The following is a 72,089-nucleotide window of genomic DNA, read 5'->3' as shown; positions in this document are numbered from 1 at the left end:
TTGTTCACTTGTTGCTAGTTTCCCTGTTTTGGATAAGATATTCTCTGCCGTTGTTTGTGACTTGAATTTAATCTTAATTGGTCTGGTCTTGTCTGTGCTATACTTTCCGAGTCTAAATTTCTCTTCGATTTGTTTCATAATTTCTGGTTCATCTTCCTGAACTGATTCTAGTAATTGGCTTACTTTTTCATTTTCCTCTTTGATTCTTGTGGTTCTATCTGGGTTGTGTTTCTCTTCCATTCCTAATATAATTATACATTTCTTCTTGTCTGCTAAATCTCTTACTATATTCTCCTTTTGTCTCATCACTTTAATAACTGAGTCTTCAGTATGTTCTTTCAATTGCTGTTTGACTATGTCAGTGAATGAAATCTTATTTCCTTCTTGGGTTTTCTTCCAATTTTTACTTTCTTTAGCTATCGTTTCTCTGTTTTCTTTACTATTCTTCTTCAATTCCTCATTCTCCACCTTTACATCTCTTAACTGTCTTTTTAGGTCTTCTATTTCATCAGTTAAGTTTTTATTCGCCTTTTCTAGTTCTTCCAATCTTTCAACCCTTTGTAAAATGGTGTTCATATGACCTAACCTACTCTCCAAGTCCTCGATCACCTTATCAACCTTCTTCTCTAGTCTTGTCAGTCGGGGGGGGGGGGGGTTGTGTCCCCCCCACTCTCTTTAAATCCCTTGAAAATATTCTCATCACTTTCTACTGTATTGTTCCTATCTATACTTCTAATCTTTACATTCTTATTAGACATTCCGTCGTCCTCCAGCTCGTCTTGCGGTCGTTTGTTTACTTTTCGGCGGTCTGTTAGGACCAAGTCCTCTACTTCCTCATTACCTTCCATTTCCCCAGCAATCCCTCCCCTTCTCCTCTTTCCTTACTTTCCCACTACCCCACGAGCAATTTCCCCCCACCCTGTAAATACAAAAAGGCACTTCTCTTTGCGTTGGGATCCACAATCTGCGCTTTTCTTCAGAACGTTCTTCAAGCCGTCCGTTCGTTGAAAGTGTGTGTGTGTGTGTGTATTTACCTAGTTGTATTTACCTAGTTGTATTTTACGGGAAGGGGAGCTATGCTCGTGGGGTCCCGTCTTCATATCTCATTTTATCTAAACTATTTTTAAATTCATGTATTGTTTTTGCACACACCACTTTCTCATCTAACTTGTTCCAACTGTCTATTGCTCTGTGAGGAAAGCTGTTCTTTTTCAAATCTCTTCTATAGTTGTCTTTTTTTATTTTCTTTCCGTGTCCTCTTGTATTTCTGTCATCCCATTTTATCAGATTCTCTCTATCAGTAATTTCTATGCCTTTCATGATTCTGTAAATAGCTATCAAATCTCCTCTCTCTCTTCTTTGCTCTAGTGTCTGTAGTTTAAGTTTTTGTAGTCTCTCTTCATATGATAGTTTTGAGAGTGTTGGTGCCAGTTTTGTAATTGCTCTTTGTATTCTTTCAAGTTTTTTTATACATTTTTTTGTACTTGGTGACCATATCGTTGCTGCATATTCCAATCTTGGTCTTATCAGGGTGATTAGGATTTTCCTCACCATTTCTTCATCCAGGTATGTAAATGCCACTTTGATTGTTCTTATTAAATTATAAGTTTCTCCAAAAATCTTATTTATATGTTTCTCAGGTGACATATTATTCATAACAATGACTCCCAGGTCCTTCTCATTTTCTACTCTTTTTATTCCTTCTTCTCCCAAATTATATGATCCTGTTATTCTGTTTTTGCTTTTTCCAAATTCCATTATACTACACTTTTTTGTATTGAACTCCATCTCCCACTTCCTACTCCATTCCTGTACTTTATTTAGATCTCTCTGTAGTGATTCACAATCTTCTTCAGTTTTCACTCTTTTCAGTAATTTTGCATCATCTGCAAAGAAGCTCATATAGCTTTCAATTCCTTCATCCATATCATTAATATATATAGCAAACATTATTGGGGCCAGAACTGTTCCCTGCGGGACACCGCTTATTACTTCATTCCATTTTGAGTGCTGATCTCTTATCACTACTCTCATTTTTCTTTCTTGCAAAAAGTCTTCCATCCAATTTAGCAATTTACCTTGTATTCCTCCTTCATATTCTAATTTCTTAAGCAACTTCTTATGTGGTACTTTGTCAAAAGCTTTTTTTAGGTCTAGAAATGCACAATCAGCCCATCCATCTCTTTCTTGTATTATATCTATTAGCCTTGAATAGAAACATATTAAATTGGTGACGCATGATCGTCCTTGTCTGAATCCAAATTGCCTTGGATTTAGTACGTTGTTTTTTTCCAAGTATTTTACCCATCTACTTTTGATAATTCTTTCACATATTTTTGCTATTGTACTTGTTAGAGAGACTGGTCTATAGTTGGTAGGTTCTTCTTTATTTCCTCCTTTATATATAGGTACTATATTTGCTTTTTTCCAATCTTCTGGAACTTTTCCTTCTTTTAAGGAACTGCTTATTATGCTATGTATTTTGTCTGCCAGTTCATTCCTGCATTCTTTCAGAATCCAGTTTGCTATTTCATCTGGCCCATGCGATTTTCTGACATCAAAATTACCCAAGTGTGTCAATATTTCATTCTTTGTTACTTCTATTTCTTCCATAGGGGGGACTTTTTCCTTCCACTCAATCTCTTCAGGTTGTATATTTTCCCTTGTAAACACTGATTTAAAATGTTTGTTCATAATTTCTGCCATTTCCATTTCCTCAGTGTATTCAACTCCTCCTTGTCTTAATTTCTCCAAGTCTTGTTTGTTTTTCAGTTTATTGTTTACAAATCTGTAGAATAGTTTTGGTTGATCTTTACATTTTTCTATAACATCTTTTTCATATTTTCTTTTTTCCTCTCTGCACTTTTGTACATATTCATTTCTATAACCAGTATATATTTTCCATTTTTCAGGTCTTCTGTCTTTTTTCCATCTGGTCCAGGCTTTGTCTCTTTTGTCTTTTAACTCCCTACAACTTTTGTTGTACCAGCATTTTACATATTCTTTTTCTTGTTTTTGTCTTGGGACATACTTTTCCACTCCTTTTTTGTAAATTTTTGTCAAAATATTCCATTTCTCTTCCACTGATGTTTCTTCTTTGTATATTTCTTCCCAGTTTTCTTGTTGGAAGAATTCTCTTATTTTATCAAAGTTTGTTTTTTCATACATCATTCTTCCTTTTCTATATTGTTCATTTCTTTTGATATATTTTTCTTCATTAAGTTCCAGTTCAATCAATATGTGGTCACTTTTACCTATTGGTGTTTTATATTCAATCTTGTCCACTATTCTAGGTTCAGATGTAATTATTAAGTCTAGCCTCGATGGTTCTTCTTCATTTCTATACCTAGTGTTCTCTTGTATCCATTGTGTCATTGAATGGTCAGTAATCATCTCAAGTAGAGCATTTCCCCATGAGTCATCACCACTCTTTACTGTCATTTCTTCCCAGCAGATTTCTTTGCAATTAAAGTCGCCCATCATAACTATTCTTCCTCCGTCTTCCATTATTTTAGTTAATGCTATCTTTGTGTCCTCTAACATACTTTTATGTTCACTCTCCTCCCATGAGGCTGTTTTCGGAGGCACATAATTGATCACAAATTTTCTGCTCTTCTTATCTCGGTCTTCCACTTCTATCATAATCATCTCTACTGTATTCTTTCCATATATGACACCTTTCACGTTTATATCCTTCTTAGTCAGGAACATAACTCCACCCCCTTGTTTTTTCTCTCTGTTTCTAATCCAATAATTGTATGTATCATGTCCTACACTGTTGGGTGGTAGTGGGCCTTTTAATTTTGTTTCTACAATTCCCATTATGTCCGGTTCTTTTTCTTTCAAATAATCATTCAGTTCATTCAATCCTGTTATCAATCCATCTATATTTGTGTAAGACACTCTTAGTTTTCTGCCACTTCCATTGTGTTCTCTGTTTCCCTTATGTTTTTCTTTAGTATGTCGAACTGCTTTATTTTCATGTTCACTACTCTCCAATAGAATCTCTCTTTCTCTGACTCCGTTCTTTCCTCGTTTTTTGCCTTAGCTTCAATTCTTTTCTGCTTTTCTGCCTCTCTTTCTTCCTTATTCATTTCTCTTTTTATCCATACCTTTTTATATTGATCATTTGTTGCTAGTTTCCCTGTCTTGGATAGAATTTTCTCTGCCGTTGTTTGTGACCTGAATTTAATCTTAATTGGTCTGGTCTTATCTGTACTATATTTTCCGAGTCTGAATTTTTCCTCAATTTCCTTTATAATTTCTGGTTCATCTTCCTGGACTAATTTTAATAAACTGCTTACTCTTTCATTTTCCTCCTTGATTCTTGCGGTTCTATCTGGGTTATGTTTCTCTTCCATTCCTAATATAATTATACATTTCTTTTTGTCAGCTAATTCTCTTACTATATTCTCCTTCTGTCTCATCACTTTAATAACTGAGTCTTCATTATGTTCTTTCAATTGCTGTTTGACTATGTCAGTGAATGAAACCTTATTCCCTTCTTGAGTTATTCTCCAATTTTTAGCTTCTGTAGCTATTTTCTCTCTGTTTTCATTACTATTCTTCTTCAATTTCTCATTCTCCTCCTTTACATTTCCTAACTGTCTTTTTAGGTCCTCTACTTCTTCAGTTAAGTTTCTGTTAGCCTTCTCTAGTTGTTCCAACCTTTCAATTCTCTGGAAAATGGAGTCTACATTACCTAACTTACGTTCCAAGTCCTCGATCACCTTATCAACTCTCTCCTCTAGTCTTATCAGTCGGGGGGGGGGGTTGTGTCCCCCCCACCCTCTTTAAATCCCTGGAACATATTCTCGTCACTTTCTACTGTGTTGCTCCTCTCTATACTTCTAATCTTTACATTTTTATTTGCCATTTCGTCATCACTGAGCTGGTCCGGTGGTCGTTTCATGTTGACCTTACGCCCGTCTGCCTGGGCCAAGTCCTCCACATCCTCATTTCCTTCCATTTCCCCAGCAATCCCTCCCCTTCTCCTCTTTTCCTACTTACCTACTGCCCCACGAGCAATTTCCCCCCACCCTGCAAATACAAAAAGGTACTTCTCTTTGCGTTGGGATCCACAATCGGCACTTTTCTTCAGAACGTTCTTCAAGCCGTCCGTTCGTTGAAAGTGTGTGTGTGTGTGTTTGTGTTTATGTATACACACACACACAATATATATATATATATATATATATATATATATATATATATATATATATACACGAATATACTCATGTTATTACATAAATGAACTTTAAAACCAACAATCTTCAAAAGGCACATGAGTCACAGTTAATCAGACAAGGAATGAAGTGCGAGTGACGGATTTAATGTATAATGAGATTTGAATGTTTATCTCATAGTGGTAGAGAGCTGAAACTGCAGAATGCATAAAGTTATATATTTTCACAGTATATTTACATTAGTTAGAGGGCAGGATAGATAAGATGGGGAAGAGGGAGGGAGGGGGGATTTGGGGGTTTAGTGGAAATAAAGTTAGAAAGGGCGGGATAGATAAGATGGGGGAGAGGGGGGTTTTGGGGGATAATTGGAAGGAAAGAATGAAATGTGTGTGACATAATATTTGTAATATATATTTTTACTATAATTTACATATATATAATTATTTGAGCAAGATAAACAATTTTATTATATTACAAAGCTGTAAGCACTAAGGGGAAACTGCAGCAGTGGCGGCGTGTTGCCACAAATGAAATAGCAACTCATTTACAATGCGACACATTTAATGAAATAATGCTGGCGTGGTTAAGTTAGACACTAGTTAGCGACATCCCAGTGAGACCATGTGAGACATTTAATAACACTAAAATATACATTACACACAACGAAGGGTTACCGCCGACACTTAGTTACCATCACGTTGCGCGAGGGGAAAATATGATCAGAGGCGGGGAGGTACCAGGAAGTAGTCACTCCTCTCGTTTTTGTCTCGGCTTAGATACCCTGCCAAGTGGCGTAAGAGCAGAAGGGTTCATTGCCCGTGGGGGGAAATTACCATATGGTAGTCACTTACGGGGGTATTCTTAAAGAAAATATATTTTCTTATATAAATCTTACATAGATCCTTGGAAAGGAAGGATTAATATAAGGAAATATGTTTTTTTAAGAATACCACCGTAAGAATCTTACGTTGGTATTCTAAATATATTTCAATATATAAATCTTTACCCTTCCAAGGATTTATAGAAGATTTATATAAGGGAATATATATATATATATATATATATATATATATATATATATATATATATATATATATATATATATATATATATATATATATATATATTAAGAATCCAACCGTCAGATTCTTGACTTTTTGGCATAACATCCAACAACTGTGTAGGCCTAACTCATCCCATGTGGTAGGCCTTTCTGGTGTGGCACCAACATAGCTGTGTTGGCCTAATGTGGCCTACATATGGGACCACTATATGGTTAGTTTCCCGACAAAGCCATGGGGTTTTTCAACATGTATGAAAGTGGTAGTTGTCTACAAGTCTATCGAAATAGACACCATGTGAGGACGGAGCCTTATTAGCATGACGTTTTGCTTGGCACAGAGTTTTTCAAGTAATTAATTGTAATACACATGACTGAAAATAAAAGGAACGGAGGTAGGAAGGGAGGGAGGGAGAGAAAGTGAGGTAAGGAGGGGGAGGGGGGTCACTTAATACTAGGAAACGTTAAGGAGAAGGTGAACCAAATGTCTGGGAACAAGAAAGGAGATAAAATGGAACAATTGGCTGGGTGAAGGACATTAACTCACAATCGAGGAATAAAAGGAAAAAGAAAATAAGAAGGGTGAGCAGTTGTCTACTGCGGGTGGACAACGACCTTGAGAGGAACAAGGGAATTTTTTAGGGCAACTAAGGATTTTTTTTTTTTTTTTTTTGGGGGGGGGGGGGTGGCAATGAGTATCGAAGGAGTTAGGTGGGGTGAGACATTGAACATGCCCCAATTCTGCTCAATTGTATTGGTTTCTTGTATGATGGTTGTTTCCAAACATTTACTACGGATCTTGTAGAGCTCACGTACCAGAAGTTCTGAATTTTCCACTCCGTCAGATGTTTGCTCTGTTCCTGTGTGCAACACACGCGTTAGTGGTGATATAATGGCAGATATTGTATCGGTGTTCTCGTATCCGGGTTTTTAGATCGCGTGATGTTTCACATCCCGAGCATGGAATCCGGTGTTTATCGGATTCCGTGCTCGGGATGTGAAAAATCCTACATCGGAAGAGAGGTTGGAGGAAGTACATATATAAACCATACATATACCAGTGGCTTTTCCCTCCTTACATGGGAGGTAGCCAATAAACAAAGGCATAAAATCCACTTCCACCCATTCCATCCCCATATACTCCACTCCCATTCATCCCCCTCCCTCCCTCTTATCTTTGCTCCTCCTGAATGACGGGTCATCCTTCATCTCCCATTGCCTTGGGTCAGAAACAATGTAATAAGACAAAGTAAATTCGTTTTATTTAATCGGCGACCCCTCCCTCCTCTCATGCAGAAAAGGAGGCGTCAAAATATCATTCACACATACTCCCTTACCACCCACCCACTCCCTTCCATGGTCGCCATGAATGGTGCTGTGATACATGGGAGTGGGTGTGGGATGATGGGTTAGGGAGTATCAGTGAATATTTTGACACAGCCTGAAAGGATTTCTCCTCGTCTTCTTTTTTTCTGCTTGAGGGGACGGAGAGGGGGTGCATGGTCACCAGTTAAATGAAGTGGTCTTGCTACATTGTTAACCAAGGCAGAGGACAAGATGCCAGGAAAAGAAGGAGGGAGGGATTGTGAATGGGAGTGGAGTATGTAGGGATGAAATGGGCGAGAGTGGATTTATACCTTTTGACTCTGGCTACCTCTTGTAAGGGGGAAAAAGTCCTTGGTATATGTATGTACTGGTATGGTCTTGTTCTGGACATTGGTCTATATTTAAGTGCTATCTCTTTGTTACTTCCTTAATAAATTTATATCACATTTGCTGATTTTTAGTCCAATAGTATTGTACCTTTATTTAGTGAACTAGTTATCAATTTGTTCTCTGCTCACCAGTTATTTTCTGCATTTTCTTTTTTTTGCTGTCAGGTCCTTGATATATGAGCTCAATGTATGAAATGTTAGACCCAGAATTTTTGGGTTCCTTTCTACAGGAAAGGTTTGGCCATTTGATCTTACTTTTTTCATGGTTATCTGGAGTGATGTTACTGTTGACTTCTGAGGTGAGGTTTCTGTTCTGTTATTTCTGAGCCATTATTCCAGTTTGTCCAAGTTGGCTTGGGTGTTCTTCACTGCAATTTTGTATCTATTGTGCTGTATCATTATTGCTAAGTCATCTGTATATGAGAGAAGTTTGGTGTTTAGCTCCAATTCAGGAGTTGGTAGATCACTTATGAAGAGGTTGAACAGTAATGGTGAAAGCATTACACTGGAGGACTCCATTGTATAGTCTTTTTGTAGCCAAGATATTGTTTTGGGTTACTATGCATTGTCTTCCTGATATGAAATTCGTTAACCACTTCCTGTCATTGTTTTGGATAGCCATCTTAATGATCTTTTTGGATAGCACATGTCTGGGGACCTTGTATATCAATAGCAATCACAACTGTTCTTTCTAATGAGGCTTTTTATCTAATCCCTCCAGCATATGTTGTGTGATGTTTGTGTGCATTTTGCTGTAGAATGGCCCTCCTTGAAAATATGTTGATTGGAAGAGGTTGACATTTCTGTTTTGATTCTTGCTTCTACCAATTTTTCCATCAGCTTGGATATTGTAAACTGTAGTGGGATTGATAACCCAATGGACACTGTGTCAAACTCATGAGTAGATGACTGCGAGTTCAATTCCTGGGACCCACTACGGACTTCCCGCATTGATTCCCAACAGCCCTGGCTAGGCAATATCAGCCTATAAAAACAATTAGTTTGCCACAACTGACAGGGCTAACAGTACCTAGGATTTCTCACTTTCCACTACATGGGATTGGGATGGTGAGTTAGAGTGAGATTGGTCTGTATGATGTGGGATTTTCTGGTGGTTTACTTGGTTTCAAGATTGGTGTTATATGAGCTCTTTTCCTGTTAGGGATGTTACTGTTTAGCCACAGGTAGTTGGAAATATCAGTTAAGGCTCTTAAGGCTCTTTGACTAATGTGTTTGGGGTGGATGTTTGAGAATTTGTCTGGACCTTCAACTTCATTTTTTTTTTCTTTCTTTTTTTATTACTCCTGCTGTGTCTTTACTGTGGGAAGGGGGGTTAGTTTCATTGTCAGGCTTGATTTTAAGTATTTGATTACTTTCCTGTCACCCCATCTTGGGTATTGGCTGCATGTTATTGTGGGGTAAAAGCTGCTAAGTAGCATGCAGCTGATACCCCTATGGACCAGAGCCACACATCATTTTGTCTGTGACAGAGGAAATCTCTATTCATAGAGAAATGATACTTTATTATACTGTGACTGTCCCTCTGTTATGCTGTCCCCTCACTCTTGATACTGTCCTGTACCAATTCTCTGAATATTCATTTCCTTTTTTTGCCAAACCATGTGGTGGGGGAAAAGAATAATGTCACCATGTGTTCCCACTCAAGTTGTAAAAGGCAACAAAAACTGGTCAGGGAAAGGACTAGGCATCCTTCTCCTTGTAGCCCCAAAGGGGACATTCCTAAGATTAAAAGAAAAAGCATAAGAGGGTTTGGGTGGAGTTTTGCAACCAGAACCCTAAGGTTTGGGTCTTTTTATGTGCATGGATGTGGTATGGATGAGAGTAAATGGGAAGAGATAGGCAGTATGTGTGTGAGAAGAAAGATGGATGTGTTGGCATTGAGTGAAACTATGTTGAAAGGGAGGGGTGAGTTTGAGTTTGGGAGTGTAGTTGGGTGTCAGGAATGAAGAGAGGATGAGGGAGAGAAGGGGTGGCTATACTAGTAAGTGAAGAGATAGGTAAATGTGTGGTGGAGTGGAAGGTTTCTTCAAGGTTAATATGGATGAAGGTGAAAATGGGAAGGGAGATGTGGGTTTTTGTAAGTGCTTATGGGCCTGGTAGCGAGAAGAGTCTAGAGGAAAGGGAGGTTTTTTGGATAGATTTAAATGAATGCATAGAGGGTTTAGGGAGAAATGTTAATGTAGTGGTAATGGGAGATCTTAATGCTAGGGTAGGAAAGGAACCAATGGACGGAGTGGCTGGGATGTGTGGAGTTCCAGGAAAAAAATTGTATTGGGGAGTTGATGATGTGTCTAGAGAGTTGATGATAGGAAATAGTGTTTAGGAAGAAATTCAAGCATAAGTACACATGGGAGAGGGTAGTGGATGGATGGGTGGAAGATAGGGCATTAACGGACTACATAGTAGTAACCAGGAGAATAGCAAGAAGAGTTTTGAATGTACATGTTCCTAGGGGAGAGAGTGGGGGAATATCAGATCATTTATTGGTGGAAGGTAAGTTGAAATTGGAGGATAGACGGAGAAAGAGGAAAAGGACAGAAGATAAGGTGCTTAAGTAAACTGCTTAAATGAGAAAGAAAAGAAGGAATATAAGAAGCTGTGTGAGTAGTGAGAGGGAGTGAAGGATAGAGTAGAACTAGGAGTGGGGGAGGAATGAGGATGGCTCAAGGAGGGAGTCACAAGTTGTGCAAAGTTGGTGTGTGGAACAGGGAGGACAGGAGGAAATGTAGAAGAGAAGCAAGCATTCACAGATTGGTTATAAAATAGGACAAGAGAATCATATGAGAGGTACAAAGAAAAGTGAAGTAAAGTATTAGATAAAGGAGGCAAAGAGGAGAGCAGATGTGAAATGTGGGTAAGAGTATGACAGAAAATTTTGAAAGTAATAAAGAGATGTTTTGGAAAGAAATTAAGAGAAGAGGAGGTGAATCAAGTAGAGAAGAAAAGGTAAAAGGTGCAAATGGAGAGATGATAATGGATGAGACAGCAGAAAGAGGAAGACAGGCAGAGTATTTCAGGGAGTTGTTTCATGTGAAGGAAGATGGGGAGGGGAAAGGTAGTTGCAGTGGGAAGCACTGAGAAAATGACGATGATGATTGAGGAAAATGGTGGCAAAATAAGGAAAGATGAGGTGAAAACAGTTATCAAAATGATGAGAGCAGGTAAGGCACCTAGGTTGGATGAGTGTCATGCAGTGTCAAAAAAGGGAGGTACAGTAATGGTGGACTGGCTAGTGAGGTTGTATAATTCCACTTTACAAGGGTAAAGGGGACAAGTGTGAGTGTAGTAGTTTCAGCAGGATCAGTTGGTTGAGTGTAGTTGGGAAGGCTTATGGGGTTTTGATTGAGAAGATTAGAAGAGAAACAGAGGAATAATTGGTGAGTAGCAGTGTGGGTTTAGGACAGGCAGGAGTTGCGTGGATCAGATTTTTGTGGTAACACAAATGTGAGAAAGCTTTAGGAAATGGTAAGGATGTTTTTTTGGGGGGGCCTTTATGGATTTGGAAAAGGTTTATGACAGGGTAGACAGGAAGGTAATGTGGTAGGTATTGCAGACATATGAGATAGGAGGGAAGCAATTGAGAGCAGTCAAGATTTTTTATGAGAGTAGTAGAGCATGTGTTAGAATCAAGAAATGGAGAGAGCAAGTGTTTTGAGGTAATGGTGGGACTTCACCATGGATGTGTTATGTTACCTTGGCTGTTCATGAACACATGGATGGGATAGTGCAAGAGGTAAATGCAAGGGTTGGGCCAGGGATTGGAGATGGTTAAAGAAAATGGAGAAAAATAGGAGATATTTACCTAGTTGTAATATACGGGAGGGGAGCTATGCTCGTGGTGACCCGTCTTTGTATCTCTCCGCATCAAGTTTTATCTTAAAATCTTGTAGTGTTAGCACATACCGTTTTGTTGTCTAATTTGTTCCATTTATTTATCGCTCTGTGTGGGAAACTGTTCCTTTTCAGGTTTTTTCTATAACTATCCTTTTTCAATTTTTTTCCGTGTCCTCTTGTTTTACCGTTGTCCCACATTAATAGGTCGTTCCTGTCTAAAACTTCCATTCCTTTCATTATTCTGTAGATAGTTAGCAAATCTCCTCTTTCTCTTCTTTGTTCCAGAGTTGGTAGGTTCAATTTGGATAGTCTTTGCTCATATGTTAGTTCGGCGAGTGTCGGTGCTAGTTTTGTTGTCGCTCTTTGTAATCTTTCTAGTTTCTTAATATTCTTTTTGGTACTGGGTGTCCAAAGTGATGCTGCGTACTCGAGTTTTGGTCTTATTAGTGTAGTAAGTATTTTCCTTATCATTTCTTCGTCCATATAGGTAAATGCCACTTTGATTGCTCTCAATAAGTTGTAGGTTTCTCCGAACATCTTGTTTATATGCTTATCTGGTTTCATGTCCTTTCCAATCATCACTCCAAGATCTTTTTCATAGTTTGTTTTATTCATTTTTTCTTCCCCAATTCTGTAATCTTTTGATATTCTATTTTTACTCTTTCCAAATTCCATTATGCTGCATTTCTTAATATTGAATTTTACTTCCCACTTTTGAGTCCAATTCCATATTGTGTCCAGATCTTGTTGCAATGAGTCAATTGTTGTTTGCTGACAACACTGCGCTTGTGGTAGGATCAGAGGAGGTATTAAGGAAGTTAGCGACAGAGTTTGGGAAGGTGTGCAAAAGACGGAAGTTGTTGTTGTTGTCATTCCCTAGACTGTCTGTCTGAGCAGTCCCATCTCCCCAAGGAATGCCACAGCCGAAACTGGGTTTTCCCACAAATCCTTTATAGAGTGTATGTTGTGTTGTTTCCATGCATGATTGTGTATAATGCAGTCTTCCATTATGTGTTGTATGTTATGAGGTGAAGTGTTACACCCTGGGCAGCTGTTCACAATGCGGTCATTCAGCCTCTTCTGGTAGCTTAGAAGTGCTGGGTGGTGGCCGCACCGCAGTCTGGCCAGGTGGACTCTGTCCTTTCGTGGGAGAGAGGATTCAGAAGGGTGGATATCAGGGGGTCTGGCATGCAGCAGTGTGTTAATGGAGCGGTGAGTGATATGATTATGAATATGTTTCCGGAGGCTGGTATTTGGTGGTTGTGGAGGAAGAGAAGAGAGTATCTGTGTGTGATACAGGTCTTTGGGTGTTGTTTTAATGTTTCTTGGTGTGTGTGGGTGTTCTGCTATGTAGTGTAGCGGGTGTGATGTGTTTGTGGTGGCTGCGGCAAGTGTTTGTGTGCCTCTCATGTCGAGGTGGTCCTTGACTTTGAGGACTTTTGTTTCATGGTGTAAATGGTCTGTAGGTGTTGTATTTGTGCAGCCTGTAATTGTTTTTAGGGCTTAGAAGGAAGTTGAAGGTAAATGTGGGTAAAAGTAAGGTGATGAGATGTACAAGGGGAGAATGTGGCAGCAAACTGAGAGTGAGTATCAAAGGTGAGAGACTGGAGGAAGTGGACAGCTTTAGATACTTGGGTGTGAATGTGGTGGGAAAGGGAGGAGTGGTGGAATTTGATTGAGAGAAGCATGTAAATGACTTGGGGGATTAAAAAGTGTAATGAGAAATAGACATTAGGGAATGGATGCTAGTTCCAGGGATGTGAACTAGTATAATTCAAAGTTTTTCAAATTCATTCTCAATGTCTTCCAAGTGCTTTTGCCAGTTTGCTTTTTTGGCAATTCGTTAAAGTCCACTTGTTCAGGGTTTGTAATTTCTCTTCCAGTTCTATGGTGATCTTAATTGGGAGATGATCATATCATAGGTTTTTCATGATTCCTCATGTGGTTTCGATTTGTAGGCAGAATGAACATATTGTTATGTCAGGTGATGTTTGTTGATGGTGTTGAAGTGGTTGTTGTTGTTGTCGTTCCCTAGACTGTCTGTCTGAGCAGTCCCGTCTCCCCAAGGAATGCCACAGCCGAAACTGGGTTTTCCCACAAATCCTTTATAGAGTGTATGTTGTGTTGTTTGTGTGCATGATTGTGTATAATGCAGTCTTCCATTATATGTTGTATGGTATGGGGTGAAGTGTTACATCCTGGGCAGCTGTTCACAATGCGGTCATCCAGCCTCTTCTGGTAGCTGTTGAAGTGGTTCTCTGGTGAGGTTATTCCTGGACTTTATTATTCTTGGGTTGGGGGCAGTGGACAGGATGCAGGAATGACCCGTCATCCACGAGGTGCCAAGATAAGACGGATGGAAGAGGGTGGAGGGGAGTGGAATCTATAGGAAATGGAATGGGTGGGAGTGGTTTCTATGCCTTTTTCTTTTTGGCTACCCCCTGTGTATTGGGTGAAAAAGCCTTTGGTATATGTAAGTTGGGGGAAGTGTTTAAGAAATTAGTGTTCTCTTTGATCTGCTGTTTGTGTGACAAGCCAGATAGGATGGTGCACATTCAGATCATCTGCCAGGATGTGGTTTGTTACTGAGTCGAGATGCTGGAGCTGTGGGATGTAACCTCTAAGGGTGAATGTCATTAGAGCAGTGGTTCTTAACCTTTTCCAGTGTCCATACCCCTTGATATCTCAGAAAATTTCCTCGTACCCCCATCCAATACAAATACAATGCAAGCATAGGAAAAGGATGAGTGATACAAACCTTATTTGCTTTCTCATTGTAAATATACAGTACCATTGCCCTGGTTATCATGTCTCGTACCCCCAGGCTTAAGGTTTCATACCCCTTGAGGGCACAGGTACCCCAGATTAAGAACCACTGAGTTAGAGGATTATATAAGAGGGAAACAATGGGTGGTGGATGGGAGTGGAATGGTTGGGGGGGGGGGAGTAGGTGCAAAGAAAAACTCTGCTATATGTCCTATGGCCAATGCACATTAGACTTTATTTTCACATCTTCTTTAACAAAATTTTTATACTTTTTACAAAAGTCGTATTCATAAACTTTTTTCCATTAAAAAATACTCAAAGGAAATATACTCATAACTTATTAATGCATATTACAGACCTTTTACAAATAATCATAAAAGATCACAATGCATGAATTACAATAAGGCATCCAAAAATATTTACACAATTAGTCAAAGGCTAATTGGAATCCATAAACTGAATGTCGGAAAGAAGGAGTATTGTTTGAGGCAGCGGTTTTGGTTGCGGTGACAACACATTCATATATTTATTTTCTTCATCAACGTCCACACTGCAATGAGAAAAGAAGAAATTTAATAGCTATAGTATCAATACAAAGGTGTGTTTGTGTTGGGGGGGGGATAGAAATAGAACTAAGAATATATATGTACATAATATTTACTACCAAGGTCCCCCCATCTTCAAACAGTGTGACAAGAGACCATGGGACTGGGCAAATGAGATGGTAGGAATGGTTGAATGGGTTTTGTTTGTTTATGATGTGGATATGTGCTTTGACATGGCCACCCTCGTTTATATACAATTAAAACCCATTTAATTACCCCCTCCTATCTGAGCACCTAATGGATGAATGGTCATCCTTGACCTCTACCAAACTGCTCAGGTTCAAGGTACTGGTGGTTTTTGGGTAGGAAAGGCTGGATTGTATCAGAGGATGCCTCAGCATAGAGGTGAACTTAGTTCCAGATCTTGACATGAGAGGCACACAAACACTCGCAGCAGCCTCCATAAACACAGCCTACCCACTACACTATATGGCAGAACAGGTTCTGTGGATTGAACCTTTTAAGTTTGGGTGTGTGGCACTTAGTTATTATTAGATAAAAAAAAACAGAAAGGAATACTTACACACAAATAAATCCAGCAACATTACTTGTTAATACTTCTTCTGGGTCTGTTGTGAGACTAACAGCAAGTATGTGGTGTTTTATCTTGATGCCTGAAAAAACAAGACCACTTCAGAAATTAATCTAGTCTATGTGACAACACTCATAACAGTGGGTGATGTTTATACCTACTCAATGCTGTTGCCATTCTCCACCAAAATCACTCTGGATAGCTAATGATGGTTCATTATTTCTTCTATGGGTACTGTCTAATTCTAGAGCACTGGTATCATTTTCAATTTATGAGCTAAATAAAGGTATGCAGAAAGAAATATGTAACACAAACATCAACAGCTGATCAACACAAGTAAAAAAAATTTCATACATACATATACCAAAGGCTTTTTCCCCCTTATATGGGAGGTAGCCAAAAAACAAAGGCATAAAAACCACTCCCACCCATTCCATCCCTATCACACTCCACTCCCCTCCACCCTCTTCTCTCCCTCTTACCTTGGCACCTCCTGGATGATGGGTCATCCCTGCATCTTGTCTACTGCCCTGGGTCAGAAGCAGTGTCGCAAGACACAGCACATCCACAGCAAGGCTGCTTCATTAAATCAGCAAACCCCCCTCTCTGTCCCCTCATGTAGAAAAGGAGAAGACAGAGAGAAATCCCTTCGGGCTGTGTCAAATTTTTCTAACACATACTCCCTCATCCCCCACCCATTCCACCTCATGGATCACATCATCCATATACAACCATTCTCCATTCACCCCTGTCTTCTGTCCTCTCCTGTCTTTCCTCAATAGACATTCCCCTCTTTCCCAAAGCCCCCTTTACCCCATCCATCAATCTCATCCTAGGTAGCCCCCTCATGTTCACTCCTTCCCCACCTCTTTCACTAGTCTTTCTTCACTCATTCTTTCCATGTGTCCAAACCATCCCAATACTCTTTCATCCACCCTATCTCCCAATTCCCTTTCCACCCCCATTCTCCTCCTCACCTCCTCATTTCTCACACTATCTAGCCTAGTAACTCCTATCATACTTCGCAGGCACCTCATCTCAAACACATTCAAACTCCTTCTCTCTTCCTCTTATGTTCCATGTTTCTGCCCCATACAGTGCTGTCAGCAGAATCACTCCTTTATACAATCTCCTCTTAGCATCCATTCCCAAATGTCTATTTCTCATTACACTTTTTAATCCACCAAGGCATTTACTTGCTTCTGTCAATCTACATTCTACCTCCACCTCCACTCCTCCCTTTCCTGCCACATTCACATCCAACAGCTGGCTTACCTCCCACTTTTCTCCATTTTCTTTAACCATCTCCAACCCCTGACCCACCACCATTGCATTTACCTCTCACATCACCCCATCCATGTATAAATTGAACAGGCAGGGTGACATAACACATCCCTGATGAAGTCCCACCTTTACCTCAAACCACTCACTCTCTCCATTTCTAATTTTTCATACAGAAGGTAAAAATAAAATTCTCCAGGCACTCACACTAAGTTTTGTACTTCTGAGGTGTTGGGTGGTGGTATATTGTGCATGTATAGATTAAAGAGTATGGGGGACAGAACCAAGTCCTGTGGTACTCCATTCTTAAAGTTTCTCATGTGCTATGATTGGCCGTTGTATGACCCATAGGCATCTCTACCTGCCAGATAATTGACCAATACCAAAAGATAGCTGGCCAATTATCTGCCAGATAGAATTGTCTATGTGTTATATAATGGCCAATCATCATGTACCAGAAACTTTAACCCCTTCCATACGGTGCCGCATATGTAGGCGGCATGAGGAGCAAGTGGATACGCGAGGCTGCCATATCGGCGTCTTGATTATATTTATTGTAGTTGCCCCTGCGTAATGACATACTCTCTAAACTGCCTTTAATCACATTTTCTATGGTTATCAAAATTCACGGGTGAAAGAGAGAACGATCAATATAAGTGGTGACTATATTTTATGATGCGAGTATTATTACGACACGTCGTACGGCTGGCAGCGGATGCTGCCCGCGAGATTTAAGGCCCGTATTGAAGAGGTTAAGGACAGAGTACCACAAGGTTCTGGTCTATCACCCACACTCTTTAATCTATACATGTATGATATACCCACACCTGACACCTCTGAAATACAAATCTTCTTATGCAGACAACATAACAGTTACATGCACACACTGTAATGTAGACAAATCTGCAGAAATACTACAACCATATCTTTATCTTGATACACTCAACAACTGGTTCACTACAAACAGATTCAAAATACCCCCAACCAAATATACAGCCACATTTCTCACCAACTGGAGAGTGATACACAAATACATAACACACCTCTTTATTAACACAGCAGAAGTCAAGCATTCACAGTAGCAGAAAGTCAAGTAATTTGTTTATGGACTTCCAGTTACAGAAGTGAAATTTTGTTTGTGATGCCCACCTCTAAAAGATATCATGCCACCATGTTGAAGGAATTGCACTCTTATCTTTAAGTAATGCTGAAGAGCAAGGATTAACTTACTTGGTTCTACTGGAACAAGTTTGGTCATATGATCATCAACTTTCATATCTGCTGGCATACATGAATCTGGAAGAGCTGGAGCCCCAATCTTATAAATGGTGAGTGCACTGAATTTGACATCAAAGCTATGTGGGTGATACCTGGTCTTCAAGCCATAAAAATATTCCCGAATTCTGTCATCTCTTCCTGATCTCCTCATGGACTTTGTTCTTTCTACTACCTGAAAAATAGTAGAAACAATATAAAAGAACGAGTACATGTATATGGAAGGAGGAGGAGGAGGAGGAAAAAAACTCCCGCCTATCAGGAGGATGGCGCCCCTTACAGAGGACTTTGTAACATGGAATTTAATGAACTATGCCCTTAGTTCAACTATGCCAGTGGCAGGATTCGAATCACCATCCCTTTGACCTTTTGGTGTGAAAAAAAAAATATATATATATATATATATATATATATATATATATTACACATACATATATATATATATAATACACACACACACATACCTCCCTTCCCATATAATACAACTAGGTAAAAATACACATATAAATAGAAATATATATACATTTTTTTTCACTTGTATATGGGGGGGTGCCCTAGTCAAAACATAAATCCACCCTTTATCCATCCCACATCTATGTGTCTTGCGACACTGCTTCTGACCCAGGGCAGTGGACAAGGTGCAGGGATGACCCGTCATTCAGGAGGTGCTAAGATAAGAGGCAGGGTGGAGGGGTGTGGAGTGTATTCAGGGATGGAATGGGTGGGAATGATTTTATGCCTTTTTCTTTTTGGCTACCCCCCTTGTAAGGGGGAAAAAAACCTTGGTATATGTATGTATGTATGTACATCTATTTGTTGATGAAAGAGTATTAGGATGGTTTGGACACATGGAAAGAATGAGTGAAGAAAGACTAGTAAAAGTGGTATGGAAGGCAGATGTGGAGGGAGTGAACATGAAGGGACGTCCTAGGATGAGGTGGATGGATGGGGTGAAGGGGGCTTTGGGGAAGAGGGGAATGTCTGTTGAGGAAGGACGGGAGAGGACAGAAGACAGGGGTGAATGGAGAATGGTTGCATATGGATGATGTTGTGATGCATGAGGTGGAATGGGTGGGGGGATGGGGGGTGAGGTAGTATGTGTGAGCAAATTTTGAAACAGCCTGAAGGGATTTCTCCCCGTCTTCTCCTTTATGCATGGGGGGATGGAGAGGGGGGGTCACCGATTTAATGAGGTGGCCTTGCTGTGGATGTGCTGTGTCTTGCGACACTGCTTCTGACCCAGGGCGGTGGACAAGGTGAAGGGATGACCCGTCATCCAGGAGGTGCTAAGATGAGAAGGAGGGTGGAGGGGTGTGGAGTGTATTCAGGGATGGAATGGGTGGGAATGTTTTTATGCCTTTTCCTTTTTGGCTACCTCCCTTGTAAGGGGGAAAAAGCCTTGGTATATGTATGTATGTACATCTATTTGTTGTCCCTTTCATCTTATCTCCTTGTGGAGCTTGGGTCAGAAGCAATGTGGCAAGACATAGCACCTATACAGCAGGGCCTGCCAGAGAAAACTGGTTTACATTCACAGCTCCATTACACTGCAACCCTCCTCTCTCATTCACTACAGAATCTACAAAACAGAGAAGAAATCATTTCAGACTGTGTCAAGTTTTTATTCATTGATAACCTCTCCCATTCACACCTATTTCTTGCCCTCTCCCATCTCTGCTCAACATACATTCCTCTTGCACCCCATGTCCCTTTCACTTCATCCATCCACCTCATTCCCAGTCTTCTCCTCAAGCTTATTCTAAGTCTTTCTTCACTCATTTTGAGACCAAACCATTTTGTGATTGATTGATTGATTTGGTTTAACGTCACAAACTCCCCCTATCAGGAGGCTGGGACGGTGCCCCTTACAGAGGGCTTTGTAGCATGGAATTTAGTGAACCATGCCCTTGGTCCAACTCGCTGGCAGCAAGGTTCAAACTGCTGTTACCTTGACCTCTGCCATTTATTTTTTTTATCAACCCTACCTAACAACTTTCCATCTCCACTCTCTGCCTCTGCCTCATTTTTTTTACTCTATCCATCCTTGTAAACCCCACCATACTTCATAAACATATCATCTCAAACACATATTGGTTTATCCTTCCTACCTCCTTTAAATTCTAAGTCTCTGATCCATAGTGGCATGAACATCTTCACCCCTTCACAAAGTCTTCATAAACAGAAAGAAATGTTTTACTGAAAATAATCACACTTACCCCTCCACTTTTTGGCAGGAATACAACTTTGATGAAAGGAATATCTCGAACCAATTCGTTATATAATCTTTCCTGATCCAAAACAATAATCACGTCTACTTCAAACGACTGGGCAACATGAGTTAGGCTCTTATAACCATCCCCTTTAACCCATCCACATGTGTTGATGATCACACCAGATGCTGCAACTAGAAAATAAGAAAAAAAATTAGATAATTCTATAAGGATAATTTTACATACATACATATACAAAAGGCTTTTTCCCCCTTACAAGAAAACCACCTCACAAAAGCCAAGAAATTCCTCAACAAGGTCAAACACCCAGTTGAACTGGGAATATTCTGGTTCTTTTCAGGACAAGTTGCACAATGCACAGAACAACAGGTGGCTAGCCTACAATCTGCAAGAAGTCCTGTGCTTCATGAAGACCAAGTTCCCTCAAACTTTCTCAATGCCCCTTTTACCTCATTCATCTCATCCTTGGTCACACCCTCATGTTCACTCCTTCCACCTCTGCCTTCCACACCTTCTTTTTTTACTAATCTTTCTTCACTCATTCTTTCCATATGTCCAAACCTTCCCAATACTCTTTCATCAACCCTATCTCCCAACTCCCATTCCACCCCCTCTTTCCTCCTCATTTCTCACTCTATCCAGCCTAGTAACTCCTACCATACTTCTCAGGCACTTCATTTCAAACACATTTAAACTCTTTCTCTCTTAAGTTCCATGTTTCTGGCCCCTACAGTCTTGCTAGCACCATCACCCCTTTATACAGTCTCCTCTTAGCATCCATTCCCAAATGTCTATTTCTCATTACACTTTTATATCCTCTAAGGCATTTACTTGCTTCTCTCAATCTACATTCTACCTCCACCTCCACTCCTCCCTTTCCTGCCACATTTGCACCCAAGTATCTAAAGCTATCCACTTCCTCCAGTCTCTCTCCCTTAACCTCTTCAACCTGGGGCACATCACATGTGCCCCTGGTTTGTACTGTAGGGGTGGGGAGTGAACGTGAGTGCCCGAAATGGTATCTATGCAGTGCTAGTTAATTGTGTTAACTCGAAATTAGCAAAAATGAATGAAAACGACTCGAAAGCCAGTTGCGAATCAGAGCCATCTGGAGGCAATCCACTGAAACGCGATGTAAACAATAAACAAAGCGCCGCGTGTTACGACAATGAATTCTTAGGGTTTGGTAAGTACGAAAGAAAGAACTTAAGTAGATTATTAGAGATAGAGAGAGAGATGAGCAAAAATAGGACTCGGTGGGAAAATGAAATCATGGACTTAAGAAAAGAGGTAATTGGTTTAATTGATTGTTTATCTAAGACTAACCACGAAATTTCTGACCTGAAAAAAGCTAACTTGGATCTTACAAACGAAATTAAAGAAATGAAAAGAGACATAAATGAACTGAAGAATGAAAATGAAAAGAAGAAAACTAATGATAATAATAGCGAAAATCTAAAGCAAGAAGTGAACAACAAATTCCAAGAATTGACACAAAAGATCGAAGAAAACTTAGGTGGGGACAGTATCCAGGAAATTAAAAAGTGGAAAGAAAATATTGAAAATAAAGAAATTGCTTTCAAAGAAATAGTCAAGCAGCAAATGCAAGATAATGCAAAAGACACAATCATTCAAGTGATTAACGAAAAAGCAAATTGGGTCAGGGACACAGTAGATAGGAAGAAATGTATTGTGGTTTATGGGCTTAAAGAAAAACAAGGATTGGCGAGGTACATGAGAGAAAAAGAAGAAAAAGAGACAGCAGTAGAAATCCTTAATGAAATTCAGGGGGGAGATAGTGATTCAGGCACAGACTTAGAAGAGACTTACAGAATTGGTCGCTATACTAAGGATAGGAATCGACCTCTAAAGATAAAACTAAGGTCACAAGTGGTAGTAGAAGACATATTTGAAAAAGTAGGTAACTTGGCAAAGAGTGAAAAATACAATAAGATATGGATAAAAAGAGAAATGAGTACTGAGGAATTAGAAAAAGAAAGGGCGCTAAGAGAAGAAGCAAAGGAAAAAAAACTTGAAAAGATCGGAGACAGAATGCAAAGAATTCCAGTGGAGAGTAATAGACTTGAGATTAAGACAATGGCGCTTCAAAACGAACAAAACAAGGGAAGAAGAAACCAGGGAGAAGGAAGAAAATTAAAAGTGGCCTATACCAACATTGACGGACTAATTTCGGGACTGAACGAACTCAATGATTATCTGTTAGAAGCAAAACCAGACATAATGGGAATTGTAGAGACTAAACTAAGAGGTGAAATACCATCCACTGTTATCGGACAAGGTTTATACAACTACTGGATAAAAAACAGGGACAAGAAACAGGGAGGGGGAATCATGTTCTTGGCCAAGAAAGACCTAAAGGTGACAAAAATTGCAGAGGGCAAAGGTAATGCTGAATTGATCATGATAAAAGTCGAAGGCAAGAATATGAAAAGTAGAAAGTTTGTGGTGACTTATGTGCCTCCAAAAACAAGCGCTTGGAAAGAAATTGAACATAAAAAAATGCTAGATGACACAAGAAAATCACTCAATGAGATACTAATGGGTAAGGGTAATCTGGTAGTTATGGGGGACTTCAATTGCAAAGAAATTTGTTGGGACAGCATGACAGTGCAAGGAGGAGATGACTCGTGGGGCAATGTACTGCTAGATATGACCATGGAGTACACAATGACCCAATGGGTCCATGAAAACACAAGGTACAGAAATAATGAAGAGCCATCGAAACTAGATCTAATATTTACAACAGAGCCTGAAATAGTGCATAAAGTCCAGTATGAGACACCAATTGGAAAGAGTGACCATGTACTCATCGAAACTATACTAAAGGAAGAAATAGACATAGAGAGGAACGAAAAGCATAGGAAAGGAAGACTGAGGTACAACAAAACAGACTTTACAAAACTAAAGACATTCTTCCGGAATGCAAACTGGGTAATATTTTACAGGGAAGAAACAGCAGTGGAAGAGAAATGGAATATATTGATGGAAAACTACAATGAAGGGGTAAACAGGCATGTACCAAGACAAAAGCGAGAGAGAGAGTACATTAAATGTTGGTTCAACAAAAGATGCAGTGAGGCAAAAGACAGAAGGGACAAAGCTTGGAAAAAGTGGAGAAAAGACAAAAAACAAAGCAAATGGCAAATTTATGTTAACTATAGAAATGAGTATGTTAATGTGAGAAGAGAGGAGAAAAGGAACCATGAGAAGGATATTATAGACAAATGCAAAGAGCAACCCAAACTATTCTATCGGTATGTGAATGGTAAACTTAAAAACAAACAGGAATTGGTGAAACTATGCCAAGGAAACATAGAATACACAGAAGATTTAGAGATGGCCGAAGTCATGAACAATCACTTTAAATCTGTTTTCACCAGAGAGAAAATACCGAATTGTGACATAGACAAAAACAAGAAATCTCCCCTCATGAATGAGTTTACAGCATCACTAAAGGAAATATCAGAACATTTATCAAGGCTGGATGTCAGAAAATCACATGGCCCGGACGGTATTGCAAATTGGATTCTAAAGGAGTGCAAAGAAGAACTAACAGACAAAATACACATCTTAATAAACAGCTCACTCAAAGAAGGAAAGATACCCGAGGACTGGAAAAACGCTAACATTGTACCAATACACAAAGGAGGAAACAAAGAAGAACCCACCAACTATAGGCCAGTATCACTAACAAGCACCATTGCCAAAATTTGTGAGAAAATAATCAAGAATAGATGGGTAAAACATCTGGAAGACAATGACATATTAAACCCAAGACAATTCGGATTCAGACAAGGAAGATCATGCTCCACAAACTTAATATGCTTTTACTCAAGACTAATAGACATAGTGCAAGAAAGAAATGGATGGGCTGATTGTGCATTCCTAGACTTGCAAAAAGCCTTTGACAAAGTACCACACAGAAAACTACTAAAAAAACTGGAACACATAGGAGGAATACAGGGAAACCTACTAAAATGGATAGAGGACTTTCTGACTGGTAGAAAGATGAGAGTAGTGCTCAGAGAAAAATATTCAGACTGGAAAGAGGTGATCAGTGGAGTACCGCAAGGATCTGTGCTGGCACCAATAATGTTTGCTATCTATATGAATGACATGGATGAGGACGTGAACTGCTACATGAGCTTCTTTGCCGATGACGCCAAACTGCTAAGGAAAATAGAAACTGATGAGGACTGTGAAGCACTGCAAGAAGACCTAAATAGGGTATGGAACTGGAGTCAGAAATGGGAAGTGGACTTTAATACTAAGAAGTGTAGCATAATGGAGTTTGGAAAAAGCAAAAACAGAATATCAGGAAAATATACAATTGGAACCAAAGAAGTAAAGAAAGTAGGATCCGAAAAAGATTTGGGAGTAATTATCACGAACGACTTGTCCTATGATATACAGATTAACAAAATTGTCGGGGAGACTTACAATTTGCTAAGATCAATAAAAGTGGCGTTTACATACTTGGACGAAGACATGATGAAAAAAATATTGGTTACATTGATAAGGCCTAGATTAGAGTATGCAGCGACATTGTGGTCCCCCAGTACCAAAAAGAATATAAAGAAAATAGAAAGAATCCAAAGAGCAGCTACAAAAATGGCACCTGCACTTGCAAACCTATCATACAAAGAGAGATTGGCTAAACTGGAGTTACCGACACTGGAGCAAAGAAGAGAGAGAGGTGACCTATTGACCATCTACAGAATCATGAAAGGCACAGAGGTACTCGATAGTGAGAACTTACTTAACTGGGACAAAAGAAACACAAGAGGACATGGAAAGAAAATAAAAAAACATAGCTATAGAAGAGAACTGAAGAAAAACAGTTTTCCTCATAGAGTTTTGGACACTTGGAACAAACTGGACAATGAAATAGTATGCGCAAAAACCATTCATGAGTTTAAAAACAAACTAGACACTGCAAGATACAAAGGCGGGACAACACGAGTATAGCTCCCCTTCCCGCAAAATACAACTAGGTAAATACAACTAGGTAAATTAGCTGCCCGACGTGCGATGTTGCATCATAATAATCGCATTATAAAAAATAAAGTCAGTGCTCAATCGTTCGTTCTCTTTCACCCGTGTATTTTGATAACCATAGAAAATTGATGAAGCCAGTTTAGAGAGAATGGAAATTACATAGGTATGACTACAATAAATATAATCAAGATGCCGACGTCGGCATCATCGAGTACCCACTTGCTCCTCATGCCGCCTACGTAGGCGTCACCGTATGGAAGTGGTTAATATTCACTTCCAATTTGCTGCCATCCTCTCCACTTGTACATCTCATCACCTTATTTTTATCCCCATTATCTTAAACTTCCTTCTTTAGCACACTTTCCCAAACTCCATCACTAATTTCCTTAATCCTCTGATTCTGACACAAATGCAACGTCATCAGCAAACAACAACTGGCTTATCTCCCACTTTTCTCCATTTCCTTTAACCATCAACAATCCCCTGTCCATTACCCTTGTTTTTAACTCTCACACCACCCCATCCATGTATAGATTGAACAGCCAAGGCGACAACACATCCCTGGTGAAGTCCCAACCTTTACCTCAAACCACTCACTTTCTACATTTCTAATTCTAACACAGGCTTTACTACTCTCGTAAAAAAAATTTGATTGCTCTTAACAGCTTTCCTCCTATCCCATATATCTGCAATACCTACCACAGTACTTTCCTGTTTACCCTGTCAGCCTTTTCCAAATCCATAAAGGTCCAAAAAACATCCTTACCTTTACCTAAAGCTTCTTCACATATCTGTCTTACTGCAAAAGTCTGATCTATGCAACCCTTACCTGTCATAAACCCACACTATTCTTCACCAATAATTCCCTCTATTCCTCTCCTAATCCTCTCAATCAGGACCCTCCTATAAGCCTTCCCAACTACACTCAACAAGCCGATCCCTCTGAAACTACTACACTCACACTTGTTCCCTTTTCCCTTGTAAACCAGAACTATACAAGCACTCCTCCAGTCCTCCAGCACTCTACCTTCTTTTAGACAAATATCAAATAACCTTACCAGCCAGTCCACCATCAATGTACCTCCTTTTTTAAGACATTCTGCATGGCACCCATCTAATCCAGGTGCTGTACCTGCTCTCATCATCTTAATAAATGCTTTCATCTCACCTTTCCTTATTTCTCCTCCATTTTTCTCAATTATCACTGTCATTTTCTTAGCACTTCCCACTGCAACTACCTTTCCCTCCCTACCCTCCTTCACATTTAGCAACTCCCTAAAATACTCTGCCCATCCTCCTCATACTGCCATCTCTTCCATTATCATCTCTCCATCTGCAACTTTTACCTTTTCTTCTCTACTTGATTCACCTCCCCTTCCCCTCTTAATTTTCTTCTAAAATATCTTTTCATTACTTTCAAAATTTTCTGTCATACTCTTACCCCATTTCACATCCGCTCTCTTCTTTGCCTCCTTTATCTTATACTTTACTTCTCTTTTCTTTGTACCTCTCATATGAGTCTCCTGTCCTACTTTGCAACCAATTATAGACTGCACATATACAACACCTAGACCATCCATTCCATGAAATAAATACCCTCAAAGTCAAGGATCCCCTTGACATGATAGGCATGCAAACACTTGCTACAGCCTCCACAAACACAGCCCACCCACTACACTACATGACAGAAAACCCACACATGCCAAAAAACATAAAAACAACATCCAAATACCTATATCACACATAAATTCTTTCTTCTCTTTCTCCACAACCACCAGATACTCGCCTCCAGAAGTATATCCATAAACATACTGATCACAGCTCCATCAACAGCCTGACCCCAACATCCATCCCTCTCAATACTCTCTCCCCTGAGAAAGTTCACCTAGCCAGGCTGGTGTGGTCACCATCCAGCTCTTCTAAGTTACCAGAGGCAGCTGGATGACCACACCAGATACTGTCCAGGATGCAGGATGTAACACTTCACCCCATATCATACAACAGATTATGGAAGATTGTGGGAAAAACCCCATTCCAGCCATGGCGTTCCTCAAGGAAACAGGACTGCTTGGCCATAGTCTAAGGGATGAGAAGAAGAAGAAGAAGAGGAACAACAACAACAACCAACATTGACAATACATCAGAAGATTTATAATAGACAAGGTAATAAATTATGTGCTTGGTAAATTAATACCATGGTTTGAAAATTAATATCAAAGTAAAAAAAGACTGACAGGGCATAAGTTTCTAGTTAAATTTGCAACCTTGTCAAATTTATCATGGAACTTTTAAATCTATGAGCATTAATCCCAAAGCCAAGAACTGTAGGGTTGATAATAGCATATCTACTATCATATTAAAAAAAAAAATTGTGTCCCTTTACCTTTTCTGTTGACCCCCATTTTATTGTGTACTGTTGCCGCCATCCGAGAAACTAAGATATTGTATAGGGTCATGTTCTCCTGTGGAGAAATATGACCAAAATTGTACACAATGGGAGCTTCTTGAGAAAATCCTTCATCAACAGATGCCGCTCTCTCTACAAGAAGAGCTCCTGTAAAATAAGTTATGAAATTTAGAGAATTTTTTTTTTTTATTATTACTAGGGAGTAGAAAGGGAGCTGGCAGACAGGGCTGATGAAAGATTATTGAAATGGTTTGGGCACATGGAGAGAATGATTGAAGAAAGAATATAAAAAAGAGAGGTACACAAGTGGATGGAGTGAATTTGAGGGGACAACCAAAAAGTGAGATGGATGGATGGATGGATGGGGTAAAAGGGGCTTTAAGCAAGAAGGAGAGATCTGTCAAGAAGGTAAGGGAGAAAACAGGGGATAGGTATGAGGGGAGAATAGTTGTATATGGATACTATATTTTGAGTTTTTGACTAAGATGGGAGGGAGGGTGGAGGGGAGTGGAGTGTATTTAGGGATGGAATGGGTGGGAATGATTTTATGCCTTTTTCTTTTTGGCTACCTCCCTTGTAAGGGGGAAAAAAGCCTTGGTATATGTATGTATGTATGTATGAGTTTTTGACACAGCCTGAAGGGATGACCTGTCACCCAGGAGGAGCCAAGAAGAGGGAGAGGTGGTGAATGGGAGTGGAGTATGTGGGGATGAAATGGGTGAGAGTGGATTTATGCCTTTGATTTTGGCTACCTCCCTTGTAAGGGGGAAAAAGCCCTTGGTATATGTATGTATATATATATATATATATATATATATATATATATATATATATATATATATATATACATATATATGGGTGTATATATATGTATATAATGTATATATATATATATACATATATATATTTATATTCATATATATATATACATATATATATATATATATGTATATATATATATATACATATATATATATATATACACGTATACCAAGGGCTTTTTCCCGCCCATATAGGAAATGGAATGGGTGGGAGTGGTTTCTATGCCTTTTTCTTTTTGGCTACCCCCCGTGTAGGGGGAAAAAGCCTTTGGTATATGTATGTATGCTGAAAGAATTTCTCCCTGTCTTCTCTGTTTTTTGCAAGAAGGGATGAGAAGGAAGGGTTACTGCATAAATGAAGTGGCCTTGCTGTGGATGTACTGTGTCTTGCTGCATTGCTTCTCACCAGGGCAGTTGGCAGGAGACATAGATGACTCTATATCCATGAGGAGTTAAGATTAGAGGGAAACAGTGGGTGATGGATAGGAGTGGAATGGGTGGGAGTGGGTGCATGTACTGGTTGGCTACCTCCATTATAGGGGGGAAAGAGGTCATTGGTATATAGACAGACAGACTGCTGCCACCGTTTCACAATTTCATTTTCTCCATATAGCACATCTACAACTGATTCTTTTATCATCAAATTCCTTGCTTGAAAAAATGTCTTTACTGCTCTCAGCTATTCATAGTGTCTTTTCACTTTACTATCGTATACAGTGAGTCCTCCTTATATGGTTATTCTTTATATGGTTATTCTTTATCCAGAAATTCACACTAACGGTATTTAGTAATTACTACCCTCGATTCTATTTATGGTAAGAAAAATTCAAAGGTACAGTATCTGGTAGATATTTTGAAGAGGAAAGAGCAGGGAGAAGGTACGTCTGCCATATCCTATTATCATATGTTATAATGGGTTCGGTATACGATAATTTCAATTTGCAGTAAGGTTTTCAGGAACGCATATGTACCATATAATAAGGACTTACTGTATATTTCATTCTATTTCATCTAGCTCTTTCTAGTCCTTCACATTACTTCACTCTAAATAATCTCTTAACTCTCCTCCTACTCTCTCTTAAGCTTTCTGCTAAGTTTGTCTAACGGGTTTTGCATTAGATTTTCTCTCATTCTTTCATTGCTTCCTTACATGCTTTGTCATATCAGTGGGTTTTTTTTACCGGTGTTAAGTATCCAGCATGGTTCTCTGCTGCTCTATATATAACCTCTTCATGTTTTCTTTAGTTTGTTGTTGTCAATATCCTCTTCCTCAGCATTATTTATTAAATTTAGCACATCAAAACTGTTCCTTAATCTGGTATTCCTCTTACATACCTTCTATCTTTAACCTGCCCACATTGTTCCTTTTATTTCTGTTTTCTGAGGTCTTCTGTGTTGTTAATTTTGCTTTCATGTTTCCTATTACCAAATTGCAATCACTGCTAAAGTCTGTTCCCTTGTATGATTGTTAATATTGCTATGTACTTCTATGTTTTCTTTGAATTAGTATGTGGTCTATTTAGTTCACTGTGGTACTGTCCAGGGATATCCATGTTTGTTTATGTATATATCTACATTTGAATAGTGTACCACCAATCACCATATTTGTGAGTGCAAAGAAGGCTAGTCTTACACCATTCTTGTTATTCATATGTAGGATTTCTCTACCTACCTATCACCCAAAGAAAGGTCTCCATTTCTCTGCCTAATTTGCATTTATATCACCACCATGGGTGGAAGTGGTTTCTATGCCTTTTTCTTTTTGGCTACCCTCCATGTTGGGGGAAAAAGCCTTTGGTATATGTATGTATGATATTGTGTGCTGGTATGTCATTGTTTATCTCTTGCAAGGTGGAATAAAATAGATTCTTCTCATCCTCTCTGATTTCTGTAGGACCTCCGACCTAAATCCATGAACCCAAAATAGTCCTCAGTGATATGAATTATATTGTCCATAATGATAAAAAGTGGTAAATTGTTGTGACATTACACAGTACAAAGGTCCCATTCACTCCATTCTCCTTTATCTATCATACAAGGAAAATACTGTAAGGATATGGCAAACAAACAAATAAAATTATGTACTACTTATAATACATTTTCAACATAATCTACTGTTCTAAAACAGTAATATACTATGTTCACTTTGTATATTTTCTTGTGCAAACTATACAAACCACTGTATTGAATAGTGTCAACATCATTTCTGACTGGACTGCAAGGCAGATAAAACAACAATGAGTAGAAATCATAATTCAAGAGCTAGGTGAACGAAGGAAAAACTTACCAATTGTTCCTGGTACAGCAATAGCACCTTGGCCACAGTCTAAGTCAACGTACACAGGTCTTCTTCCCATTCGAACACCATAATTCAAAAGAATGCGACATAGTGTAGACTTCCCAACATCTTGAGGGCCAACAATCATTGCAACAGGTCCACGAACATAATTTTCATCATTACTTATTCTCTCATCATTTTGTTTGCGTAGTCTTTCTAAGCAGGAGTGAGTATTCAAGTATGTAACCTATGAAATTACAACATTAATTAGTAGGGCCTATTCTATCAATCTAGAAATTCTAAAATATATACACTAAAGCATAGAGGTAATCAAATATATGAATCAAATACATGGTTTTTATGCCTTTTTCTTTTTGGCTACCTCCCTTGTAATGGGGGAAAAGCCTTTGGTACATGTATGTATGTAAATACATTGACTATCCATAATGGAGACTGTATGTTAACATGTAACAAATACTTTAGGGTCTGTTTTGGGGCCCTCCTACGGACCAGGGCCACACACCATTTGTCTATATTACAGTGAGAATCTCTGCTCACGGATGAGTGACGTTACTTTTGTACTACTGCTGTTCCTACTCAATGCTGTTCCCTTGAAACTGTCCTTTACTACTTCTATGACTCTACCTCCATCAGACAAGACTGGACCAACGGCAACAATGATGGACTCATCACCCTGATCCACCAATCAATGTGCTTTGTGGACACAAGTATTACCATCAAATCTATCCTTCCTCCCAACCACAGCACCATCAAAACCCAATCAATCCAAATCCAAACAGGTAACAAATCCAGAATCACAACAGTTAACATGTACATCCTCCCCCACAGCTCCTAACAACTTCAGGCCTAATCTCAATCAACTCACAACCATCCTCAAACTTGCCCTATGTGGTGACTTCAATCCCGAGTCATCTGCTTGGTATGTCAACAACCTTGACACAGAGGGCTTGGTTTACAGACACAGCTTTAATCACTAACCATCTTTTGCATTTACTGTGCTGGGTTATCATTATCAAGTCATCTATATATGACAAAACATTGGTATTCAGTTCTGGTTCAGAAACTGAAAGACCACTCATGAAGAGGTTGAACAGTAAGGGGGATAGTACTGCACCTTGAGGCACTCCACTATATAGATTTTTTGTACCTGAGATATGGTTGTTTTAGGTTACTCTCTATTGTTGCAATAAAGTTGGTTAACTACCTCTTGGCAATGTTATAAATATCTCTCTTAATGATCTTTTTAGATGGTATGTGTCTACTTCAACCTCACCAGTATCATACCCTTATCAACTGAAGTAATCTCTATAATGGTGTGCTTTATCTATATAGATATGCTTAGTGCTACTCTCTCACGATAGACCCCATCACTGTGGCCTAACCAGTAGTAGATGTAACTCTTGTTATTTGGTCTCACCATTGCCTGCTTTTCTTACTTAAGAGAGAACCACTATATCCATTCTAAGCCTCCAGAGCTCCACAGATTAGAAGGGTTGTCAATTGTCTTGGAAGAGAGAATGGTCCAGATGCCTACACAGAGAACCCACCATAGTCCACCCTGGTCCTGGTTCAGCTTGCTAATGGCTTGTTTGCGCCGACCAGGTTTGGTGAATTTAATGGGCAGGCTGCAAACCCAACTTTACCAGTATAAACATGAAAAATCAAACCAGATACAGAAGCCATACCTCTTTCACCACTAATTATATAGATCGGACCATTAAGATATTGAAAATCTCCCAAGCTGAAGGCCCAGCCAAAATTTCATACATCCACCTTGCCCAAACAGCCATAAGAGTCTAAGTGACATTTTTAAATACTCCTGGTTACAGAACAAATACTCAAACACCTGGAGAGGAGGAGGAGGAGGAGAAGAACATGATCCCAATCTTGAAACCAAAGCATCCGCCCCCCCCCTGAAAACACAGCACCTTACAGACCAATCTGACTACTATTCAAACTAATAGATTGGCTTATAATAACAGCAACATGTTTTCAAGGAGGGCCACTCTACCAGCACTGCTCACAGTCAATCAGATCATCGACAACAGCCTCCAGGTGGATCCACAAATCACTTAAGGAAAATATATTGTGTTGTTGTCTAGGGATCATTAAAATGGAACACTGTAGTGTGAGGTGTTCTGTGTCTTGTGTGTGGTAGTTACATCTTGGGCAGTTTGTATCTGTGGCCAGACCTATAGTGTGTTAACACTTTCAATTTATAACAAGTTATCACCACATGAAAATATATGCACACTCACTAAATAAGCCCTTAAGAGACAAACCATCAAATTCAGTACTCCACCAACAACTCCCAGAAAAAACACTCTAACATCTCAAGTCAACCAAATATAAGCCCAATGCTATTCACATACTACATTACAAATCTAATTATACTTAAAAATGAGAAATGCTTACCATAGGTGTTTCCTTGGCAATATAAGTACCCTCTGTGTTTCCTTTCAGTTTAAGTGTGCATCCATGCCAGGTGAAGACAGCAATTTTGGCTCCAGAGTGGAATGTGTAAACTTTATTTGGAGCCAGTTCTGTACCAAACACCTCTGCTTTACCTGCTGTTAGCTAAGGGAATAAAATAACATAACATAAACAGGTCAAACAAGTGAATGGATAAAAGCACACTCTCACACACATACACTTGCCACTTCATGGAAGGTATGCTAGGAACATGACATGAAAAAGGCTAGGGAAACTACCTCCATGATTATGAGAAATGACTCGTAATGATCAGAATGATGATGTGCTTAAATTACATCCTATTCGATGAAAATAAAGTTTAAATCACAAGCCTAAGCAATGAAGTACTGTAATAAGTAGAAGTAGTTAGAAGAAAAATTTACAAATACAGTAAAAGCCCTCATATCCAGCCTTCTAGTATACGGCACCTTCAAATAATAGATGTATTTTTCACAAAAATAAAAAATTGTGATAAAGACAGACATATGTAAAAAAATAAAAATAAAAAATAAATAAATAAATAAAATAAATTAAATTCCCATGTGAGTTTAAAATTCCTGCGTGTGGTTCTAGTTGCTCCTGCTGCCACCAGGGCTTCTCAGTCCCGTTCACTTCTCCCACCATGTGTTAGCCACCTCCATGCACGTGTTAGCCAACTCTATTTCATCATGCCCAAGGTTGAGAAGAGGAAATATGTGGTGCTTTCACTTAAGAAAAAGGTGGACATATGCAGAAGATTGGAGAAAGGAGAAAATACAAAAATACTAATGGAAGGAGGAGGAGGAGGAGGACAAGGAGGGGAGTAAGGTAGATATGGAGAAATAAAATGAAGAGGAGGAAGAGAAGAAAGAGGAGTAGGAGGAATAAAAGAAAGAGGAGGAGGTAGTGGAGGAAGAGGAGAGGAGGTGGTGAGCAAAGTTGACAGAGATCTTGACACAGCCTGGATACAAAGTGCCAGGCTCTCAAGGCTGCACCTTCCAACAGAGGTAAGTGTTCATAATTTCTGAAGATGTGTGGCAGGAAAATAATCTTTGACCTGCATCTTGCAGACCATCACTGGTTGTTCTCATCTTTTACCATGAAATTAGTCAAATTACTTAAAACAGAACTTATCTTTCATGATGCACTCATTTTCATACAAGTTCATTCTTCCTCTATCTCTTTCATGTACAAAACAATAAAAGGTAAATCAGGCCTTACACAAATTTTTCATGTACACAGAATGTCTATCATATATGACGAACAACTATTTATCAACCTGTAAATACATAACTAAAAATTTCTTACTGTTAGCTCCACAATCTCCTTCTTGCCTTCAACTTCAAATCTCAATTCTGAATCCACATCTAAACGATGCTCCTGCTCAACCATCCTGGCACTGAATAAATCTGAAAGAGGTTTTTACTGTATAAACAATTGTCCTGCCGAGTCAATAAAAATTCTGCATTACAATTACTATGGAAAGGCATGCCAACAAGATATTTTTAATTTATAATAATGTTAATCAATCAATTAATCTATTGCCCTAGATCTCTCTTGCAGAAGACCCATGGCTCCTAGATAACTGGTAAAACCTTCCCAATTTAGCCCATGACACACTCAAGGAAGAAATATTGTATTGCTGACTAGATACAGCTAGGATAGTTTAGTGTCTGCTGTGTGATGAATGTACATCATCTAGGGCAGTTTGTTTCTATGGCCAATCTGATTCTGTGTTGGTGTTGTTTTACTGGTGGATGGTGACCTGAACATAGTCACAGTTTATTGGCTGGGGGGGGGGGAATCTCTTGTGCTTGGAATGTCCCCTGAGTTAATCTTCAGATTCATGAACTAGACCATGAGGGATGACAAAAAAGTTTGGGTAGACTTTTGCTGCCCTGACAATAACTGAGAAAATTATGTTTTTTGTTGTTTTGTTTTGCTTTCATATAGCCCTCTTATATCCAAAAGACATAACTTGCATGAATGTATGAAGCTGAAATTGGCATAAAGTTTTGCATAAGGGAAAATTCAACTAAATTTGTAATTCTGAGATATAAAAATGATGAGAAAGACATTTATTGTGCCATAAATGGGTCAAATTGAACTATCAAATTATATCACCGGTATAAATTTTTATATACATCATGATGGATTCTGACAAAGTGAACAATATTCTGGGTCTTGAATACACTCCTCCCTCTATTTACGAACTAGTTATGTTCTTGAAAAACCGTTCATATATTGAATATACTTAAATCGAGCACTTTTTCCCATATAAACCCATTATATTATGCGAGATAGGTTCTTATAAACAATTTCATGTCCCTATAAAATCATCACAACATTAAATATGCATAATCTTGAATACTGTTCTCTGCTAATTACATACAGACACATAAAATATTAATATGTAAAGTAGATAATAACCAAACAAATTTGCAATGTCCTTCACTCTCATTCCTTTATCACTTTTCTTTAGCACAGACAACTTAGTATCTAGAGATATTGCTTTCGTAGCCCTCTTAGGCTTGTCACCATCCTTAATAGGGCTTCCTGGACGCCTAGGAGGCATAATGTCACTTGAAATAATGCTAATAATCCACGATTAACCGAGACCGGGTGAGCAGACCGAGCAGCACACAGCATTGTTTTGAAAACAATAACAAACGTACATATCTATTTTCACTTTTATTTTATTTTTTTTACCTGGACATATGGCATTTTTTTTCTTTAATATTTATGATGTAAAAATAATTTTCTTTTTAATATTTATGATTTAAAAATGCAGTAATTTTTTCAACAGGATTTTATTCGTTATGGCGAATTTCTAGTTCATATTTCGATTTATGGGACAAATTATTTTTTTATTGTTATAGCGAAAATTCGTATATGGAGCGTTCTTAAATCGAGGGAGGAGTGTACTTTGACATTTACAGAATTTATAATACGATACACCACTTTTTCTACAGCTGTATTTAGAATTTGCACATTTTGTACAGGTACATACTATTGCATATTCTTCTGGGGCTGGTATCTATCAAAACAAAGATGGCACCTCAAGCACCTGTTGCAGCTCTGTTCATATTGTTTTTAACAATTGGTATTATTTTAGTTGTGCACACCTACATGATATAACATTAGAAAATTAAATATTAATTTTATAAATTATAATACATGAACGTAATATGCGATTTTCTTGGCGGAAATAAAAAATAAAAAAACCTTGCTACAAGCAAATTTACTAACAAAGAAGCTGCTACTATACGGTCCAGATGCCATGCCAGTCCAATCACTATCAAACCACGGCTTTCATATTGTGGACCGGGTGTTCTCCAACTCCAGGTGACGTTAATAAGCACTGTTACAAATATGTAGGGCTTCCTTGGACCTTATGAGAGAACGGTGTAGGTCCAACTCAGCCCATTACCAACTCAGTCCGTGATTCAACCAACTCAGCCTTTAAATCAACCCCATGGATATTCCTGCTTGGCCCATTCATTCAGGATGGTCATTAATACTGGTATGATTTTCCTAGGAAGAATTTGTGGCCTAACTGCATAATCCCCCACCACAGATTTGACCTAATGCACCTCTTACCATCGACTTTTTTTGGGGAGATGGTGGAGGATTATGCAAAAATGCTGAACCTGTTACAATGCAATGTCCAAGATTTGGTGTTTAACAAATTTGTCAGATAGAGTTCTTAGCATAGGCTACACCTCGCTCCATGGCCAGAGCCTAGGAATGTCAGATGAGAGACAGACTGACATGATACACCGGTCCCCAGTGTAATGTTTTTCAGTGTTACATCATTCAAATGATGATGTCGTGCGCATGATGCTATGATGTCATACTGCCGATCCACCTGATCGACTCTGCTTGGGGTAAGCTGAGTCAGGTGGAACCTACACAACGATTTGACTGGGTCACGAACCTATGTTTGACAGGCTTAAAACTATCTTTTCACGGGAGCACTTTATCCCCTTTCTCATTATCATGTAGACTGAAGGTCTAGAAAGTTCTGTTAGCCTTGAGCTGTGAGTCATGTGAGGTTAATGTTGTACAATGCAGCCAGTATGTGGAGTTTGCAATACTAAATATCAAAGGAAGTAAGCTAGTTCGTTCTTAGATAGTTTGAATAGCGACATTACAGTAAACTGATTATCCCTCATGGTGGTAAAGTTATTTTTGCCATTCTCTATCTGACCTTTTGAATGATATTTAATTTGATAAATGGTTTGATGGTTGTCTGCTTGTTTGCTTATTTTTTTAAACTTTGTACAATATTCATTATTCGCTTTGAGGTTTTAAGTATGTTTCTGTATTTGTAAATGCTTTTATACTGAGTATCTATAATATTGGTAAATTTTACTCCATATGGTATTCTGATGCTTGTCAGAATTTTGTGCATTATATGTGCTAACAATAATTGTTTTTACAATATGTAACCTGTGGTTTTTTTCATTAAAATGTATTGTGATGTCATATCGTTTTGGTATTGAATTTAATAAGCAAATGTACATTATATGTGCTAACTGTAATTGTTTCTTGTGTTATATACATGTAATTTCAATAAAGGACTTTCATTTTTAAATGCATCAGTATCAGTGATATGTCATATCATTTTTGTATTGAATTGGTGTCATTCAATGTACGCTATTCCTTTTTTTAATTACCCAATAAAAATGTAGACAATGTTCAAGGGCATTCCAATGCAAGTGCTTATAGATGTTGATTGTAACATTATTTCCATGTGATGAAATGAAGTAATAATCTAATGTCATCTTTTTATTACCGGGTACATTGTATTCTAAGCAAAATTTAAGTTTGATTTCATGTTTTTATGTGTCAATCTAATGTGCTATTATAAATTTGTCTAGGCCTATATATATATATATATATATATATAGAACATTTAACATGTTTAATGAATACTAGTATAACATGCGTAATTAAAGGGCCGAGTTGGTCGAATCACAGGCCTAGTTGACCCTAAATCTGAGAGAACATAGGGTTCTTCCGTTGTCTGTTAATTACCCGAGGTACAATAATAATCAGGCCGTCACCATCTGTTATGACAATGACCTGGATGATCTTTAGAATTTGAGGTACTGAATTACTAAATATTGGTTAGGTAGCATTGGTTTGTTAGGTTAGGTAGGTTAGGTTAGAATAGACTAATTTATCATCCTTTCCTTTCTTTGACCTCGGCATCTATCAAAATAAAGCATGGCGTATCATTCAATTGCCGCAACTTTGTTTGTTATTGATTTCCTTCACAAAAATCACATATTACATTGACCTATTATAATTTACAAAATTAATAATTAATTTTCTACTGCTATATTGCATAGGTGTGCACAACTAAAAATTTACTTAACTTTTTCTGTTATTGATTTCTGCCAAGAAATATATATATTACATTGAATTATTTACAAAATTAATATCTAATTTCTATTGCTATATCATTTAGGTGTACATCTCTAAGAATTTACTGAAATTATTAGTGCTACCCTAGCTTGAATACTGCTACCAACTCTGGTCCCTAAACACAATCACAGAAATAGTAGAACTGGAATGCCCACAGCGATCTTTCACAAGCAAAAATACAAGGGTTACAACACCTTAGCTGCTGGGAAACTTGTACAGCTACAACTATTTTCCCTTCAGTGATGCAGAGATGTACATTATTATCTATACCTGGAAGATTTCAGAAAAAAATTGGTCCTTAATGTCAGCATCACAAAAAAGACACACCCAAGTAGCTAGGTCAAACACTGCTAGAGGCACCACCGTCTATGACATCTGCCAATAGTGTGTCATTGTATGCGCACACCATTCAAACGGCCAAATTTACATATCGCGGGAAATCTAATTCATAAAAATGTCACATGAGTGTATTTACTATGATCGTAGTAAATTTCACCCAATCATATCATCAGTTACATGTCGGTACATAAAAACGTAAGATAAACATGGTGGCCTGCATTACACTTTGATACAGTTTGATGACTTCTGTTGGTGATCGACGCAGCTAGACTGGGGTCCCACTGTGACCAGGCAACTCCCTCACATCATTGGTCCAATCGATCAGTCGGTTGGTGTTGGAGCTGGTGTATCCTGGTGTTGGTGGCTGGTCTGGTATTTTGGCCAACCATATATCCAGATGTTTTTTGAAGGTGTCTGGAGACACCCCTGTTATGTTTCTCAGTGTGGACAGGATGTAGTTCAGCAGTAGATTGAAAAAAAAAATTGTTTCAATGTGAAAAATGAGCTAAAAAAAAATCCATTAAATGGGCAACAGACACAAATAAACAAAAACTACTAGTCTCACGGATTATTCTAATACCAAAACCAGGGCAGGGTATTACGGGAGAGCTGAGAAATCGTAAGTACAAATTTTTTTTTTTTCCTTTCGGGTCGTATTATCGGATAACGTAAAACGTATTGCGACATTTCAACCCCCGATGTGGACGTGTCTGTTGAAGCATGCTATAGCCTACATACATTTTGGCCTGATTTCCTGAGACAATATAAGCCTAATTTTGTGCCCTTCAAAATGCAGTATCTTGGGAACTAGGACAACTAGATGAATAATTCAAATTGCATTGTACTCATAGCGACATTCTGCATCCCATGAGAACTACTTCAGCTCAAATATCAGGAATTCCATTTTTATGTTGACCTAGCTAACCCAAGAAGAGGAAGGCTGTGTAAGATGTTATATCATGACCATTCCTGAAAAATCTAAAAAATATTAGGACCCTGACACACCGCATTTTCACACACAAGGGAACACGACTCTTCAACTGCATCCTGACAAAGCTCAGGAACTTAAGTGTTGCATCACCCGAAATCTTCAAACACCACCTAGCACCTGGATCATGGATGCATGGTTGGCCAAGATTCCAGATCAACCACCCACGCCAGGATACCCGAGCTCCAACTCCAATACCCTACTGCACTGAATCATGGAGGGAAGAGAGCTGGCTGGCTTTAGTGGAGATTCATCTCAGCTGTGTCGATGACAGACGAAATTAACTTAAGGTTACAGGTATTGTTGGGTATGGATAGTCAATATTGTTCACCTCTTGCAATTCTGTACAACCCCAACACCTTCAAGTGAATTCACATGATATAGCAGATCTATTTCCTTACCTTTAGTCTGGATATTCTAGTTAAGGGAGCTGTAATAATATAATATAATAAAAATTGTCTCTTTTCCTCTTCCGCGTCCACTATTACAACAATTTGTAAACACTATACGACACAAGTGTATGTTTACAAAAAGTAAAATTATCCGTATTGTGAAGGATAACAAAATAATTGTCTTTACATATTGTCATCTTTTTAAGTCCCATATCTTCATAGTCAATCAAAACATTATAATCTGATAAAAAAATATGCATAGTGCCAAAATTATGCAATAGAAATATATTTCAGATATTCCAAAATTAGATCATAGCTTCACTTGACTGCAAGAATATAGTATTTTGTTATATTGATATTAAGGACAATTAATCTAAATAGAATTGTTGAGAAATGCTTCATTTTGTGAAAACAAATTCCCATTCTCAACGCCCAATCCAGTTGCTTGCTGACGTCGTACGGATTGGATGTTCTAAATCGAGTGAATTCGATTGATCACATAAATACATTTAATTGCAATTATCCAGTAATGCGCATGTATAATCACAACTAAACAACCATGAATTTCGAGTATCTGTTAGAGTTAGCCAAACAGAATGAGGGCCAGGCGAAATCCAAGGTAAGAATTGACATCTTGAGATAGCTAAGGTAATAAACGGGAGTGCTGCAATTTCTATGGCAGAGCACTGAAATACAAATAAAAGTATTTGTTGATATGCATATGCAACAGGTTTTATGTCAATGCCGATTTGATTGATGTACATGACAATATCTTTTCCGATATGTTGTAAAAGGCGGTCTATTTTTGTACACAAAGTCTGGTCCTGGAGATGAAATGTCAGTCAGTTCCAAAATAATGCAGCCTTAGAATTTCTACCAATAGAGGTTCAAATAGGTTTCATATTAGGAAAATATTTATCACCCAAGATAGTTTTCTTCATGAAATACATCATATTGCACCTATACAGCAATTTTTCATTGATAGGTAACTGATACAATTTACTCCTTGTAACCTAAATTATGTAATAAAATTTGGTATGTTTTTGGAAGTACACACCTACACGGTATAGCATTAGTTCATTTATAGCTTTTAGCAACTTTTTCTTGTATTGATTTCTGCTAAGAATAACGTATATTATGTTGATGTATTATAATTTACAAAATTATTATTTAATTTTCTATTGCTATATTGCATAGGTGTGCACTTGTAAAAATTTACCTAAAATTTTACCATGGAAAAAGAAAATCCCAAATAAATGTTATTTGTAGTTTTAGAGCTCATCCCATTTTCTGTTTACTCAACTCTGCCCACAACACTAAGTAACCTTGTCCACAAAAACCCAGTTGGCTCAAGACACAGCACATCCACAGCAAGGCCGCGTCATTAAATTGACGACCCATGCCCCCCCCCCCTCTTCATCCCCTCGTGCAGAAAAGGAGAAGATGGGGAGATCTGAGATACCTCGGGACAGGAAAATTTTAATGAGAAAAAAACAAAACTATTAAGGGGACTTGTAGCGAAACAGCACTAGCAACAAAGAAAATGTAGAGGACAAAGTGAAAGAAATAGAACAAAATTTAAAGGACTCGCATGAAAAAGAGAGACTGAATAAAAAGTAGTAAATGCCATAAAAAAGACCCAAGTACTAAAAGAGGGACTGATCACCCCAATATTTAACAGTGGCTCATGAGGTGTAGTGACAAATTACAGGCCCATTTGCCTCACTTCCTACATCATCCAAGTGTTCAAGAGGGCTGTCAGGAAGTCACTGGTGAAATTTCTGGAGAGCATCGACCAGTTAAATCCAGGGCAACACAGGTTTCGGAAGGGGAGGTCATGCCAACCACAACTCCTAGGCCACCACACAAAAATGAATGATTAGAGCAGGGAGAGGAATGGGGACATAGTGTACATAGACTTTACAAAAGCATTCTATGAAGTGGATCATGGCATACTCCTATACAAACTGGAAAACGGGAATCACTGGTAGAGTAGGAGTCTGGATAAATTGATTCCTACATTAAAGAGAACAAACAGTGGTTGTTGAAGGCACAAGGTCAAGAAAAACATCAGTGATCAGTGGGGTACCTCAAGGTTCAGTGCTAGGACCACTTTTATTTCTGATAATGAATGACATCGACCTAAAGGTAATCTCCTCTCGAGTCTTGTCATTGGCTGATGACACCAGAATTTCAAAATCGATAGAGACAAGGGAGGGCTCAGTGATATTACAAAATGACATGGAGACAATACATAGCTGGGCAAGTGAAAATAGTATGGCCTCCAACAACAACAAAATTGAAGTAATAAAATACAGCATGAACACCTGAAAGAATATGATACACAGTGGGCGAAGACAAAATAGAGGAAAAGGAAGTGCTCAGGGACCTTGGAGTTATGGTGAATAATAATTGTAGCATTGAGGCACACATAAACCTCACTGCCAAGGTGGCAAGAAAAATGAGCAGCTGGATCCTTCACACATTCAAGACCAGAACACCATCCTCCTGTGGAAGACCTTTGTAGTATCAAAAATGGAATGCAACAAAGTAAATGAGATATAGGAAATGGAGCAGGCACAGATGGAAAATTCTCAAGGGCTCTGTACCAAACATATTGCAAAGTGAAGGGGAGGGCATCAAAGGCCAACTCCACCCCAGGTTTGGTAGAATCTGGTGTAGAATGTCATTGATAAGTAGTCCTCAGAGGGTCAGGACAATCCAGGTAGAGAGCTTCAAAAGTATTGGCCCCAGGTTTTTCAACTGTCTTCCAAAGGACATCCAAGACCTCTCAGGTGTCAGCACTGAAGTTTTCAAGAGGGGGCTGGACAAGTTCTTGTCTGACATACCAGATGAGCCTCCAGTCTCATATGGCCCAAGCTTGAGGGGAGTAGTTGTATCCAACAGCATCTCTGATCAGCTCCAATACATTAAGATTGGGCAGAGATGTGGAAGTGGCATGTCCCCAGACTGGCTGTGATGGATCCATCTAAAGCTATGACAAGACAAGAAAGGGGCTATAAAGTTGGATAGAGTGAGAAACAAAGAGGTGAGGAGGAGAGTAGGGGTGAAAAGGGAGATAGGGTTGATGAAAGAGTTGGAATGGTTTGGGCATCAAGCCCTTCGCTTTCACCTGGAGGTACAGTACTGAGGGGCTGATATTCATTGTCTGGACTGGGCCCAAGATCTCTCAGTTCCACCTATATTTCTAAGCTGACAGCTGCTTTCATCCTACAACTTTCAGCTAGTGGCATAGAAACATTGCCACACTAATGCAACAGACAACCATCCAAAATTTCTTCTCGGGGGCTGACACTTGCCAGCCATTGTGGGGTGGTAGCTTCCCAGTAATTGAATCTCAATTTTTTTTTTTATTATTACATTATTATTAATTTCCTTGGTGGGTAACTGCAAATGGTGGCCATAGGTGGATGTCAGAGACCAAACTCTCTTTTAGCCAGCCACCTCCAAAACTCATTTACTTTATTTCTGTCAAGAGAACTGTGACAGTAGGTGACCCCACTCCTGTTAGTATACACCAGCAACAAAGAAACATTCCCACAGGAAAGCAATACAGTCCAACGTTTCTACCCAGAGAGATCTATTGGGGGGTCAAAGGACCATTGCCACCCTCAGAAAAGTTGCAAGTTTGCAGTCAGGGAAGCTTGATGCAACAATTATTATTTCATATGTAATGTGTTTAGTTTGTAATTGAACCAATAATTTTCAGAAGCAAACGGGTTTCTCCACCAAATTATCTGCCCCAAAGAAACTTAATCGTCCTGCACCAAAAGGAACTGCAATCAAAGCCTTTCTTGCCAAACAGGAAGAGGAGAAAAAACAGAAAGAAGAAGAAGAGAGAAAGAAGAAAAAGGTATTGTGTAACAAGTTGAGGGTAACTTGGATCCTTATACTAAGTTCATAAATTAGAACTGTTCAAGTACACTAACCCATTGTTTCCAGTATTATCATGACTAATATTTTTGTAGTTTGGATATAAAAGTCTTGACAGTTTTGAAATGTGTGATTAACATCTGTTGCTAAGCATTTATGAAGGTGCAAATATTTGAGTTCATTCATGCATGATCATTCTTCAGACAGGATTGGATTTATTAGTTTTGTGTTTGTGGTGAGCCTTGTGGCATCCCTTTCCTTGCAGAACCTTTTAACTCTACGTGCCCAGGACCGCAAATCCAATAAGAGAGTAAAGGCCATGATCAATAGGACCAAGGGGGCTTGTAAAGCTGTTTTGGATGATGCCAAGGTATTTTACAACTATTCATATTAAGGAAATGAGGCTTGCAACTCATTAAAAATATATGCTGTGGTTTAATACATAATAGTAATAATCAATCAATCCATTGCCCCTACCCTCTTGCAGAAGGCTTATGACCTTCAGGTAACTGATGACAGCCTCTGGATAGGGCCATAAGTCACTCGGGAAGATATATTGTGTTCTCATCTTGGGATTGTTAATGTAGGGTATTGTAATATGAGATGTTATGTTGGCTCTGTGTGGTGGTTGCATTTGGTGTTGTTTGAACCTGTGGCCAAGTCTGCTCTTGTCTGTTCTGTGTTGGTACAGTTTTAATGCCGGATGGTGTCAGGTGTGGGGTTTCTTCTTTGTCTTCTATGGGGCCCATGTCTGGGGGTTGCTAGAGTACAGTAAGTCCTCGTTATACGGTACATATGCGTTCCTGAAAACCTTACCGCAAATTGAAATTACTGTATACCGAACCCATCATCACATGTAATAATAGGATATGGCAGACATACCATCTCCCTGCTCTTTCCTCTTCAAAATATCTAGCGGATACCGTATATGTGAATTTTTCTTGCCATAAATAGAATTGAGGGTAATAATTACCAAATACTGTAACTGTGAATTTACCGGATAAAGAATTACCGTATAAGGAAATTAAGAGAGGAGGGAGAGGTGAATCAAGAAGATAAGAAAAGGTAAAAGGTACAGATGGAGGGATGATAATGGAAGAGACAACAGTAAGAGGAAGATGGGCAAATTATCTCAGGGAATTGATAAATGTGAAGGAAGATAGGGAGTGAAAGGTAGTTGCAGTGGGAAGTGCTTAGAAAATGAGGGATGAATGAGGAAAATGGAGGAGAAATAAGGAAAGATGAGGTGAAAGCAGTTATTAAAATGATGAGAACAGATAAGGACCCTGAGTTGGATGAGTGTCATGCAGATTGCCTAAAGAAGGGAGGTACAGTGATGGTGGACTGGCTGGTGAGGTTATTTAATGTTTGTCTAAAAGAGGGTAGAGTGCTGGACTGGAGGAGTGCCTGTATAGTTTCACTTAACAAGGGAAAAGGGGACAAATGTGAGTAGTAGTTTCAGAGGGATTCATCTGTTGAGTGTAGTTGGGAAGGCTTATAGGAGGGTTTAGATTGAGAGGATTAGGAGAGGAACAGAGGAAGTCATTGGTAAGGAACAGTGTGGGTTTAGGAAAGGTAGGGGTTGTGTGGATCAAATTTTTGTGGTGAGACAGATATGTGAGAAAGCTTTGGGAAAAGGTAATAATGTTTTTTGGGTCTTTATGGATTTGGAGAAGGCTTATGACAGGGTAGACAGGAAGGCACTGTGGGAGGTATTGCAGATATAAGGGATTGGATGAAAGGTGTTGAAAGCAGTTAAGAGTTTTTACAATAGTAGAACCTGTGTTAAAATTAGAAATGGAGAGAGTGGTTTGAGGTAAAGGTGGGACTTTGCCCAGGATATGTTATGTTTTTCCCCCTTGTCAGGGGGGAAAAAGCCATTGGTATGTGTATGTGTGAAGGCACAATCATATAACAAAGTATAGTACATAGTCATGACAAAATAGTGGTAGCTGACCCAATAGGTTATGCCTCACTGGCATACAGGGAAAGACAGACATGATGATACCTAGTAGGATATGCATTGACTCCTCATATGCCACATAAAACAAAAGCTGCATGTCTTGTGGCAGAATAGTATTCATCTTCTTTGAATTCACATATGAATATAGTATATGGTTATGCATTTTTGTAGCACTACATATTAAATATATGTATATGTGTGTGTATATATATATATATGTGTGTGTGCGTGTGTGTGTGTAAATGCAAATATAAAAAAAAAAAAATTAACTACAGAATAGGATGTATTCTAAATATTGTTATGAAATGTTACAAGGTTATTTTTTGCATGGTACAGGATCTGAGTACGTCCCATGCTGAACCCCAGTGTGATGAAGATGACTATGGCTATGAGTCTGCAATGAGTCAGGCTATTTTCAGCAAGCTGGCTAATGACTATGCTGCTATACCTGAAGATGAAAGACTCAAGTTTGTGAAGAAAGAAAAGGGGAGCATAAGTGATATCAAGGTTTGTGTTTATACTTTTTTGTGAGTTACTGTCAGAAATTGAATATTCAGACAATTTAGTGTACCCCATCTGGGGTATTGGCTGCATGTTATTGTGGTAGAGTAGCATGCAGTTGATACTTTAGGGTCTATATGGGGCAGCCCTACAGACCAGAGTCACACATCATTTTGTCTGTGATAGAGGAAAACTCTGTTCATAGAGAAATGATGACACTTTTATACTACAACTGTCCCTCTGTTATGCTGTTCCCCAACCCCTTGTTACTGTCCTGTACCATTTATCTTAATATTCATTTCCTTTTTTCACCTACCCTGTGTGGGGGAAGAGAATGCTACCACCAAGTCTTCCCACTTGAGTCGTAAGAGGCGACAAAACATGGGACAGGGGATGGGATTAGGAGTCCTGCTACCTGTAGCCCCAAAGGGGACATTCCTAAAAAAAAGTAAAGGCATAAGAGGGTCTGGGAGTTTTCCAACCAGTACCCTAAGGTTTGGGTCTTTTAATGTGTGTGGATGTGGTGGATGTGGATGTGGATGTGGTGCGAGAGGTAAATGCTAGGGTAGTGAGTCAGGGATTGGAGATGGTTAAAGAAAATGGAGAAAAGTGGGAGGTGAGCCAGCTGTTGTTTGCTGACGACACTGCGCTTGTGGCAGGGTCAGAGGAGGGATTGAGGAAGCTGGTGGCAGAGTTTGGGAGAGTATGTGATAGAAGAAAGCTAAAGATAAATGTGGGTAAAAGTAAGGTGATGAGATGTACAAGGGGTGAAAGTGGCAGTAGACTGGAAGTGAACATTAAGGGAGAGCGACTGGAGGAAGTGGATAGTTTTAGATACTTGGGTGCAAGTGTAGCAGGAAAAGGTGGAGTGAAGGTGGAGGTAGAATGTAGATTGAGAGAAGCGAGTAAATGCCTTGGTGGTTTAAAGAGTGTAATGAGAAACAGACATTTGGGAATGGATGCGAAGAGGAGACTGTATGAAGGAGTGATTGTGCCAACAGCACTGTATGGGGCAGAAACGTGGAACATAAGAGAAGAAGAGAGAAGGAGTTTGAATGTGTTTGAGATGAGGTGTCTGAGAAGTATGGTGGGGGTTACTAGGCTAGATAGAGTGAGAAATGAGGAGGTGAGGAGGAGAACAGGGGTGAAAAAGGATTTGGGAGAGAGGGTTGATGAAAGAATATTAGGATGGTTTGGACACATGGAAAGAATGAGTGACGAAAGACTAGTAAAAGAGGTATGGAAGGCAGATGTGGAGGGAGTGAACATGAGGGGACGTCCTAGGATGAGGTGGATGGATGGGGTGAAGGGGGCTTTGGGGAAGAGGGGAATGTCTGTTGAGGAAGGAAGGGAGAGGACGGAAGACAGAGGTGAGTGGAGAATGGTTGTATATGGATGATGTTGTGTGACGACATGAGGAGGAATAGGTGGGGGGTGGGGGGTGGGGTAGTATGTGTGAGTAAATTTTGACGCAGCCCGAAGGGATTTCTCCCCGTCCTCTCCTTATATGCAAAGGGGGACGGAGAGGGGGGGTCGCCGATTAAATGAAGCGGCCTTGCTGTGGATGTACTGTGTCTTGCGACACTGCTTCTGACCCAGGGCGGTGGGCAGGGTTCAGGGATGACCCGTCATCCAGGAGGTGCTCAGATGAGAGGAAGGGTGGGAGGGGTGTGGAGTGTATTTAGGGATGAAATGGGTGGGAGTGTTTTTATGCCTTTCCTTTTGTGGCTACCTCCCTTGGAAGGGGGAAAAAGCCTTGGTATATGTATGTATGTATGGATATAGTACAGATGAGAGTAAAAGGGAAGAGATAGGCAGTATGTTTGTGAGAAGAAAGATGGATGTGCTGGAATGGAGAAGGGTTGTGTATGGATGATGCTGTGATGCATGATGGGGAGTGGGTGGGTGATGGGGGGGTGAGGAAGTATGTATGAGAAAAAATTTGACGCAGCCTGAGAGGATTTCTCCCCGTCGTCTCCTTTTCTGCATGAGGGGACGGAGAGGGGGGGGGGTCGCCAGATTTATGAAGCGGCCTTGCTGTGAATGTGCCGTGTCTTGCAACACTGCTTCTGACCCAGGGCAGTGGACAGGATGTAGGGATGGCCCGTCATCCAGGAGGTGCCAAGATAAGAGGGAGGGAGAAGGGTGGAGGGGAGTGGAATATATAGGAAATGGAATGGGTGGGAGTGGTTTCTATGCCTTTTTCTTTTAGGTTACCCCCCATGTAGGGGGAAAAAGCCTTTGGTATATGTATGTATATATATATATAATATATATATATATATTATATATATATATATATATATATATATATATACTAACGGCTTTTTCCCTTGTACAAGGGAGGTGGCCAAAAAATCAAAGCCATAAATCCATTCCCACATATTTCATCCCCACATGCTCCATTCCCATTCACCACCCTACCCTCCTCTTCTTGGCTCCTCCTGGATGACAGGTCATCCCTGCATACTGTCCACTGCCCTGGGTCAGAAGCAGTGTTGCAAGACACAGCACATCCACAGCAAGGCCACTTCATTTAATTGGCAATTCCACCCCCGTCCCCTCATGCAGAAAAAGAGAAGAAGGGAAGAAATCCATTTGGGCTGCATCGAAATATCATTGACATGTACTCCCTTACTCCCCCATCCCCCACCCACTCCCATGCATCACAGCAACATCCATACACAACCATTCTTCACTCACCTCTGTGTTCAGTCTTCTCCCTTCCTTCCTCAATAGACATTCCCCTTCTTTCCCAGTGTCCATTTTACCCCATCCATCTATCTCATACTTGGTTGCCCCCTCATCTTCAATCCTTCCTCCTCTGCCTTCTGCACCTCTTTTACTAATCTTTCTTCACTCATTCTTTCCATGTGTCCAAACCATCCCAATACTCTTTCATCAACCATATCTCTCAATTCTCTTTCCACTCCATATATAAAAACCATGAGATTTTTTCCCCTTAGAAGTGAGGTAGCCAAGTCAAATGCACATAGGCTACCTACTCCCACCCATTCCACTCCCGTGCACCACCCTTTCCCCCCTCTCATCTTAGCTCCTCATGGATGATGGGTCATCCCTGTATCCTGCCCACTGCCTTGGGTTATAAGCAGTGTAGCAAGACAAAGTACATCTGCAGCAAGGCTGCTTCACTAAGTCAGCAACCCCCCCCTCTCTCTCTCTCTCTCTCTGTCCCCTCATGCAGAAAAAGAGAAGACAGGAAGAAACCCTTTCAGGCTGTTTCAAAATGTCATTCACACATAACCACCCCTATTCATCCATCCCCTGTCTCTCCCTTCCTTGCATAACAGTATCATCTTTACACAGTCACTCTCCACTCATTCCTATCTCCTGCCCCTCCCGTCCTTGCCCACTGGACATTCCCTTCTTGATCAATGTCCCCTTCACTCCATCCATCCTTCCACATCTCTTTTACTAATCTTTCATCACTCAATCTTTTCATGTGTCCAAACCATACCAATAGTCTTTCATCAGCCCTATTTGTCACCTTTTCCACTCCTGCTCTCCTCCTCACCTCCTTGTTTCTCACTATCCAACCTAGTAACCCTTACCATACTTCTCAGACATATCATCCCAAACACATTTAAACTTTTCCTCTCTGCCTCTCTTAAAATCTGTCTCTGCCCCATACAAAGCCATTGGCACAATCACCCCTTCATACAATCTCTCTTTGCATCCATTCCCAGATGCCTATTTCTCATGACACTTTTTAATCCTGCAAGGCATTAACTTGCTTCTCTCAATCTACAATTTACCTCCACCTCCACTCCTCCCTTTCCTGCCACATGCAACCCCAAATACTTAAAGCCATTTCCTCCGGCCTCCCTCCTTTTAGATTTCCAAATCACTGCCATCCTCTTCCCATGTACATCTCATCTCCTTGGTTTTTCCCACCTTTATCCTTAACTTTCTCCTCATGCATACCTTCCCAAACTCCATCACTAACTCCCTAAATCCCTCCTCTGACCCTGCCACAAGCACAGTGTCGTCAGCAAACAAGAACAGGCTCACCTCCCACTTTTCTTCATTTTCTTTAACCATCTCCTGTCCCCTGCCTGTTACCCTTGATTTTACCTCACTACCCCATCTATGTACATATTGAACAGCCACAGGGATATGACACATCCCTAAAGCAGTCCTAACTTTACCTCAAACCACTTGCTATCTCTATTTACCATTCTAACACAGGCTCTACTACATACATACATATACCAAAGGCTTTTTCCCCCTTACACGGGGGGTAGCCAAAAAGAAAAAGGCATAGAAACCACTCCCACCCATTCCATTTCTTACATATTCCACTCCCCTCCACCCTCCTCCCTCCCTCTTATCTTGGCACCACCTGGATGATGGGTCATCCTTGAATCCTGACCACTGCCCCAAACAGCTTTCCCTAATCCCATATATCTGCAAAACCTCCCACAGTGCCTTCCTGTCTAGCATATAGAGTAGACTTGTGATTAATACAAAATGTATAATTCTTTGATATATACTGTAATGATGTATTTGAATTTGATCTTTTTATTCCAGAATCGAGTAATAAATTCATTAAAGAAAGAAGAAGAGGAAGAAATGGGGCCCAGGAAAAGAAAACGGAAACGAAAGAGTGATTTCGAAGGACAAGAATTCATCAATGATGGGGATGAATATGATGATTGTGAAGATCTTTTATCATCTTCAAAAGAGAAAGCTAATGAAAACACTCCCAAACTACCAGTAAATTTCAATGTTACAAATTACAAGAGTGACAAATATGAGAACTTCAAGTATGACAAGACAAAGCATAAGAAGAAAGATAAACATCGAGATAAAGAGGAAAGGCATAGGGAAAAAGAAGAGCGACATAGGGAAAGAGAGGAGCGACATAGGGAGAAAGAGAGTAGGCATAAAGAGAAAGAAGAGAAAGAAGAGAAATCTGAAAAGCATAAAGAAAACAAAGAAAGGAAGTTTATCAAGCCCAAAAATAAATCACAAGCTCCTCCTCCCATGAGTTTTGAGCAGTTGTTGAAGATGGCTCAAACTAAAAAACTTTCAATGGGAGATGACCTTGTATCTTTACAACCAGAAAAGGCAGTGGAGAAAAACAAAGACAAGAAAAATGAATCAGACCGGCCTTTGACAGCTAAAGAGAAAGAGGAACAGGAAGAAGAAAGGTTAAGAAAACTGAGGAGAATGGGAAAACTACCACCACTTCAATCAAAGGATGAAAAAGTCAACAAAGGTAAAGAAAAGATTAGTAAGCTAGAGGCTGCATTGACCAAAGACAAAGGAAATCAGGACAATAACAAAGCCTTTAAAAATGGAGACAAGTTATCCAAAATGCAAGCACCAGAGTCTAGTTCAAAAAATGATAAAACAAAGCTTCCAGAAAAAGAAGTAGTAAAAGAAGAACCAAAGACAGTTGACAGGTCCAAATATTTTGCAGCAACTGGCAGCCAGAAGCCAAAACCACGGGTTGATAACGCACCTCAGCAATCATCCAAAGGTGTTGGTAAAATGCCTCCACCAATGATGAAGGCTCCAAAGCATAAAGAACCAGAGCCATTAAAATCTTCTTCCAAAGGACCTTCCAGATCTAGAGACTTTCCACCTAAGCCGGTTAAACAGTTTCCTCCACCAGATGTCCGAAGGAAAGGTCCTCCACCAGACATCAGGAGAGGTCCATCATCAGCCTCTGCCTATGGAAGAAGAATTGAAAGTGATGATGAGGAGGAGGATGACATGGATGACTTCATTGATGATGATGAATTGGATGATAGCTACTCTTCGGAAATTGCCAAGATTTTTGGATACGACAGATCAAAGTTCAGGTGAGTCAGGGAATCTTTCTTTGTCTTGCAATGAAAATTCGTTTCAGGTAGAATTTTATGATTTTGCATAGTATTATGAGTCCGTATAAAGAAAAGTAACTGCATAATAACATGCAGACAATGCTTTAGGGATTGTTTTGTTTATGTTAAGAGACTTGGAATTTAAAAGAGGCAGAGAGGCAAAGTAAATGTGTTTGAGATGAAGTGTCTGAGAAGTATGGTGGGGGTTACAAGGTTGGATAGAGTGAGAAATGAGGAGGTGATGAGGAGAGCAGGGATAGAAAGTAAAAAGGGGAGCTAGCAGATAGGGCTGCTGAACTATTATTAGGATGGTTTGATTACATGAAAAGAGTAAGTGAAGAAAGATGGGCATAATGAGTGTAGAAAGCAAAGGTGGATGGAGTGAACTTGAGCAGACAACCAGAAATGAGATAGGTGAATGGGGTGAAAGGTGCTGTGAACAAAAGGGGAATGTCTGTCGATCAGGGAAAGGAGAAAACAGGATAAGTGTGAGGGGGAGAACGGTTGTGTATGGATGATATTTTGATGCAACACAAAGGGATTCTCCGTCTTCTCTATTTTCTGCATGAGGGGATAAGGAGGGAGGGTTGCCATGTACATGAAGGAGCTGCCCTGTTGTGGATGTGTTGTGTTTTGCTGCATCGCTTTTGACCTGGGTAGTGGGCAAGAGACAGGGATGATATTTCACCCATGAGCTAAGATGAGAGGAAAACGGGGATAGTGAATGGGAATGGATGACCTTGACTGGCTACCTCCCATATAAGGATGAAGAGGACCTTTGGATAAGATAGAGAATTAGAATCTTTGTTCATAGAGGAATTATAATTCTTTTGTACTGCAGCTGTCCCTCCTTTATCCCCTCTGTAACTACATCTTTTGGATATCCCAAGTCGTAAGAGGGTGTCAGAGGAGAACTCCAGCCAGAAGCCTAATAATAGGGTCATTAAATGTGCATGGTTGTGGTACAGATAAAAGTAAAAGTAAAGAGATTGGTAGTTTGTGAGAAGGAAGATGAATGAGATAGCAAATGAAACTACCATTATTCCCTACCATATATATCCTTCCCATCTGAAGTATTAGTTCCATGTTATTGTATGGTAGAATCTGCTCAGTAGCATTCAGCTGATACTTTAGGGTCTGTATGGGGTGCCCTTATAGACCAGACCTGCACATAACTTTGTCTGTGATCGAGGAATTATATACTCATAGAGAAATTGTGCTACTTTATTGCACTGCAACTGACCCTCTGTTATGCTGTCCGCCCACTATTAATACTGTCGCGTATGACTTCCCTGAATATAGATTTCCAATTCTGCCTACCCCCCTCCTTTGTGACAGGAGGAAGAAAGAATACCATCACTGAGTTTTCCTACTTGGGTTGTAAAAGGCAGCCAAAATGGGACGGAGTGATGGGACTAGGCACTCTGCTCTCTGTAATCCTAACAGGTACATATCTACAAGAAGTCAAGGCACAAGAGGGTTTGGGAGGAGTTTTTCAACCAGAACCCAAAGGTTTGGGTCTTTTAACCACTTCCATACGGTGACGCCTACGTAGGCGGCATGAGGAGCAAGTGGGTACTCGATGTTGCCGACGTCGCCATCTTGATTATATTTATTGTAGTCGTACCTACGTAATTTTCATTCTCTCTAAACTGGCTTCATCAGTTTTCTATGGTTATAGAAATACACGGGTGAAAGAGAACGAACGATTGAGCACTGACTTTATTTTTTATAATGCGATTATTATGACGCAACATCGCACGTCAGAGAGCTAATGCTGCCAGACGTGCGATGTGCCCTGTAGTGAAGAGGTTAATTTGCATGGGTGTTGTAAAAGGGAAGAGATAGGCAGTATGTTCATGAGAAGGAAGATGGATATTGAGTTTAGGAGAGTAGTAGGGAGGGTGTTAGAAGTGAGGAGAGGACAAGGGAGGGAAGGGGTGGCTGTGCTAGTAAGTGAAGAGATAGGTAAGCATGTGGTGGAGTGGAAGGAGGTTTCTTCAAGGTTAATGTGGATGAAGGTGAAACTGGGAAGGGAGATGTGAGTCTTTGTAAGTGCATATGGGCATGGTAGTGAGAAGAGTGTAGAGAGAAGGGAGGCTTTTCGGAAAGATTTGAATGTGTGCTTAGAGAGTTTTGAGAGGAATGTCAATGTAGTGGTTTTGGAAGTTCTTAACCCCTTCCATACAGTGCTGCATACGTAGGCGGCATGAGGAGCAAGTGGATATGCGAGGCTGCCATATCGGCGTCTTGATTATATTTATTGTAGTTGCCCCTGCGTAATGACATACTCTCTAAACTGTCTTCATCACATTTTCTATGGTTATCAAAATTCACGGGTGAAAGAGAGAATGATCGATATAAGCGGTGACTATATTTTATGATGCAAGTATTATTTCGACACATCGTACGTCTGGCAGCTAATGCTGCCCACAAGATTTTGGCCCGTACTGAAGAGGTTAATGATAGAGTAGGGGGGTGATCCAATAGATGGAGTTGTTGGGAAGTGTGGAGTGTCCAGTAAAAGTCATAGTAGAGAGTTAATGGTGGAAAAGTTTTTAGAATTGATGACAACTAACAGCATTTAGGAAAAAAGTCAAACATAAGTACACATGGGAGAGGGTGGTGGATGAAAGGTTGTTGATAAGGGTTTAATGGTATCCAGGAGAAGAATAGGAAGAGTTTTGGATGCCCATGTTCTTAGGGGAGTGGGGAATATCAGGTAATGTTATGGTGGAAGGTAAATTGAGACTGGAGGATAGGTGGAGAAAGAGGAAAAGGACAGAAGGTAAGGAGGTGCTAAGAGTAAACTGTTTAAATGAGGAGTACAAGAAGCTGAGAGAAGTGTAGGAGGTGGTTATGGATAGGGTAGGGGTAGGTGTGGAAGAGGAATGGGGGTGTTTTAAGGAGGAAGGAACATGGTGTGCAAAGATATGTGGAACAAGGAGGATAGGAGGGAATAGAAGGAAGTGTAGTGAGTGGTGGGATGAAGAAGGCAGTAGAATAGAAGAAGCAAACATTCAGGGACTGATTACAAAGTAGGATGAAAGAAATATATGAGAGGTACAAAGAAAATAGAGAAGCAAAACATGAGATAAAGGTATCAACTTAATCTACATCTTTGATTTCCAAATATTATATGTAGATTTTAGATTTGAACTCGTATTGTTTGAGCTTGGGCTATATCACCTTCTAAGCTATTCCACATATTTATAAATTTGTATGGAAAACTATATTTCTTCACATCCTTTCGACATGTGGTCTTTCTTAATTTACTTCCATGACCTCTTAAAGCCCTCCATTGGTGTATGTAAGAGACCCCCCCCTTTTCTCTCTCTCTCTCTCTCTCTCTTCTGTGTGTGTGTGTGTGGTGACCTCCTCCTCCTCCTCCTCCTCCTCCTCTTCCTCCACAACCACCACCATCACCCCATATCCAACATGGATATAAAGAGGGTCACTCCACCAATGCATTGCTCACAAACCTCACTGCTTCACTCACGGCTTCAGCAAGTAAGTACTATCAGAAAGAACTGTAATGGTAGCAAGACAGTCCCCAGATACCTCCTATAGAAAAAAATTCTAGAAACTGACAAACATTGTGGGGCTGAAAGTTTCCTGTTTGTGAAACTTGATGTAATAATTATTGTAACATAGGGGCAAGACTATAAAATTCCAAATCTGTTTTGAAATATAGTAATGGAACATTTGGAATTGGTGGCTAACAATCACGGCATCACCCAAGGTATTTGGTTTCCAATCTTGGCGTTCAGTGTTTCATTTTAGTCCTTTTTGGTCTGGATTCATGATACAAAATAATTTTTGGTTGAATATATCATCGCTTATAGTAATCATAACTCATGCACAGCCGTGGACTCTAATCTATTTATTTTTTTATTTATATATTTATGTACATTTCATTTACTTTTTCAGAGATGACGATGATGACGTAGATGATATGGAAGTGTCATACAGCCAAATGCAAAAAGAAGAGAGAATATCTGCTAAGATCGGATTGCAGGAAGATTTAGAAGACATGAGAAGGGAGGAAGAGGAAAGGAAAAGGAAGATAATAAGGAAGAAGCAGATGGGAAAGATGAGGAGATAAGGAATATGAGAGAATTAGAGGTTGTGATAGCCAGAATTTGGTTTTGACATTATTTAATATAAATGAGATAGGATGGATATAATTTATATTTAACAAAAATTTAATGACACTATTAAATTAGGGCTTTGTTAGCCTCATATATCGAAGAAATCTCAAAAACCTACATGAATTTATATTTGTTATTCTTTTGTTGCCTAATTTGTGTGGTTTTCTATATGCCTTACAATTTGCCTTTTTTAGGGAAATGTTTAAAGGATTTCATTACCCAGACAAACATGTCTCCCTTGTTAAAAGCTATAGTATTGTATTATACATTAAATGTATACAGATATATTTCTAATATAGAGAATATTATTTGTCACAAAGAAGTGATTTATTGCAAATGTGGTGTAGATGTTGCATCCAAGGTAGATTATATTGAGCACTTTCATACTACAACTTTGTGTTAATACAAGTGCGATTATTGGACTGCCATGTATTAAACAAATGTAAGGAAGAAAAATCATAGCTCTATGAGTAGGAATCAAGAAACAGGAAAGTAAAATACATAAAATGAATTCCTAAGTCATATGTAATTTATTCATTTTTCAACTCAGACGCCATTGCCTGCAGAGTACTAGGTATGATTGAAGGACCAAGGATTCCCTAGGGGGCTAAACCTTCCTCCAAACCTTTCTTAGTGAAGGAAGAACAACTGCTGTCTCACTACCTCCTTGTAGTGCCCCCTAGGATCACTTCCCACTAGAGAAGTTAATGCTAAATGTGAGGCAGGGACAGGGACTGACAGTATACAGTACTCAGTTATGGTAAAAAAAATTCTCTATGTAGTAGTAACTATTCCTGTAGTGGGGTATTGACTGTATTACTTGCATAGTAGAATGCAGCCAATGCTTTAGGGACTGTTTTGAGGTATGGACTAGAAATACAAAAGCCACACATAATTTGTCTATGTTAAAGTAAAATATCTACCCCTAGAGAAATTTTACTACTTTTGTACTATGACTAACCCTCCTTTATGCTGTTCCTTTAAAACTGTCATTTACCATTTTTTTTTTTAAGTATACTTTTTGTTTTCCCATGTGTCCCCTGTGGTAGGAGAAGAAAAGAATTCTGCTGCTGTGATTCTTGTGCAATTCATAAAAGGTGACAAAGTGGGACAGTGATGGGACTAGGAGGAGAATTCCAACTAGAATCTTAAAATTTGGGTCATTAAATGTGCGTGGTTGCAGTACAAATGAAAGTAAAATGGAAGAGATAGGTAGTATGTTTTTGAGAATGAAGATGGATATGTTCATTAAGTGAAACTAAGCTGAAAGGGAGGGGTGATTTTGAGAACTCAGGAGTGTGGAAGGGAGAGTGTTGGGAATGAGGAGGGGGCAAGGGAGGGAAGAAGTATCTCTGTTGGTAAATGATGAGAGAAAAAAGTGTCTGGTGGAGTGGAGGGAAGTATCTTCAAGGTTAATGTGGGTGAAATTGAAACTGATAGATTTAGGTTTTTGTAAGTGCATATGGACCTGGTAGTGAGAAGAGTGAAGAGGATAGGGAGGCTTTTTGGATAGATTTAAATGAGTGCTTTTATGGGGAAAATGTCAATGTAGTAGTGTTGGGAGATCTCAATGCTAGAGTAGATGAGCCAGTAGATGGAGTAGTAGAAAATTTTAAAGTGCCAAATAGATATTATAGTGGAAATGTGTTTAGAAAGAGAATTGGTGATAGCAAACAATTTTTAAGAAGAGAGTCAAGCATACATGGGAAATGTTGGTGGATGAGGTGGTAGGTAAGGAATTTATAGACTATGTAGCGGTATCCAAAGGAAAAACAAGAAGAGTTTCGCATGTCCATGTCCATAGGGGAGAAAGTGGGAGAGTGTCTGGTAAATTTTTGGTATAAGGGAAATTGATAGTGGATAATAAGTAGAGAAAGAGGAAAAGGTCAGAAGGTAGAGAGGTGCTCAGAGTAAACAATGTGAAAGAAGGAATACCAAGAGAAGTGTGGGAGATGGTGAAGGATAGAGTAGAGGTAGGAGTAGAAGAGGAATGAATTTGTTTCAAGGAAGAAGTGACAAGATATGCAAAGATGATATGTATAATAATGAGGATGGGAGGGAATAGAGGGAAGGATAGTGAGTGGTGGGATGTTGAGATGAAGGTGGTAGAAGAGAATAAAATAAAGGAGATTAAATAAGAGAGCAGATATAGAATGGGGTTGGAGAGTACTGTATGACAAAAAAAAATTGAAAAGAATTAAAAGATGTTTTGGAAGGAAGTTACGAAAGAAAAAGGTAAAAGACGCAGATAGAAGTGATGGTGGTAAGATGAAGATGGGTAGATTATTTTAGAGAGCTGTTGAATGTGGAAGAGGTTAGGGAGGGATTGATTGTGGCAGTGGGAGGAGCTATAAAAATGACTGATAGGAAAGGAAAATAAAAGAGGTATAGGAAAATATGAGATACAAGGAGCTTTGAAAATCATGAGAGCTGGTAGGGAACCTGGGTTGGATGGGTGTCATGAGGAGTGTCTGAGAAAGTGAGGTTATTTAATATAAGTCTGAAGGAGGGAAGGGTAATGGAGGACTGGAGGAGTGCCTTTGTATTTCCATGTTACAAAGGAATAGGGAAAAAATGCAAATGTAGTGGTTTTAGAGGGATCAATTTGTTGAGCAGTTGGAAAGTTATAGGAGTGTTTTAGTTGAGAGGATTATGAGAGAACAGGAAATAATTAGTGAGTAGCAGAGTGGGTTTAAGGAAAATAGAGGATGAATTGATAAAATTGTGGTAAGGCAGGTTTGCGAGAAGTTTTGGCAAAAGGTAAGGATGTGTTTTGAGCCTTTTTGTATTTGAAGAAGGGTTATGATAGGGTAGCTTGGAAGGTATTACTGATATATGGGATTGGGGGAAAGTTGTTAAGGACAGTACAGATTTTTTTTACAAGAATAGATTTATGGGTGACTCTTCAAACAGACAGCTTCCCTTCTTTGGTGTTCAGGTGGCAGTTCCTTATATACCAATAGGCAAATCTCCACCCTCTCTGACAGAGGTCAAAGAGGCTGCAAGTAAGTTTAAGGGTAGGAAGGGAGCTGGCATCTGCACCATCAGTGCGGAGTTACTGAAAGCTGGAAGTGAGGCCATGATCTGCTGTTTGCATGCAGTACTCTCTGCTATCTGGCAGTCTGGTACCATTCCCTCTGACTGGAAAAAGGGTCTGGTCATCCCTATCTGGAAGGAGAAAGGGGGACAGAAGGACTGCAACAACTACTGCAGCATTACACCATTCAGTGTACCAGGTAAGGTAGCTTGCCCCTTTCTTGCTGACATAGGTTTGTTTACTTCAGTTAAAGTCCAAGAGGCCTGAACAATCTGGGTTCACGCCAGATAAGTCAACAACTGATTGGATCCTAGAGCTTCATATTCTTGTGGAGCACCAACATGAGTTGCAGCATATGTTGATCTTAAGAAGGGGTTTAACTTGGTACATCATGGAATACTCTGGGATCTTGTGCAGATCCATAAAATTCCTGCAAGGATTATTGCCTTGATATGTGGCTTATACTCTGTGGCAGAGAGTGCTGTAAAGTATGGAAGAAGCATGTGTAGCTTCTTTCTACTTTTATTCTGGAGCGAGACAAGGATGTCTCCTTATCCCAACATTTTCCACCACCTGTACAGACTGTGTATTGGACAACGTTGTCATTGCTGTTGTAGAGCATCTATTGGCAACACCAAGGTCACTGACCTTGTATTTGCTGATGATGGTGTCCTTTTTGCAGAGTCATTGGAGGTCTTGGTTGCAGCCCTCGATTTACTGCACAGGGAGGCAAGTCTGCTATGACTTCAGGTCCCCAAGAGTTTGGAAGTTTACTGGATGACATAGTTCATTCTGTCCATGCATATGACAAGGACATTGAGGTCTTGGGAAGGTTTACATAACTTGATAGTGTAGTGCATAACAGGGGTGGGTCATGTCAGGAAGTACTTTGAAGCATTGGCATTGTCTATGGTGTTGTGGATTGTTCAGCCAGGAGGACTAAGATTTGAATCTTCAAGTCATTTGTGCTCCCTGTCTTGCTGTACAGCTGTGAGACGTGGATATTGAGTGCTGACTTGAAGAGATGTATCAATGTCTTTGGTACCGAGCGCCTATGGAGAATCATGAGGTATTGTTGGAATGACTTAATATCAGACCAGAGACTGTAGTGTGAGAATCAGTTAAGGCCAGTTACCAGCATAATTTATGAATGCCAATTCTGTCTATATGAGCATGTGGCACATTTCTCTGATGTTGATCCTGCACACAGGGTGAAGAAAGATTAGCAAAAGGAGTGTGGAAGGCAGAGTTGGATGGAGTGAACTTGAGGAAACAACCAAAAATGAGATAAATGGATGGGGTGAAAGTGGCTTTGAGCAAGAGGTTGAACTGGGAGGGGAGAAGGCAGGGGATAGGAGTGATTAGAGAATGATTATATATGGATGATATTTTGATGCAGCCTGAAGAGATTTTTCCCCATCTTCTCTATTTTCTGTATATTGGGACAAGGAGGGAGGGTTGATATGTAAATAAAGGGGCCCTACTGTGGATGTACTGTCTCTTGTTGCATTGCTTCTGACCTAGGCAGGGATGATCCCTCATCCATGAGGAGCATGAGAGGGAAACAAGGGTGATGAATGGAAGTGGCTGCATACCTTAGCTGGCCTTCTCCGTTATAAAGGGGAAGAGGACCTTGGTATAAAAATAGATAGTAGTAGCTTAATTTTTTTCCATTACTAATACAGTCCTCTAATGGTATGTGACAGTGGGGCATTGTAAGCTCAGCAATCTGCACCTCCACCCCCCACCCCCCATACTGGGACTGAGAGGTCAGTACAGCTTGGCAGCAACCTGCACAACTGAGAGAAGGATACAAAAAAAAAAAAAAAAGTGCCTTAAACATAGCCTCCTTACTCAAATCTGGCTAGGGAGCTACCCCAGCAGAGTTACCCTTATTGCAGCAAGAACAACAATGAAAAAGACTGTTAGGAAGAGTGTCCTTACTACTTCCCTCCTCACCTCTGCTCCTTTCCTTGCCTCTTCTCTGCCTGTCCCACAACCTTGCTGATCCGCAAGAGATCCGATGAGGACATGCTTGCGCCACCAAGCCACATGACTCAACCAAAGCTTCCTTGATGCCCGTGGGTGGGACAAAGCCTCCTTGAGGAAACATGTGTACAGTACCAACATCAGCCAGCAATGACTAACCTGCACCTCAGCTAGCCACGTGAGGATGCACAATGAATTCATTGAGGAACACATGCTCCAATACCTAGCAAGTCACTGGCATGAGAACATTTTGCATCTGACTTCCCACGCATCACATTTTGACCTAACACCGATTAGGAGAATGGGTCATGACCTGCCCATGTATATAAAGGCTGGACAAATGCTGAAGATTCAGATTGCCTCATAGCATCCTACTGTGACCCTGGTTCATTGTCTAATTATTTTTTCACCTCTCCCCCCCCCCCTTCCTCCACCACAAGCAGGCCAAGTTGGGACACGACTTGATACACACAGTCGTCACCTCCCTCATTGTCTCTCCCCCCTTTTTTTCTTGCACTTAAAGCAAGCTATCATTATATGGCTCCCATCATTTGTCTCTAAATAAAAAAAAAAATATTATCTCCATCAGGGTTTGTCTTCAAACCAGCCTAATGGTTGGCTGCCCAATGTTTGGGTCCCCCAATCCCCAGCTCTACTACTCAACTACCACCAGATTGACAGCCACCACTTGATCTGCCAGAACGTCTGCCACTGCTGCCTGCCACTCAATTGCTGCAGTCACCACTTGACTACTGCCAGCTCAACTGTCGCTACTTGGTCTGCCAGATCGTTTGCCTGCAGCTCAACTGATACCAGTTCGACTGCCACCACTTGACCTGCCAGGTCATCTATTGCCGACTGCCAGCTTGCATACCCACCACCTTGACTGCCAAGTCTGCCGCATGCCAGCTTGTCTGCTGACTACCTACACTCGCTTACCACAGATATATTTGTAGCCTACCGCCCCTAGATCATTTAGCAATCTAGAGCTGTGAATATCCCCACCTTGACCCACACACATGTTTGACGGAGATAAAAATGTCCCACACCTTGACTCCGGTAAAGCTAATGACTATCAACCTCAACTGTCAAGTCCACGATGCCCTGGGTGGCCAAATCCCCCACCTGCTAACCATGACCATTATCAAGTGTCCATCTCTTCTGGGAGATGTTGCTGCCATGCTCCAATGCCACAATTCAATGTGATCCCTATCTTGATTATTTCTAATCGAGGCTCCACATGACTTCGCTTCTGGCCTCGACTTCTGTGGGTGCATGTTAGGAAGACTGTCCTCACTACTCCTTCCCTCCTCACCTCTCCTCCCTTCCTCGCCTCTTCTCTGCCTGTCCCACAACCTTACTGACCCGCAAGAGATCCCATGAGGACATGCTTGCGTAACTTGACCAAAGCTTCCTAAAAGCCCACAGGTGGGACAAAGCCTCCTTGAGGAAACACCTGTGCAGTACCAGCATCAGCCAGCAATGACTAACCTGCACCTTGGCCAGCCACGTGAAGATACAAAATAAATTCGTTGAGGAACACACACCCCAATACCTAGTGAGTCACCAGCATGAGAATATTTTGCATCTGACTTCCCATGCATCACACATTGACCTCATGCCAATTAGGAGCATGGGTCATGACCTGCCCATGTACAGTATATAAAGGCTGGACAAACACCAAAGATTCAGATCGCCACAGAGCTCCCTACTGTGAGCCTGGTTCATTGTCTTGTTGCTTTTTCACCTATTCCCCCCTCCCTCACAAGCAGACTAAGTTGGAACATTACTTGATACACACAGTTGTCACCTTCCTCGTCATCTCTCCCCTCCCTTTTCTTGCACTTAAAGCTAGCTATCATGATTTGGCGCCCAACACTCATCTCTAAATAAACAAATATTCTCCATCAGAGTTTGCCTTCAAACCAGCATAACTAAGGTAATAAAACAAGGAAGGAGCAGCAGCTCTCCAAATCCAAAGCTTCCTCTATTGCATCTTTGCCCTGTTCCATGACACCTACCAAAGAATTGAGTGAAGAGACTTCCCTCCAAAGGCAAGAACAATCTACTTTGACAGGGCAGTGGCAGTTGTCCACCTCCCTCACAAAGGGAAATTATTGCCACTGTTGATTAAACTGCAAGACACCAGAAGCAGAACAACTGATCATCAATGTCAGTTTGTTTCCATAGGTCTCTTGCAGGGGACCCATTATGCCTAAGTAACCAGCAACAGTCACCAGACAGGCCTATATGTCACTCAAGAAAGAAATGTATTGTTATCTAGGGATAATTAGTGTGGGGCAGTTTAGGATATATTCAGTGTCCCCTGTGTGACAGCTGGAAGTTTTCCAAGAAAAGCATTGACTGCCTCTTTGCAGCTTATACATAGTTTTCCTTGTAGCTGCTTGTTCAGCATATTTAGTTTTTTTTTAATATATCTGAAAGGTAGAAAATGTCAAATTTAGCAACCATGATTTCTTGTCCAAACTCTGTGCCAGACATAATTCACCACTTTACCATCTAACCTCTGTACAAGTTTTTAAACTTATTAGCACAAAAATGATGGAAAAGACAATCTTGAAGTGGATTTGACTTGAAATGGTTGACAACTTTTATTACATTGTCAAAAAAATTGTCAATTGTTCACTCATTTTTTTTTTTTTGCAACTAAATGTTGTTGATGAACCACACAGTGTATGCAAAATACATTTAGGCCAGTATTTTGAATATGATTTAAAGCTCCTGTATCTACCTACCATAGCAGCATCACCATAAGTTACACATACTAAGATGTTACCCATAGTAATATATATATGTATATACATATATATATATACTGTATGTGGATGGGAAGAGGAAAAACTGAAGTCTTATTCTTGATTAGTTTTGCTACAAGCTTTTTCTTTTGAAAAAGATTGTAGCGAAACTAATCAAGAATAAAACTTGAAATAAGACTTCAACTTCTCAGTGTCTCAAACACACACATATATATATATATACATATATATATATATATATACATATATGTATATATATATTCTGATATTTAACTTATGCCATAAGAATGGCATAATATTCGGTAAGGGTTTCACCAATCTGTAATACTAAATAATTTGTAAAAGTGCAACTAATTGATTTTCAATATCCCCTACCATTTCATTGATTCGTTTTGATACTGTATTGTTGTTTAACAGAATAGTAATTTGTTGGGGACTTGCATAACAGTAGAAATTGCCATGGATATTGAAGGCAAAATCAAATCTTTGCCAATAGTATGTGGTTTTCCATTTTTAACTTGTAGTTTTTGTTGGATAGGTCAATTTTATAAGATATAATTAAACCTTAGTCTTTTTTATCCTGCCACTTGCTCCATAATGTAAGAGTATTTCTTCTGTGGAAATTGTTGCACATTTTTCTAATTGTCTTTTCTTTGTGGACAAGATGCAGGGATGACCCATCATCCAGGAGGTGCCAAGATAAGAGGGAGGGGAGTGGAGTGTGATAGGGATGGAATGGGTGGGAGTGGTTTTTATAACTGTTTTTTTTGGCTACCTCCTTTATAAGGGGGAAAAAAGCCTTTGGTATATGTATGTATGTCTTTTCTTTGTGCTTACTCTCCAGATGATGTTTAAGCTTGGGTGCATGTTATCATTAGAAAGTTCTGTCATACATAAGTGACACATTTGCTTCAGACCTTGTAGGTCATATGTGTCAAACATTTTAAGCTTCTTTTACTTAAAAGTAATTGATGCACTCTAAGAGAGGTTTGGGTAGACTTTGTGTACCCCAACCTAGAGAAGGCATTTGATAAAGTACCTCACAGTCAACATAACTTATGTGGAAATTGGAGAATGTTGGAGGACAGAGAGGCAAACTACTAGAATGGATGAAAGACTTTGAAGGAAAGATACATGAGGACAGTAGTAAAGTTGTGGTAATAGTTGTTACGGGAATAGCATTGTTTACTTGAGCTACGGCAATTTCCCGTAAGCTTGTTTAATTTTCGAACCTGAAACCTTTCCTGTAACTTTGTACCATACTATCGTAATTTTAATTAATATATTATAAAACTCCCCTCCCTCTTTATTATTTTTTAAGCCTATGTTGTAATTTTGATTAACAAATCGGGAACTTTGAGAACTTACTTAAAGTATTAGTTGTCCCATGGCTTTGAAGCCGTTTTACGAGCTCGTAAGAATTCCAGCCGAACGAGACTACGTTTTGTTAACTGAACGTCAGACAAGCTTCAACTCTGGTACCAGAAGGACAAATAAACCTCGGCAAGGGAATTCTACTGTTAGATCAAAGCCTCAAGAATAAACTCTCAGTTCCGACGATTGTTAGAGAACTCAACCAGGTAAGTTCTCTAACGTTCTCAGTTTGAAGTAATTTAATTACAACATCATAGGTCTTCTCTAACAATCCGAATTCTCGGGTTTAGTTTCTTAGCTCGGAATTTGAGCATTTACGTAAATATTTAAATTTAACTTTAGTAGTCGATTTCGACATTGAATTATTACCCCCTTTGTGTCGTAAGCCGCTATGTAAGCGCTAATTAAAATTACAATAGTGTGTGGTTACGAAGTCCAGTTTCCTGTTCTTTATACCGAGTTTGTTTGGTTTTATTAATTTCGTTCGAGGACCTTATTAATTTTCGGGATTTTTTTTTTTTTTATTTTTTTTTGCCGGCTTTGGTACCTTGTCTTTCACGTGAATATTAGGAAATTTTCGAATAGTTCTCTATTCTTGGTGGCCTCTATTGTTATATTGTGGTTTCTTTGATTTGTTGCCTTTATCCAATTCAAGCTCGTATCTAAATCAAATTAATGATTTTTACTTAATTTCTAGCTTCGTTGTGCTTAGTCTATAAGACGGTTTTTGGCACGACTATTTTGCTCGTATATTTGTGACGAATTGTTTGGGTTGGCGTCGTTATGGCTAGCCACGATAAGACATTGTCCGATTCGGAAGTTTTGCAAAAACTCCGAAGACAGAGAGCTCATAAAAAGGGGGCTTATCTCTAAGGACTTTAAGGGTCTTAATGCTCAACCTGACTCTTTATCTATTTCCGTCCTTGGCGATATGTTAATTCAGATTGAGAATTTCCTCTCAAAAACACAAGATTTTGACGAGGAAATTCAAGAATTGCTCGCCGAAGAAGAAAAGGACGAGGATATGGAGAAATCCAGAGCTTACTGCCTGTCCGTTCTTCTTGAATTGTCTCCTTATAAGGAACGGAGACATGAGTTAAGGGGAGTTCTTGAATCTAAAATAGGTGAAAAACTTTTAATCCCTCTAGAGCTTCATGCTGAGTTGAGTTCCAGTCTTGAGGATGAAACCCCTGGGGATCCTAATGTTCAGGCTAGAGAGTGAACCATTTGAAGAGGTCTCAGACTCAGATGAGGTTAACTATTTACAAGACGTATTGTGTCTCTCTGGAACCTACCTCTGTGAGGCCAACTAGTAAGACTGCACTGGCCTCTAGAGACCTAATAAGGTCTATAGCAAACAAAAACTTGTTATAAATTTTGTTCGAAAGTGTTATATTTCTTAAACACTTTCTTTTTGTTGTCGGGGAGGCTGTGGTAATTGTTGTTACGGGAATTGCATTGTTTACTTGAGCTACGGCAATTTCCCGAAAGCTTGTTTAATTTTCGAATCGGGAACCTTTCCTGTAACTTTGTACCACACTATCGTAATTTTAATTAATATTTTATTAAACTCCCCTCCCTCTTTATTATTTTTAAGCCTATGTTGTAACTTTGATTAACAAATCGGGAACTTTGAGAACTTACTTAAAGTATTAGTTGTCCCGTGGCTTCGAAGCCGTTTTACGAGCTCGTAAGAATTCCAGCCGAACGAGACTACGTTTTGTTAACTGAACGTCAGACAAGCTTCAACTCTGGTACCAGAAGGACAAATAAACCTCGGCAAGGGAATTCTACTGTTAGATCGAAGCCTCAAGAATAAACTTTCAGTTCCGACGATTGTTAGAGAACTCAACCAGGTAAGTTCTCTAACGTTCTCAGTTTGAAGTAACTTAATTACAACAAAGTATAAGATGTCAAGCTGGAGAGCAGTAACGAGTGGAGTACCACAAGGCTCAGTGCTTGCACCAATAATGTTTCTTGCCTATGTCAATGACATGATGGAAGGAACAACAAGCTGTGCCAGCATGTTTGCAGGTGATGCAAAAATCATGGAAAAGTTAAAAATGAGACCGTAAACTATTGCAAAAAGATCTATATTTTATTTTTGCATGGACCCAATAATGGGAAATGAAGTTCAATACCAATAAATGCAAAGTACTGGAAATTGGCAATAGTGGCAAAAGGCCATCCTTAAGCCATCTTTGACCACCCTTGGGAAGCGAACCCATCACAAAAGCAAAAGAGGAGAAAGATTTGAGAGTGTTGATGAAAGACAACCGCTCACCTGACAGACATAGCAGGATTGTGGGAAAGACGCAAGGACTTCTGTAGAAGATCAAAGCGGTGTTTCACTATATGGATGAAGAGATGATGAAGTAACTTATCGAAACCCTAACCCTGATCCAACCAAGACGAATATGCATCAGTAGTATGGTCCCCACACAGAGTGAAAGGATCTAAGCAAAATCGAGGGAATACAAAGGGCAGCAACTAAACTGGTCCCCAGCATGGCAGATAAGTTATATGAGGAAAAACTTAAAGAATTGGATCTACCAACTTTGAAAGATTGAAGAGAATGAAGTGATATGATTACAGTATTCAGGTCACTAAAGGGGATAGATTGCATTGATAAAATAGATGTGATTAAAGATGGGAGGCCTTTAAGAGGTCAAGGAAATAAATTAAGACCACATGTATTAAGGACGTGAAGAAATAGTTTTCCATATGGATGCTTAGATATTTGGAATAGCTTACGAAGTGATATAGCTCAAGCTCAAACAGTACACGAGTTCATATATAAATATGATGATTGGAAATCAAGGATATAGATTTAGCTGAAACTGTACATGAATTTGATTTTATGATAAAAAAAAATAGAGAACAGGAGATGGGCATTGCTCCTTTCCTGTATACTACACTTAGGTAAATCTAATTTGGAGACACTAAGCTGTTTGCTAACAACTCGCTTCAATATTACCGACATGGTTACTTATTAATTACACTGGGGAACACTCATTTTGTTGCATTCAAAAAAAGACTTTTCTATAGTCAACTTGAGTGTGCTGATTTCAAATCTGAAGTCGGGTTTTGTCTGCAAGCTACAGATTTTATGCAATTTGACATTTTTATTTATTTTTTAAATTTTCGTTATTATAGGAAATTGCAATATCAGCCACAATTCTTTTGTTCACTTGAATCTTAAAACAGTATAAAAGCCATTTCTGTACATTTATTAAGGCAAAAGAAACAGAACATTAACAGAACATCTATCCCAAAGTTAGATTAGCATCCTTCAGAACATCACCACAGCTGATGGAAGCTTATCAATTTCTTTGTGTATTTTTTTCAGGCAGGAATTTGCGTTTGTAACTATTGCGTTTGTACATTTCATCTGGGCAATTTCTTTTAATGCTCCAGCAGTAGTCAGCCATCATACTTTTGTCCCAGCGCCCTTGGTAGCGTTCTTCCATGATCTTTAGGTCTTGGTGGAATCGTTCTCCTTGTTCGTCACTCACAGCCCCCAGGTTGTCAGGGAACTGATCAAGGTGGCTGTTCAAAAAATGAAGCTTGATGCTCATGTTGCACCCGAGATCACGAAAAGCGAGGAGCATTCTGTTCACAAGTTCACTGTAGTTCTCCGCCTTATTGTTTCCAAGGAAGTTCTGAACGACTGCCACAAAGGATAACCATGCTGCCCTTTCTAAAGCGGTCATCTTAGCAACAAACTGATCATCACGAATTAGGGTTCGAATCTGTGGGCCATCAAACACGCCTGCTTTGATCTTCTCAAATGATAACCCTGGTAAAGCTGTGATGATGTGTTGGAAACATTCACCTTCGGTTTCCAGTGCCTTGACAAATTGTTTCATCAAACCTAATTTGATGTGAAGAGGAGGAAAGATGATCTTATCTCTGTTTACAATTGGGTCTTGTATGATATTTGGCATGCCTGCTTCAAGGGTGTCACGAATAGGCCAGTCCTTCTGGACCCAATGTCTGTCTCGTGCTCGGCTGTCCCACATACAGAAGAAACATGGAAACTTGGTGAAACCTTTCTGTTGTCCAAGAAGAAAGTTGACCATCTTTAAGTCTACACAAATTATCCAATTGTGCTCATGATACTTTAATAAGTCCATGACCATTCTCATATCATCATAGTCTTCCCGCAAATGCACTGAGTGACCGACAGGTACTGCTCCATAAACATTGCCATTATGTAAAAGAACACACTTTAGACTGCGTTTTGAACTGTCTAAAAAGAGTCTCCATTCAGCAGGACTATAGTAAGGTACGCCCAGTTCTTTGAGAAGCCCTGGGATGTCATGGCTGTAAACAAACTGTCTGTCTTTTGAAAAGAAGGTCACAAAAAGCTGGTCACGCTTTCTGAAATATGATACTTTAACAGAGTGATCAACAAGATTTCTGCCTTGTAATCTTGATGCCAAAAGCTCTGCTGCTTTCTTTGAAAGACCTAAATCCCGCACTAAATCATTCAGTTCAGCCTGGGGAAGAGGCTTAGGGACGGGGAAAGGTTCAGTGTCTGAAGAACAGTCCTCCGATTGTGAACACTTTTCTGACAATTCACTGTCACAACTGTCTTGCTGGCTTGTATCATGTCCAATGTCTTTATCATCCAATGAAGGCAAGCCTTTGAAAACTGGAACAGGTACTTCAGAGTGTGGAACAGGCCGAATAGCTGAGGGAATGTTCGGATACGTAATCTTATGTCGGTTTTTCTTCCCAACACCCGTTGTGTTTACCATGCAGAAATAACAGTCAGTTACATGGTTGTTGGGTTCGCGCCAAATCATTGGAACTCCAAAAGGCAGACCTTTGCGTTTTCCTTTGGTCCAGTCTCGAAGCATTTCCTCACAATTGTGGCACACAACATGAGGAGCCCATTGCTTGTCTTGATCACCAAGATGAACTTCAAAATATGCCTTGTAGGCACGCTTGACGAACGAGGATATGTTACGTCTCTGACGATTGAGTGTGTAGCATCCACATATGTAGCAGAAGGCATCAGGCTTGTTTCTGCAATGATGTCTCATTCTGGAAGCCATGTTTGAACTGAAACAAAAGAAAAATGATCAAAATATTAGAAGCTATCTATATATAGACGTTAAAATGCTTATACATGGTTTACGCAAGTTCACATATGTACAATTTCATTAACCTCAAATTGCATACAAACTAGAGCTTGTAGAGAAAAACTAATTTCAGATTTGAAATCAGCGCCTAAAACTCTTTCAAAATTCGTTAAAATATCCAATGCAACTCAAAGTTACTGAAAAAGTGTTCCCCTGTGTTATCAGCCATAGGGTAATATGTCAGGAAAAATTTATAACTACGTAATGTTTAAATACAAATGTTGTATATTTCTCGGACATAATCAAAATACCAATTAAATGTCAGTAAGTGAATCAAATTGTTTTTTACTGCTGACGAAAACCATATTGCACGTCAACACCAATCGCATTGTGGCTCACGAATACGCGATATTTGTCATCCCATCTCTTCTACAATGGTTCAGAATTTAAGAATTGCCCCCGAATCACTCGCACGTGATGTCATTGCAGGTGTGAAGAATGTATGGCATAGCTCAGGAGAAGCCCACTGTGCCATCAAGTCCAGGCTTCTACCCAGAGTGAAGACTGAAGAGATTTATCCAAATATCCACTCTTCCACCCGCCACGTCTCATTCTATTGTCAGAAAAAATTATTTTCTATGTCTGATTAAGAAAAACACTAAGTAATTAGTACATCTTCATAACCTAAAAGCCCTGTCACACGACAGTTTATCTAACATAAGTCACCGTATGAAAAATCACAAACGCTGGCATACGCCGATTTATTTTATATTGATATATTTATTTATTTTTACTTGTAACGCTTG

At 39.6% G+C, this 72,089-nt stretch overlaps 3 protein-coding genes across 7 annotated transcripts; 2 read left to right on the top strand and 1 right to left on the bottom strand.

Annotated features, from left to right (window-relative positions):
• Positions 1-14,787: 14,787 nt before the first annotated feature.
• Positions 14,788-40,803, bottom strand: cbc (protein CLP1 homolog). Of its 3 annotated transcripts, none has more exons than XM_076184934.1 (9): positions 40,665-40,803; positions 34,812-34,912; positions 33,468-33,629; positions 31,041-31,278; positions 27,909-28,079; positions 20,492-20,679; positions 18,231-18,450; positions 15,711-15,801; positions 14,788-15,132 (listed from the first exon to the last, which is right to left on the bottom strand). In XM_076184934.1, the coding sequence occupies exons 2-9, from the start codon at positions 34,893-34,895 to the stop codon at positions 15,021-15,023; spliced, it is 1,266 nt and encodes a 421-aa protein (XP_076041049.1). In that variant the 5' UTR covers positions 34,896-34,912; positions 40,665-40,803; the 3' UTR covers positions 14,788-15,020. The 3 variants fall into 3 exon arrangements, with proteins under 3 accessions (XP_076041049.1, XP_076041051.1, XP_076041050.1); XM_076184936.1 differs by lacking the exon at positions 40,665-40,803 and adding an exon at positions 39,499-39,522; XM_076184935.1 differs by lacking the exon at positions 40,665-40,803 and adding an exon at positions 39,131-39,167.
• Positions 40,804-41,082: 279 nt separating this feature from the next.
• Positions 41,083-66,107, top strand: LOC143025379 (uncharacterized). Of its 3 annotated transcripts, XM_076184932.1 has the most exons (7): positions 41,084-41,274; positions 44,386-44,529; positions 44,815-44,919; positions 46,849-47,019; positions 51,565-52,844; positions 56,796-56,990; positions 62,632-66,107. In XM_076184932.1, the coding sequence occupies exons 1-6, from the start codon at positions 41,215-41,217 to the stop codon at positions 56,968-56,970; spliced, it is 1,935 nt and encodes a 644-aa protein (XP_076041047.1). In that variant the 5' UTR covers positions 41,084-41,214; the 3' UTR covers positions 56,971-56,990; positions 62,632-66,107. The 3 variants fall into 3 exon arrangements, with proteins under 3 accessions (XP_076041048.1, XP_076041047.1, XP_076041046.1); XM_076184931.1 differs by lacking the exon at positions 62,632-66,107 and having other exon boundaries at positions 56,796-59,414; XM_076184933.1 differs by lacking the exons at positions 44,815-44,919; positions 62,632-66,107 and having other exon boundaries at positions 41,083-41,274; positions 56,796-59,414.
• LOC143025679 (uncharacterized) lies at positions 59,910-60,895 on the top strand. Its single transcript, XM_076185679.1, has 3 exons — positions 59,910-60,252; positions 60,406-60,541; positions 60,736-60,895. The coding sequence occupies exons 1-3, from the start codon at positions 59,910-59,912 to the stop codon at positions 60,893-60,895; spliced, it is 639 nt and encodes a 212-aa protein (XP_076041794.1).
• Positions 66,108-72,089: the final 5,982 nt, after the last annotated feature.

The sequence above is a fragment of the Oratosquilla oratoria genome, chromosome 5 (assembly GCF_046742065.1).
Source record: "Oratosquilla oratoria isolate Oo_2021 chromosome 5, ASM4674206v1, whole genome shotgun sequence".
Taxonomy (NCBI): Eukaryota; Metazoa; Arthropoda; class Malacostraca; order Stomatopoda; family Squillidae; genus Oratosquilla; species Oratosquilla oratoria.
This window is presented reverse-complemented; position numbering and strand designations above follow the sequence as displayed.

Coding starts and splice junctions, on each gene's coding strand:
- cbc (XM_076184934.1), bottom strand. CDS start 34,895: ATGGTTGAGCAGGAGCATCGTTTAGATGTGGATTCAGAATTGAGATTT. Junction 28,080..31,040: donor TGCTGTACCAGGAACAATTG/GTAAGTTTTTCC, acceptor CTTATTTTACAG/GAGCTCTTCTTGTAGAGAGA. Junction 15,802..18,230: donor ACTTGTTCCAGTAGAACCAA/GTAAGTTAATCC, acceptor TTGTTTTTTCAG/GCATCAAGATAAAACACCAC.
- LOC143025379 (XM_076184932.1), top strand. CDS start 41,215: ATGAATTTCGAGTATCTGTTAGAGTTAGCCAAACAGAATGAGGGCCAG. Junction 44,530..44,814: donor AAGAGAGAAAGAAGAAAAAG/GTATTGTGTAAC, acceptor CTTTCCTTGCAG/AACCTTTTAACTCTACGTGC. Junction 44,920..46,848: donor CTGTTTTGGATGATGCCAAG/GTATTTTACAAC, acceptor TGCATGGTACAG/GATCTGAGTACGTCCCATGC.
- LOC143025679 (XM_076185679.1), top strand. CDS start 59,910: ATGGGTGACTCTTCAAACAGACAGCTTCCCTTCTTTGGTGTTCAGGTG. Junction 60,253..60,405: donor TACACCATTCAGTGTACCAG/GTAAGGTAGCTT, acceptor CATGAGTTGCAG/CATATGTTGATCTTAAGAAG. Junction 60,542..60,735: donor GTGGCAGAGAGTGCTGTAAA/GTATGGAAGAAG, acceptor TCCTTTTTGCAG/AGTCATTGGAGGTCTTGGTT.